At 36.5% G+C, this 72,089-nt stretch overlaps 5 protein-coding genes across 5 annotated transcripts; 3 read left to right on the top strand and 2 right to left on the bottom strand.

The window, feature by feature from the left end:
* Positions 1 to 3,132: 3,132 nt before the first annotated feature.
* Positions 3,133 to 4,089, top strand: LOC107160679 (olfactory receptor 51F1). The gene has a single exon (XM_015507325.1). The coding sequence runs from the start codon at positions 3,133 to 3,135 to the stop codon at positions 4,087 to 4,089; it is 957 nt and encodes a 318-aa protein (XP_015362811.1).
* An 18,584-nt stretch (positions 4,090 to 22,673) lies between these two features.
* On the bottom strand, positions 22,674 to 23,624 carry LOC107160669 (olfactory receptor 51F2-like). The gene has a single exon (XM_015507319.1). It carries the CDS (start codon positions 23,622 to 23,624, stop codon positions 22,674 to 22,676), a length of 951 nt encoding a protein of 316 aa, XP_015362805.1.
* A 5,747-nt stretch (positions 23,625 to 29,371) lies between these two features.
* On the bottom strand, positions 29,372 to 30,316 carry LOC107157023 (olfactory receptor 51F2-like). Its single transcript, XM_015503261.1, has one exon. It carries the CDS (start codon positions 30,314 to 30,316, stop codon positions 29,372 to 29,374), a length of 945 nt encoding a protein of 314 aa, XP_015358747.1.
* Positions 30,317 to 44,086: 13,770 nt separating this feature from the next.
* LOC107160649 (olfactory receptor 51E2) lies at positions 44,087 to 60,661 on the top strand. The gene is made up of 2 exons (XM_015507308.1): positions 44,087 to 44,252; positions 59,438 to 60,661. Exon 2 carries the CDS (start codon positions 59,482 to 59,484, stop codon positions 60,442 to 60,444), a length of 963 nt encoding a protein of 320 aa, XP_015362794.1. The 5' UTR covers positions 44,087 to 44,252; positions 59,438 to 59,481; the 3' UTR covers positions 60,445 to 60,661.
* On the top strand, positions 50,131 to 52,796 carry LOC107160660 (olfactory receptor 51F2). Its single transcript, XM_015507312.2, has one exon. The coding sequence runs from the start codon at positions 50,154 to 50,156 to the stop codon at positions 51,096 to 51,098; it is 945 nt and encodes a 314-aa protein (XP_015362798.1). The 5' UTR covers positions 50,131 to 50,153; the 3' UTR covers positions 51,099 to 52,796.
* Positions 60,662 to 72,089: the final 11,428 nt, after the last annotated feature.

Here is a 72,089-nt window from a genome sequence, read left to right as displayed (position 1 = left end):
TACTCAATAGCCCACATTGACCAAGGGAGACCAAACACCCGCAAGAGTCCAGCACCTTGAACTTAATACTCCACTAAAATATCAAGTAAGAGAATAAATACATACGTATATGAGTACTTTCCATACACCCCAGTGTCTCCACACAGGAACACAATAGGGCTGAATTAATATACCAGGAGATCAAGAGCTGATCAACTTCATGAAACAAAGTTGAAGAGAGATTGTTTTTAGAATGGACATATCATCTACCTTATAAGTCAATATTATTGTGTAGGTCTAAGAGACTGGAATGCAAATTTCCTCAATCTCCATTGTCACCATATGCCTTCCAGTCACAATAGTTTCTTATCCTATCTTCCCAACATACTTAAAATTCAGAGAAAATGACAAGCATTGTCCTATTTCCCAGTGTGGAGAACAATGTGTAACCTTTCCAAAATGGATCAAAGACCTAGTAATTAGAACATAAACTTTTTAGCTGCACAGAAAAAATGTAGGGTCAACTCACTCACATGCAGGCCCAGGTAATGACTTCCTCACTGGGACTCCAAAGACTCAGGAAATATTACCAAGCATTATTAATGGAGTGGTATCAAATAAAACGCTTTTACACAGCAAAGAAAACAATAAAGAGTGTGAATACAGAATCTGAAGAATGGGAGAAAATCTTGGCTAGCTCCTCTTCCAACAGAGAAATGATGTCCAGAATATATAAAGAATGAGATAGATTTTCCATTTATAGTCATCACTCAATATTCATGGGAAACTCGTTATATGACCTCCAGTATACACCGGAATACACAGATGCTTTAATTACATATAAAATGGTGTCATATTTGCACACCCCACTGTGTACTTTAAATCATCTCTAGATTGCCTTTAATACTGAATACAATAAAAATGTCATATAAATAGTTGTTATACTATAGTGTTTAGGGGACAATGATAAGGAACAGGTCTGTTCATGTTCATGCCAATTTTTCCAAATACTTTCCATGTATGTTTGGTTGAATTCACATATACAGAATACATAGATATGGAAAGCTCAGTATGAATGGATAATTTAGTTTGGGATTGCTTTGCATTTCAAATATCTCTGGAGACCTCTGTTCACTTGAAGTAGTAGCTAAAACCCTTCTGAGATTTCATAGCTCTGCCTATATGTACAGAGAGGGAGAAAGGGATTTCAGTGTTTCTTTGTCTGTGGCTCCAGGAAGATCCACATCTTACTGATGATACCACTTGCTATAAAATCCATGAGTCTACAGGTTTAGTATATCTTCTCTCTGCTAGCAAAGACAGACAAGACTCCTCTTTCCACCTGAAGCTGATAAAAAGGTAGAAGGGTTCATTGTATTTACTTTGCATTTTGGTCGCTTTCTAATCACAAATATGCAAACATACATACTGAAAAGTCAGAAAACAGTAAGGTGCACTATAATATAACATTATCTAATAATTTAAAATTAAAAACTTGGAAGATTTTTCTCACATAGAATGAAATACCAGGGAACTAGAAAATTAACAGAAATACAGAAAGCTAACATGAAAATAATAGTAATGTGTAGACTAATTACAAGGCATTTACTCTCATGAGATGAACTGTACTCTCTGCTGCCTAGTATTTTTAAAAGCTTGATTGAAAAGTACTACAATTATAATAACTAATATTTCCATACTTGGAATTTAAGTCTTCCTAGAATTGATTTAACAATGTAAATCTATTATTTTAAAATTTATATCTGAACAGGTTTACACACCATTTATTTTTCTAGACAGACAACTCTTCCTCATTCCCTGTCTACTGAAGACTGCTACCTTATCATGAGTCCAGCATCTATCACTTCATTCTTCCTGAACAGCAGGAAATCTTCCCCTAGTGATTCACAGAGAAAGGTAGACATTGGTGATAAGTCCCTCACGTGACTCTCCACCCCATTATCCATTAGCCAGTGTCTCTGCAGTACTGATGGAAATGAAGATCCTCATTTTTTGAGGTCTAATTACAATCATGCTCTACATTCACTTACAAATATTTCCAGAACTCCATCATCACTTAATCCTTCTCATTCTATATTTTCAATCTCTCATTATCTACTGTATCTTTAACCTTACTTTATAAAATTACACATTCACTAAGGTTTCTTCATCTTTCAAAAATCTTCTCATAGGCTTCATTAGTCATGATTTATTTCTATCCTTGCTTTACTGCTGTTACCAGGAGAAAAACATATCATTTCTGCTATTTACTTTTCTATGCATTCCTTAAGCCAGTATGGCAGGTTTGTCTATTTTATCCTTCAAGTTCAACTGCATTTTCTAGGATCATTAATGTGCCATAAGTTGCATTGGACTTTTTGAATCTTCCCCAAAATTGATTGCTTCAGCAATTTGACAATGTTGTTTATGTAACAGTGCCCTGTTCTCCTGGTTTGTAATGTTCCCCATAAAGCTTCTAGTCTCACCTGACTTTGATGCATATAGTCTTTTTTCAAAAATTTGTACAGAATTATCTTCATTGGTTTTCTCTTAATAGTCTGCCATCTGAGGATATCCATCAATATTGTTGGATGAAAATGCTACATGTACAATGGTAATTTCTAAACCTATATTGCCGGCAAAATCTGGAGATCTGTGCCTAAAGATTGACATCTACAGAGACTCTGGAGACTAATGGATATCTGTAAGTGAATTTCTCTTAATTATTTCATTACATGTTACATTCAAAATAGAATGCACTGATATTACCTTTTTATTTTTGAGGTCCTGGGTGAAATGATAAAACTCAGGGCCATGGGTTTTATCATTTCACCCATGAGTTACATCCACAGCCCCTGATTTTTCTTAACTGTCTATATTCATAGAATCATATGAAGATTAAAAGGCTATAAAAATAATTATTATAAAAACATGTAAAGTTATACAACTTATTCTCCTTATGTTTAATGCTAAAAATATTTATACCTTGGCTAAATGTCCCTATTTATGAATGATAAATTATTATAATTTTATTTAGTTTTTTCAACCATACACTATTACCTTAGATAACTCTCTTAATGCAAATAATTCTAAATATTTCTACATAACAATGTAATTTATTACTTCTACAGGATGTGAGCCTTGTAAAGAGAAATGCTACAAATCCAGGACAACATGGACATCCTCAGTAATTTGACATCCAGATTTCCAACCTTCTCACTGACTGGCATTCCTGGCCTAGAGTCTGCCCAGGCCTGGATCTCCATTCCTTTCTGTTGCCTTTATGCCATTGCCCTGTCTGGGAACAGCATGATCCTGTTAGTCATCAGCACCCAGCACAGTCTTCATGAGCCCATGTACTATTTCCTCTCTATGCTGTCAGCCACAGATCTGGGCTTGACTCTTTCCACAATGTCCACAACATTGGGTATCCTCTGGTTTAATGCAAATGAAGTCAGTCTGGACAGCTGCATTGTCCAGATGTTTTTTCTTCATGGATTTTCTGTCATGGAGTCTGGGGTGCTGGTATCAATGGCTTTTGACCGCTATGTGGCCATCTGTGACCCTCTCAGATACACTACAATTCTCACTAATTCCAGGATCATTCAGATGGGTCTCCTAGTGATTATACGTGCTGTGGTTTTAATAGTACCACTGCTTGTGCTCCTTAAGCCTCTGTCTTTTTGTAGAATGAACACCCTTTCCCACTCCTACTGCTACCATCCAGATGTGATTAAATTAGCATGTTCAGACACTCAAGCCAATAGCATCTGTGGATTAGTTGATCTCATTCTGACCACAGGAATAGATACACCATGCATTGTCCTGTCTTATACATTCATAATTTACTCTGTTCTCAGTATTGCCTCCCCTGAAGAACGGTACAAGGTGTTTAATACCTGTGTCTCCCACATTGGAGCAGTAGCTATTTTCTACATTCCCATGATAAGCCTATCTTTGGTTCATCGATATGGTCGATCAGCTCCCAAAGTGGTCCATTCAATGATGGCCAATGTCTACCTGCTGCTGCCCCCTGTGCTTAACCCTATTATTTATAGTGTAAAAACAAAACAAATCCGAAAGGCTATACTTAATTTTCTTACAAAATAAGCAGAGATTATTAAGTTTGAAAAAAACCTGATAATGATTTTCACTGCAGAAAAGCAAGTTACTAGATTGGATTTTTTCCATATTTTTCACTTATTAAATAATTTTTAATGAATATTTTTATTTTTTCCATTAAATGTATAAGTATGACATGCTACCCCAAGGATTTTATAACCTAGCAAGGGAAATTGGAAAACATTAATAATGAAGTTACATTAAAAATACAGCACCTACCATTTCCTGATTGATTTATTCTAAGTGTTCTACTAAGTGCTTTTAGGACATATTCTACTTATTCTCCAAAACATCACAATGAAATATATGACACTCTTAACTATTTTTCTGACATAGATATTGAGGTTTAGAGACATTTAGGCCACCAAAGACCATGCAACTAATTTGGGGCAGACACAATTTTAACCCATGATACCCCTCCTTCCATTTGTGAAATACCCAAAAAAACTAAAGAATGCAACAAATGTATCACATATGGTAACTTTGAAATAAATTTTTATGCTCTTACAGTTATCTATTCTTTTTAGAAAAGAATTCTTTCTTTCAGAAAAGAATAATGATAATATTCTTTAATATTATTAATGATAATAAATTATATAATTAGTTCTAGGTTATGATCTCCAACCTAATTTAATGCACTGTGTCACTATCGTTGAAATATTTGCAGAATTTGAAACTTGGGACTTTATGGGTTAATCCTTCCCAGACATGTTCTTTATAATTTTATTATGTATTCTGCCAAAAGCATCTAGGAGAAAAGATGTAATATCAAAAGTAAGACCCAGATCTCTATGAATACATGCCAGGTCTTTAAAAGTTTTAGTAATCTTTTTATGGTATACTTGAGCTTGTTTCTTTGGACAATGCATAATACAAAAAGTGAAAATAGTTTATAGAATGTATGCAGAAGTTATTATTAAGTGTTAGACATTCAAAAGAAAGGCTTCAAGAATTAAGGATATTTGCTTATTTGATACAGGAAATGGAAACCTTATAGAACTAGAAAAGATCATGAAGTAGGATGCAAGGAAATTTAGAACAGAAAATTCTACCTTTTTTCTGCACAATGGTATTTTAAGAATTTAACATAATCTGTTTTCTTCCACAGAAAAATCTAAGATACAAAAAAAAATTCACATTATTTTTTATAAAATTTCAGGATTCAAAAAAATCATGAACGATCACATATCTCTCTTTCCAAAGCAAAGAACTAAGCTTAAAAATGATGGTTTTGAGCCTATAAGCAGTTTTACACAGACTCCAAATATTTGGTACTTTGGATTAGATAAAGGGAAATGAAGGGAAGAGAGGGGAAATGGGAATAGGAAAGATAGTAGAATTAATAAGATTATTTTACTATATGCATATATGAATATACACCAATGTAATTCCACAGCATGTACAACCAGAAGAATGGGAAGTTATACTCCATATAAGTATAATATGCCAAAATACATTCTACTGTCATGTATAACTAATAAGAACAAATTAAAAAAGAATGCACTTAGAGGAATGATAGTTAATAATAAAAGAGTAGCATTTTACCCTATTTTTTTTTTTGCCACTTAAGTTGAAAGAGTTCCTAAGGGTGCATAGAGCATGTTTTGGAAGCAACTGTAGGAGAATGTGAAAAGTAGCATATCAATTTCATTACTCATGGCAGAATGGGAAAATACTTTCCTGAGAGGTGAAAGACCTCTACAATGAAAACTATAGAACGCTAAAGAAAGAAATGTAAAAAGACCTTAGAAGATGGAAAGATCTACCTTTTTCTTGGATAGGCAGAATTAATATTGTCAAAATGACCACACTACCAAAAACACTATAGAGATTTATTGCAATTCCAATCAAAATCCCAATGACATTCCTCATAGAAATAGAAAAAGCAATCATGAAATTCATCTGGAAAAATAAGAGACCCAGAATACCTAAAGCAATTCTTAGCAAGAAGAGTGAAGCAGGTGTCATCAGTATACCAGACCTTAAACTATACTACAGAGCAACCGTAATGAAAACATCATGGTATTGGCACCAAAATAGTCTTGTAGACCAATGGTACAAAATAGAGGACACAGAGACTAACCCACAGAATTACAATTATCTTATATTTGACAAAGACGCTAAAAACATACATTAGAGAAAAGATAGCCTCTTCAATAAATGGTGCTGGGAAAATTGGAAATTCATATGCAACAAAATGAGATTAAACCCCTATCTCTCACCATGCACAAAACTCAATTCAAAGTGGATCAAGGACCTAGGAATTAAACCAGAGTCACTGCATCTATTAGAAGAAAAAGTTGGCCCAAATTCCATCATGTCAGATTAGGCCCCAACTTCCTTAATGAGACTCCTATAGCACAAGAATTAATATCAAGAATCAATAAATAGGATGGATTCAAACTAAAAAGATTCTTCTCAGCAAAAGAAACAATCAGTGAGGTGAATAGAGAGTCTACTAATTGGGAAAAAATTCTTACCACATGCACATCAGATATAGCACTAATCTCTAAAATATATAAAGAATTCAAAAATCTTAACAACAAAAAAACAAATAACCCAATCAATAAATGGGCCAAGGACCTGAACAGATACTTCTCAGAAGATATATAATCGATCAACAAATATATGAAAAAATGTTCAGCATCTCTAGCAATTAGAGAAATGCAAATCAAAACTGTTCTAAAATTTCATCTCATTTCAGTCAAATGGCAGCTATTACGAAGAAAAACAACAATAAGTGTTGGAGAGGATGTGAGGAAAAAGGTACACTCATACATTGCTGGTGGGACTGCAAATTGGTGCAGCCAATATGGAAATCAGTATGGAGAATCCTTGGAAAACTGGGAATAGAACCACCATTTGACTCAGTTATCCAACTTCTTGGTCTAAATTCAAAGGACTTTTATTAAAAACAGCATACTATAGGAACACAGCCACATCCATGTTTATAGCAGCACAATTCACAATAGCTAAACTGTGGAATCAACCTAGATGCCCTTCAGTAGATGAATGGATTAAAAAAATGGGTATTTATATACAATGAAATATTACTCAGCAATCTTAAAAGAGAATAAAATCATGGCATTTGCAGGTAAATGGATGAAGCTGGAGGATATAATGCTAAGTGAAGTTAGCCAATCCCAAAAACCCAAATGCCTAATGGTTTCTTTGATTTAAGGATGCTGATCCATAATATGCTGGGGGTGGTGCGGGAATGGGAGGATTAAATGAACTTTAGTTAGAGCAAAGGGGGAAAGGGGAGGGAGGGGAAGTGAGGGGATATAGGGGTAAGAAAGACAGTGGAATACAATGGTCTTCGTTACCCTAAGTACATGTATGAAGACACGAAGGATGTGACTCTAGTTTGTGTACAACCAGAGATATGAAAAAATTGTGCTGTATATGGGCAATATGAATTGGAATGCATTCTGTTGTCAAATATAACAAATTAAAATTTAAAAGAAATAAATTCACAAGTCCTATCTGTTCAGAGGGTATTGAGATACTGAAAACCAATTTTTTTCTTTCTGTTTTATATATCTGCCCATTTTCTCTAGGTGAATTTAGATCATAAAATTTGCATTTGGTGCTTAAAGAACATCTTTTGCTTGAACAATGATATTACATAGGGCTTAGGTGCAGACTTAGCTTAAAAGTTTGGCAATATTTTCTATGTTTTATATGTGGGCAACTCTTGCTCTAGTAATTGTACATACTTTTTAACTTCTTGGAACTTTAGAAAAAAAGAACAAATAATAATGCAAACTTTAAATGACTTTTACTTTGAGAAGCTCCAAGGGCTGTGTCTTTGTAAATTGTAATTCTAGGAGAACCTAGTCAGAGAAAAACCTCCTATTTGAGTGAGACATCTTTCCTGGAAATGAATGAGAGAGAGAGAGAGAGAGAGAGAGAGAGATGATGATGATGAAAAAGGAAATGTGTTCTTGTACATATAGGTTAAATATTATAAGGGATAGAGTAAAACAAAACTTGAATAATTTCATTTAGCTTAATATATCTTGTATGTCCTATACATATCTGGGATGCTACATATTCCTGCGTATAATTTATTTAAGGGAAGAGATGCATGTTTAGGTTAGTAGGGGTGGACTTGAGGTAAATTTACTAAGTATTCATTGTAATAAAGATTAGTAGCTCAAAGAGTACCATTAAATATTACAAAAAAATATTTAAAATCAGTAAATAAATAAGAGAAAAAATAATAACAGGAGACACTTAAGGAGCTGAGTATTTCATCCTGTTGATCACCCTCAACCAAGAGAGTGACAAGAAGAAGGAGAAAACACAGCTTTGGGCAGGTTAAGGCAGAGATTAATGTTTCCAGATGTTCACTGGCCACAGTCTGTAAGACTCAATAAGCAAGGGTTAAGGGAAGAAGCAGCAGTCCCCCAAACTTTAGTTCATTCCAAGATTATAAGTGATATTCATCATCAAGCTCCTTCACCAATTTTCTCTAGATTCCCTAGACTCTGAAATCCTTCCCATAATTCAGATGTCTGCTACTGGAATCATCTACATTTTATCTTCGAAAAAGCTAAGTCCCTGGTTACATTTCCTTCACTGGCCATAGTTTCTACAATTTCCCCTTTATTTCTTTTATTTTAACAGTGTTATTGAGATATTATTAATATGTTCTCCCCCCAAAACTGCACATATTTATTGTGTGTAATAGTTTAGACATATGCATTACACCTATGAAGCCATCAAAGTATAATAATAATAATAATCACATCTATCAGCTGCAAAAGTTTTCTTACGTTCCATTGGCTTTTTGTTTGTCTTAGATTTAGTTTTGTGGTAAGGACATGCTATCTGAAATCACCATCTTAATAAATCCCTTAAGTGCACCATACAGTATTATTAACTATAGACAGTATGTTGTACAACAGATCTCTAGAATTTATTCACCTTCCAAAACTGAAAATTTATTCGTGTTGAACAAAAACCCTCATCTTCCCCAAATTGCCTTTTTACTTGCCAGTCATTAAATACTAAGAGTTGCCCCACTGAATTCTCCAAATTCCCTTTGACTCCCACTATGTAGCAACAGCCCTAGTTCCTCATGATAATGAGTCAGTTACCACCATAAATCAGAATATTTTTCTTTCCAACTGTTTTACTGGTATAAGTGACCAGAAATAAAACTAATTAATATCCATGCGTATGATGAGGTATTAGAATAATAGAGGCCAGATCGCAGTAATTAACCACCAAGAGCTAGAAACTATAATTATTAGAAGAACAAGAAAGGTCCAAAGGGTAGAAAAGAAGGGTTACAAGTAGTTGTAGAGACAGTTAATAGACCACGACATACCTGGGGAAAGATAAGCAAGCAGCCAACAAGGGGTGAAGTAAACTTTATCATAAAAAGAAGATATAGGAGGGGCTGGGGTTGTGGCTCAGTGGTAGAGCACCTGACTAGCATGTGTGAGACACTGAGTTCGAGTCTCAGCACTGCATATAAATAAATAAAATAAAGTCAATTTACAACTAAGAAATATTTTTTTAAAAAGAAGAGGAAGAGGAGGAGGAAGAAGAAGGCGGCAGGGGAGAAGCAGGAGGTTGGGAGAGCTGTCAAACTTTGAGGTCAGCTTGACCTTGCATTAAAGAGAAACGAAAGGAAGCATGGTAGAAAGAAGCATCTGAGGCGGTTGTGTAGTTCTAAACAGAGTTGGTCAAGGCTGTTGGGTACCCTCAGGCCTAAATTTCTTGTCAGAACTGAGTCTTGTGCCTTCCAGGGAGTCTCATGCCTGACACATTTGGTCATTGTCCAGAAGCAGTTCACCAGAAGTGGGGCCTACATAGAACATGAGAATGGACTAGGACTGTGGTACCCAGAATCTGAGATGTGAAGGAAGCATTCCAATAACTACCGTACTATCAAATTAAGAGGAAAAAAAGGTAAAGCAATGCAAGGAGGAGCCAACCAACCAACCCCTGTGAAAAAAAGAAGAGCCAGATCAGCCATGGGTGCCTCAAGAGAAGTTCAACAGTCTGCTGTTTTCCAGTCTTCATGGGTCTTTTTCTAAATACCCAGGAAATAGAATGTGAATGTGAAGGACATATGAAAATTTTAGTATCGTTTTTATAGATTTTCTGTAATTGAGAAATCATTTTGAAATATATTTTAAAATTCTGATGGAAGAACACTGTTTGTTCCTGGTTGGGTCAGGTGTCCTAATCTCTCGTGTTGACATACCAGGTTCCTATGTAGAGGACCAGGGTATGAGCCCCACATCTATGTTTGAGACTGTTATCAGTCATATTTTTGCCAAAGAATTACTACTCTTATACCAACAAAGTGCATTAGGAACATTTGGTTATTGACATATATCTTAAGACAATGGTGATGATTTGGAGGATTTAAAATGACAAAACAGAAGTTTATAGTTTCCCTTTTAGTAAAATTGCTTCAGGCAAAAGTACCAGGGATTGCAAAATCACTCATTAGATGACTAACAGAACCATTACATAAAATTACAAAGTAAACACGTTTTAGTATGTCAGACCTTTCCTGCAGCAGAGACAGTATCTGATATTTCAAGTGAAGATTAAAAACTAATCAAGATTAAAAATTTACTCATTAAGCATATGAGCAATAAAATTTTCCTGCTTCATAAAATTCTCATAAGATTCTTCATAAAATTCTCATGCTTGTTATATTAAGAAATTATTTATTCTGACAATTATCATTTTAGGAATCTTATTTAATATTAAATACTTGGATACTAATCACAAATAATGCCGTGCCCTATTACACTTGAATAATTCGTAGTCTTAGACAATTTAGAATTAAACAAAATATACAAAAACAATTACAAGATAATCTATAATAACTTAAATCTGTTTCTGCACTCATTGCCATGTCTTATTAGACAGAAATCTATTACTCAAAATTAATTTCCACAGAGTTATACATTTATTATTTCATGATTCATTCAGTGACTATCAACACCTGCTACATAAAAATAAATAAAGCATGCTTTGTAAAGATTTATACTCTCATGAAGCATTTCTAACCATGTCTTCCTACTGAAAGAATCTATATGTACCATAGGTTCCCAAATTTAGCAAGTCCAAAACCAAATTAGTTTCTTTTACAAATAATCTGCTACTTCTCTTGATAAGGGAGGTTATAAGGCAGTTGAAGTAGTTTTCTTTCTTTGAAGAAATTTGTTCAAGCACTCCTCAGGCCCCTGGTGACATGCCTTTCTGTTAAAATTTCTATTTGATCAGAACTGAACATTTCAGATCCTTCTTTAGTAATGCCACCTTTTTTCCCACCCAGTCAAGCCTGATTTATCAAGGTCACCTGTGACTTTTCTCTCTGTCCTCACCATTCAAACTGATACGATTTGAGGTAAGTACAGCTTCCTTGAGGCAGCACCTCAGGTAACTTACCACTTCTTGCTTCCCTGTTCAGTCTTCAGAATCTCTCTCACCATAGGCATATTCAATCAGGCAGCCCATACCTACAATCTCGTTCTAATTTGTCCTTGATGCAAATATCAGATTAATCTTTTAATGGAATCATAAATTGATTAAAACCACCTTCCACAGCTTCTCTTCTTTTCTATATTGCAAACAAACTACAACAGCCGAAAGGACACTGAATCCTAAACCTGTGCACTTCTCTTTAAAATTTTCAGAGATTAGATGTAAATGTATCTAAAAGATGATGTTTTTACTGTAACAATCTGGTATCTGAATGGGTTTTTAAAGCATTACACAATCTTGCAGTTAAAAGTTGGGTTGTCAGAGATAAAATAATTAATAGTCTTAACAGTCAAAAAATTTTTTTCAGAGATTGACTATACCATCTCTCTATTTTACTGATAAGGAAACAGATGCACTTATCTATGGTGTTTTTTCTTTGAGCTACAATATTAGGAGAACAAAGATTTATGTTTTTCTGGTTGTATCACACAGAGGACCTGGGACTACACTATGCTGCTTCTTTCGTTAATAAAAATATTTGAAATAGTCACCCTCAGTGAATCTTTATTTCCCTAGTTTTCCACTTTTCTAAAAATGTATTACAATATTATAAGTACAAAGATTTCAATGTAAGTTCTGAACAAACTTGATAGATTAGTCAGAAATCTCTATTCACTCTCTAAATTATATTGACTGATTTCAGCGTCTAGTTGAGCACTCACCCTCATTCTTTAATTAGAAGCACCTCATTGCCCCAGAAAGCAAACTATAGTCTATTGGATATTTTGTTTTTTGTTTTATTTCTCAGCCAGAATAATTTCTAAAGTGGAAATTTTACATGGTACATTAAAAATACAGCTTATGCAAGGAAGATGATATGGAATTCCAATTTGCAGAACTATGTTCAAGGACCTGATCACTACATCAAAACCTGGTGAATAAATTACTTCCATAAGTTTTAAATTGAAATAAAATGTTCAGTGTAAATACAAGACTCTATGACTCCTATATTTAACTAGTTTTACTAGCTGATTAACCTAGTGGCCATCACAAATAGAACTGGGTAGAACTGACTTCTACTTTCTTTGTCCATATGATTTCCTTTCCTAGACTACTGAACAGATCTTCAAGAGTGGGAACAAATCAGTTTGGTAAACATTATTGACCACTTATTGTGTGTTAAACACTGTTACATTTCAGGTAAATAAAAGTTTATTTTAGCCTAAACAACTAAGACTAACTAGGATAATATACCTGAAAATACTTAGAAAACATTAAACCCTATATATAAGTTAATTAATATATCTTTGAATAAAAGTCAGTCTTTGCCTCTCTGGAAGTTTCTTCCACTTAAGTTTCCAATCTGCCAAATCTTTCTTCTGTGGAAAGACCAACACCTCCCCTCCTTGGATTTTCTTGATTCTGTAGCTCTAATTTACTGCTTGCTTCTAAATTGGAGAGATTCATCCATACATTTTAACAGGTATTTAATGCAAACTGTGTACCTGGGACTACGCTATTACCTAGAGATATTTTCAAAGCATCTGTTACTCCAATTATCCCTATAGTAGATTATTTACAAGAAACACATGGCAGAATATGCAAGAAGAAATACTGGATCCTCATCTTAAATGCTATATCCATCAACCAAGTAATGGTTCAATTTCATTTTTAATTACATTATGTCAATAAAAAGTTCCTGTGTCAATGTGTTTTGGCTCTTCTCCTCTTATGTAAGCAGCCACATTTCCTTGACACTAACCCATGAGTCAGAGAGGTGCAGCACAACAGAATGGCACAGAAATCCCACAGGAGTACACTTACCCCACTTGGGGAGGGGATGCTACCGTCAAGTTTCCTTGTAAAATCTCTCATTCATAGAGGAAATGGGTGACTTTCACATGTGCCACTCTAAATACAAAATCTCTCTACCTCACATAAAGACCAAGTTGATCAGCTGCTCTTGGATACGAAGTTGTATATTTTTGTGCCTATAATAAATGTGTCTGATGATTTTAAGTTGCACCATGAATAACTTAGCTTGGACAAAAACAAGAATTTCTTAAAAGTGAAGCTAACAGATAATGCTAGATTTCTGGTATCGCTCTTTCAGCACCTTTACTTGTAACCCTTCTAATTCTTCACGTTTTGAAAAGTAAGGCCTCCCTCCACCCTGGTCCATGACCTCCAAGTCAACTAAGCTCCTGCCTGTACTCCCCACTCTTTTGTTCACTTCTGTGGGCCTAAAGTCCATTCAGAAACCCCAAATCCCACATAGATGTTTTATTTTTATCCATTTAGCTGATCATAGCAATAATTATACTTGTATGTAAGTATTTCCTGACACAAATAATAACTAAACCACAAACTACAATTACAGGCATGTTCTCATTACTGTCTAACTTACATTTCAAGTTGATTTATACTTACTGCAGCACATATATTACATTTACTCTCTTAAACTTGCATCCATCAAAGTTATTTCTTTCTAATTTATTTCTGAACACCAGAGAGGTGGTGTGCACAATAAAATGACCACATCTTTAGGTTCAGTCTGACCTCCTATGTCTATCAATAGGAAACTCAATAAGTTCTTCACTTTGAACCTGTTAATAAGCATTCCTTTGGTTGATGGAGAAATTTGAGAATCTTCCTGTATTAAATAACAGTTATTTGAATAATTTCATTTTAATTCCCTTTGCTATTATTTCTCTATTCACATTTTCACTGTTTTATAGTAAGCACATTACACCAACTGAATGTTGTATTTGCTTCAAATATTTCCCCCAGTTTGTAATAAGTCTTAAATTTGTGTAAATTGTTTTTGCTTGAAATAATTCTTTGTATTTTATCATATGGAACATATCAAATTTTGCCCCTATGGTTTCTGACCTATTCTGACCTCTTCATGTTTTTTTTTTTCAGTTTCATTATTAGCAAATTATTCCCCACTTTGGGATTATATAAATAGTAACTGTGATTTAACCTAAAATATATATGCTTTCTTGATAGTTACTTACTTACTTAACCATAAGGAAATAATTTCAATATAAATTGTGGTGATCTGATTTTTTTTCCAAATGGATGGTTGGTTTATCTTACTCCTATTCAATAACTCACTTTATTACTACCAGTTTAAATGTCTATGTCTATATTTAACAATGTTCAAAGTTCACCTGGGCTTCTTCCTGTACTCTTAATTCTGCTCTAGTGTTCTATTTGTTTCCAAGCAGGTACTGAATTCTTTTAATTATATTTAATATGGTAATGTAGAAACATTTATCTGCATCTGATTCCTTCAGTAATCACAGCAAATCCTTTGGTGCTAACAAATACATGTCAATCCCTTCAGATGAAAAATTTATTTTCTTGATTTTTTTTCTGTATCAGCCTCCATTCTCAATTATAAAATAGCACAATATTTCAGGTTTTATATTAAAGATATGACACAGCATCAGAATAATTCAATGTAGAATTTTCCACTAAAAGGAAAGAACAATATAATTTGTTATTCAAATAAAAATAAATAATATGAGAAACAAAGAACCTAGTATTTTTAAAATTTATTTTGTAGTTGTAGATGGATGGCATGCCTTTATTTTATTTGTTTATTTTTATGTGGTGCTGAGGATCAAACCCAGTGCCTCACACATGCTAGGCAAACACTCTCTACTGAGCTATAGCCTCAGTCCCAAGAACATAGTATTTTTAGGATCAAATATTCAGAAGCTCAGTATCAAGCTTCAAAAAGATAATTTCTTTTGTTTAAATATAAAAGTGATTTGTCACAATTAGCATATGAGCTTTTAGTTATTTTTTTCTAGTAATGGGTATAATAATGCTCTATTCAGAACAAAAGACTTTAATATCTTTAAAGATATCGGAACATTCAAACCAAGCTGCTAACAAACAAATGTATTTTAGGTCAGTTGATTGAAGTTATATATGTCAGCACTCACTATGAAAATGGGCAAAATAAATCAAAGTGTTCCTAGCTCAAACCTATAATCCCAACATACCCTACTAGGCAACAGAAACATTAACTTAGTAGATGACTGTTGAAGGGGAAAAAAATCATATGAATATTTGCCATTTTAGAAAAATATCCTCTTATTTCCCAGAAACATAAATGTGGAAGCAGGGGACAGGGCACACTAAAATCACTGGTAAATGTCTTCACATGTTAGAGCATTGACAGATCTGAGCAATTTCTTAAAGAATCATAGATCTTGGGGCCATGAATGCTTAGAGTTTTCATCATCATTCAGAAAGAGCTTATACAAAGTAAGCTAAACTTTAACAGGAAAAAATATAGATAAAATGTCTGGTGGCCCTTTTGGCATTCAAGAAAAATTCAGTATCAGCTAGGTCATACCTAATTATAAGAAATGGGTATCGTGAATCAACATCAGTATATACACCTCCAGAACCCAAAGCATTCATCAAGAAGGTTCATCTTTCTTGTATTGGAAAATCCAAGATGAACTATGATTATACCTTAATTGTGGAATAGATGTCTAAGCCACTGGACCACTAAAACTTTCACGGATGTGGCTTATCAGTGCATATTTGTAAGGAAAATTTCTTTTCTTGACTTTTTTTCTGAAAAGTGTTTATTAGCTACTTCTTGTCCATTTCACATAATGACCAAGGTTCATCAATAGAGCCGACTAGTATGAGTCTCTGAGGGAAATTCTACTGCTCCAAGTTTCTTCAGACTGTATTATGACAGAGATCCATAGAGACATATAGGCCTGGATCAAGGCCATGTCAATAGCCACATAACAGGCATTGGAAGCTATGTCAATATGCTCTAGAACAGCAACAGCAAAAGAAAGGCTACGGTTTAGTTGAGTTTGCAGTAGTCAACTCTCATTTTCTAAGGTCTCTCTTTTTTCCAGAGACCAAAATGATAAAAGAAGATCTGGTGAGAAATTCCACCTCCACCTTGTAGATCTTTAAAGGCGCCGTTAATTCCTGCCATCTTCTTCCAATGTTGACTCTAAAAAACAAGGAGAAATCAGACTGCTGCTGTACCATGGGAACAGTGAGCATCATATCTGGAAACTCAGGGACTTCACTGGCGCTACTTATGCTCCATATCCTGTAGTAAAGGCAAGTGAAATACTATAGCAAACCGGTAAGAAAGGGAAAGACCAATGAGGATACAGTACTTTGGGAAATAAAAATTTGGTTAAACCACCGGCCAAAGTGATACCTAAGGAAAAGGTGATGTGTAATAGTGAGATTTTTTTGTATCATAAATATAAGCTATGGTTTCATGACCAACTACAAAAATGAAGACTGCATTATCTATGCATATTTAATATAAATACATTGACCAATTATGTTTTCCCTTTTCCCATCATTTTGTAGGAGGAATGCTAGTACTGCTTAACTTCATAATCTATTACATATGTCATCAGTGTGCAAGAATCACTGCCCAAAGCTTGGAAAATTTGTTTATCACTTGGAGATCCTGTACTCCCAATAAACACTATGCTTGAAGGCTTTCTCATCTCTACTTTTTGTAGAGAAAAACAGGGTGGTTTTGTGTGTGTGTGTGAATCACTGATATCTATTGGATTCAATCATAAAGCTATCAAATATATTTGATAAATAGTAAAAAAAAGAGTGTACTGTGGTTACCTTGAATAGGTTTGCTCTCAAGTCCTTTTTTTCTTACTCAAGTCTGCACATATCTCAATGAAAACCAACCCTTGATGGTTGTGTCCTTCAGTTTTCCATATTAATTGTATTCCAACTAGGTTTTGGCCCCTGGAAGATATTAATATAAGACTGAGGGCAAACCAAGGCATAGGAATTTCTCCATGCCCCTCTGTGCTTTGGGTAGCTTCTCTGGCAGTGTTACATTTTTCCCATGTTCCTCCCTTCTATCTCCCTGAGATCCAATAACACCAAAAAGTCTCCATCCAGGAGGTCGGTGGTAGTTTCCTGTAATTGGGTTAGGACATCATCACCTGCTTGGCTCTCAGACTCTTCACCACCTAAATAACAATATCCTTCTTTGAAAACATGACATGACTTCATATTTTCTACATAAATGCCAACTTCTGTTTTTTATTTTTTATTTAACTTCCAGAGAGCTTAACTTACATATGAAACAGAGAGATGTTTATAGTAAATATTTGAAAGCTTTAGATAATATATTTAATGAGATTTTTTGTTCACAGCAAAAGATTGGGAACAAGTTAAGTGTCTGTGAACAGGAAGACTATTTTTTAAAATGTGATATGTTTCTAACATAAGATCTTATTCATATTTTAAAAGCCATACTTCATGTTACAAATATTATGGATATCAATATATACACTCTCAAAATAGTTTTAATAAATAGAGTGAAATGAACATTGGATATATGAAATACCAAGCATTTATTTGACTTTAAAATCTTTAAACAATCTGTATATTAATGTGTGTGTGTGTTCATGTATATGTACTCAACAAAAATTGTAAAGCTTTCAAGGAAATGATGTTCACTACTTTCAGAATAGTGTTGATCTCTAGCAAGCACTTCCTAGGAAAGGAAGGGAAACAGAATGGGGGGGGGTGGTAAACAAAAGGGAAATACTGAGCCTTTGATCTGATTTGCACATAACTTGCAGCCATGCACACATATGTGAACTGGATATTTGTGTGCAGAAGACTTAATAGAGTGTACTTCTGGAATAGCCTCTATAAGAGAGTAAGGGAGACCTCATTGGGTAGAAGGAAATGCTGTCTTCCTCTTACTTAGAGGCCTCAAGAAGTCCCATGGGAGCCCCAGAGCTGGAATGATCTTCAGACCTATCAAAGCAAGGGGCTGGTCCTCTTGTATTGGCCAACCGTTGGAGAAAGGACTTGAGAACAAAAAGAAGGTGTTCTGCTGTGCATGTGGAAACTCCATACAGCTTTGGTTAATACTCAGAAAGGGAATCAGCTGTAAATATTGATTTCTTCTTCAGTTATAAAATAATGTTTTCATAAGAAAACACTTTCCTAAATTATTCATTTAGGCCCTTTCCAATTTTCATGCCCAATGAATAATCCAACTGTGAATAGCATCTTTATTAATTTTTTCATATCTTAATTTTCATTGACATTTCTCTAATTAGAATTTCTGAACAAAATAACAACTTAACAACTGCTAATACCTATTCCATTATCCATTTTACCTTCCAGGAGAGCTATTCAGTTCACACTCACACTAACTTCTCACAAGTATATTCTGCTCATCTACACTTAGCAATATTATGATGTTTTACTTAAATCTTTGTTAATTTATTAGCTATATCATGACAGTTAAGTGTTTTATTCTATGAATTCTTGATCACTACAAATGCTAAAGAGGCTTGGAAACTTTTTATAGGGTTACCAGAACCTGGTACTGAGCCAGGCAGTTAAAGGAAAATACAGATATGTTGTTTATTTTTTTTCCAACTATGGCCATAAAATTTTCTTTTTAAATAGTAAAAGTTTCATATTTTCTATTTATAAATATTTAATGACTGTAAGCAAACATTTTAGCAAATGCTATTAAACAGACCATTTGATGCCTCATGAGCAATATCACCTTGTAAATGATCTGCTTGAAAGTAAAAGACTGTGTTTTATAATGTACCCAATGGTGATGAATATACATTATGCATGGGACACTTTCCTTAAAGCAAGTGCAGTTTCTTTTTTCTTCCTCTCTCATTATAGTTATTCCAGTGGAAAACACCTTTCTTGACCCTAGTTGAAAATATTGGCAAACAATATAAATTTTATGCTTATGCTTAGAAATAGAAAGTCCTACTTTGGGTCAGAAAACACATTTTCAATATAGAAATTGCAAGAATCCAGTTTGATAAACTAATTAACACTTGCATCTTCATTCAAAAACAATAACTCTCCCTGCTACCTGAGCTAGAGCTAAGGTAGGCCTCCGTATATTTAGGAAGAGGCTGCATTTGGCTGGCTCCCTTAAGCACATAGTTTACATCTGTACAACAGGACACACTCATGCAGCCTTGTCATGGGCAGACTGGGAGAGAGAAGCATCGACCAAATGTACAAAAATGACAATTCTCCTTTTTCTACCACCACAAAAAACTCCTCACCCCTTTTCTGGCTCTTTGATTTTTCTCAGAAAAAAAAAATCACTTGGAAGTCCACTATCTTTCCCAGCTCTCTCTGAAGGATAGCAGTATGTCTGTCCCCACCCACCTGCTTCTTCCTCCTCTGGTGAACAATTTTAGATCCTTTTTACTTATTTATTTTTGTTATATTTTTATTTGTGCTTGCAATTGTACACAACACTGGGGTTCATTGTGACATATTCATACATATACATAACAATTTGCTCTATTTCATTCCCAAGTACCACAGTTTTCTCTAGACTAGTCTTCTTCACAAATCTTAAAATAAGCACCCCATTTGATAACATTTCCCTGTGTTACAGTGTACCCTGTCCAATTTATGTCTATGTCAAAATCCTCAGACCTAAAAAAAAAAGAAAGAAAAGAAAAGAAAAAAAGAAAGAAAGAAGTTCTTAGAAAACAAGACTAAGACAACAAAGGCTGACGGTTTGCAAAGAGGCCATTTGCCTCTTTTTTTAAAATACAGAACTAGCTATGTATTAGGGTGTAGAGAAAAATGTTTGCAACTTCAAAATGCCAAGAAGACTGTTCTATATGTGTAATCCTACTTCCCCTTTAGGTATACAGATTGATAGCCAAAGACAGTCTTATATTTCACTTTTTAGTCTGTTCTCTTTATACCTGCAATAATTTCTTCAGTTCTTTCCTGAATTATATATTCACAGTCATTTGACCTATCTTCTATTTTGATAATCTTACAACTCAAATTGTAATTTAGTATCTATAGTTTTCCTGCCTCAGCCATAACCAGATAGAAAAAAATCCAATTTTAACATTGTATTATAGTAATCAATGAAGTCTATGCTATTGGATTCATTTAAATGTAAATTTCTCCCTACAACTTTGTAACCCTTTCTGAAGATTTTTGGTAGGACTTCGGCAACTTCAGTTTTAGCATTAAGATTCTACAAAAGATTTGGGTATTACTCTTGCTTCTAGACCAGACTATTAGTTCCTGGAAGGCTAGAAAGGCAAATTTCTAATCTGCATTCCACAAGGTAAAGCACAAGGTAACCAGTAAATGGATTATTTCCTTTTTTATTGATTTTTAAAATAAATGACAGCAGAATGCATTACAATTCTTATTACACGTATACAGCACAATTTTTCATATCTCTGGTTGTATATAAAGTATGGTAACTTCTTTCAATATGTTTAATGACCTGGATCTCTACTGCTGGCCATTGAAAAGGAGATGGGGTTGTGATAGGAAAACAAGAGATTTGCTAGAAAGGAGAGAAAATGCCTCCAAAAAAGACCTGAAATTTGTCAACTAGTGGTTTTCCAGCAGATTATAATTAATAATACCTGATGAACTGCAGAAGCACTTGGCTTGCTATCATTAATGGTTACTGCTGTTATTATTTAAATCCCAGGTTGGAGCATCTAATAAAACTGCTGTCATATTCACAGTGATCTTAATCATGTTATAAGCCCCATACCCCATCATGCTGGTTGTGAAGCTACTGTATCTCAGCTCCAAAACAACAATTCTACAGACTCTCAGCTTATGAAAGAAGGCTGAAACTGATGAATCACATAGTTTATCAGTTCCCCACATATACTGCTGATTGGAAGATACTAGAAGGAAGACTGGAAGATGCTAAAGAGACAAGTATATCCATTATGTTTGCTTACTGCACCTGTCATTGCCTTACAATAGTTCTTACTAAGTTGGATTAGTTCCAGTTTGTAGTGTTACACTCTCCTATACTTCTAGCACTAGTCCCAACATGCCCCTTCAGAATGGAGCAAACCACCAGTAGATCAGTTCTAAAAATTTGAGTTCCAACTCCATGAAAAGTCCTCCTCTTGCTCCTGGAGTAAGCTCCAGAGGGAAGTGCTTAACCCTCAGAGGTTGGGTCTTAACTCTAGGTGTTCTACCCTCTGAGCTGTTCAGGTACCAGAATGAAAAGATCAAAATTCTCTCATTATAGGTGCAAGTGTTAGTTCTAGGGGAATACAATTACAAGCCTCTATATTTTAATATGCCCAAATTCTACTCAGTGCCCAAAGTCATACTAGTGGAAGAAACTTACTGCAGTTATTAACTCTGTTTGCTTTCTTGCTTCCTTGCTTTTTTAACTTTTAGTCCTCCAATTAAACATTCCCTGGGTTATAATATGGGTTACTGATATGATTTCTATGTTACCATCTAAAGCCTGATTTGCATACGAATGACAAAATTCTTTAAGGAGAAGGTTCAGATATAGCACTAAAAACACAATCAGATTAAAAATATTTCTATATTTGCTTATTGATGATTTCAAGGTTTCAAAGAAAATTAATTTATTTGGAGAAGTTATTTTCTAAAAATAAAAACAGATTTAGGAAGTAATTATCATAAAATTATTGACACACAAAAAAACTTATTGTCCTGAAGAGTTATGAGAAAGTACAAATATTTGACCAATTAGGTTAGGTTGCTGATGAAGCAATAAAGTATTTATTATTATGATAGTAGCTGTTAAATAAGGAGGGCAGGAAGGGCAGGGGAAAGTATGAATATTTGGAACAAGTAAGTAGCCAAGGGTACTGTCAATTTTATATGATAGATTCACACGAAAAGATTTGGTGATTCAGAATTGTTAATACAATTTTTATTCTTATTTGTGAATTGGAGTGATGCCATTTCTCACAGTAAGGCAAAATTTAAATGAGTCAATAGACATTCTACTTCTTGTATTTAAAAAAAATAGTTGTATGCATGAAAATTAAGTTGAGTCATTGGCTAACTACGTCTTTCATCTTGAATTTTAAAATGATTTTATTATCCCTGTGAATATTTTAAGATATTAGTTAAACCAATAAAAACCTCACTTCATATCAAACTCTATTAGCTAACAAACTTCCTACATAATGAAAGTTAGTCTTTGGGAAATTTTCAACACAGCATCACTTTAACTTTCTGACAGGTATTTTACTCTTCCATACAATAACAAACACTAGAGAAAATTTTAGAAGAACCATCTAGGTCTTTGTCACACTTGAATGGAAAACTTTCAGCACAGCCTTGCGTATCTGTTTGGTCTTCACACTGTAGATAATGGGGTTCATCACAGGAGGGATCAGCAGGTAGGCATTGGCAATCAAGGTATATACATAAGGTGGGGCTCCTTTTCCAAATCTGTGCACAAAGGACAGACTGATCAATGGAATGTAGAATACAGCCACAGCCCCAATATGGGAGACACATGTACTAAAGGCTTTCCTTCTCTCTTCAGGGGAAGCAATGCTGAGGACAGTCCTAATGATCAAAACATAGGAAAGCACAATGAAGATTGAGTCCACTCCAGCAGTGGTGATCAGGGCAGTCAACCCAACTGCACTGTTGATCCTGGTGTCTGTGCACGAGAGCTTCATTACATCAGGATAGAAGCAATAGGAATGGAGGAGCACGTGGCTACGGCAATAGGACAACCTTTTAAGAAGTACCACCATAATTGTAAGAGTAAGGGTCCCCCTGGTGATAATTGCTACACCAATCATCACTATTTTAAGATTGGTTAGGACAGAAGCATACCTAAGGGGATTAGAGATGGCCACAAAACGATCAAAAGCCATAGCCAACAGTACTGAAGATTCCATGACAGTGAAAAGTTGAATGAAGAACATCTGTGACAAGCAGGCATTGAAGCTGATCTCCCTGGTATTGAACCAGAATATGCCCAGCATGGTGACCAGAGTGGATATGGACAGCCCAAGGTCTGTGGTGGACAGCATGGAGAGGAAATAATACATGGGTTCGTGGAGACTGGGCTGCGTGATAATGACGAAGAGAATCAGGCTGTTCCCTGAGAGGGCAGTTGCATAGAGAAAGCAGAAGGGAATGGAGATCCAGATGTGAAAGGCTTCCAGCCCAGGAACACCAGTAAGCAGGAAAATGATGGAAGAAGATTTGAAGTTTTGGGAATTTGACATATGGAACTCAAACAACAAAATCTTAAGGTGTGTCCTGCAATGATAAACTGTATTTATTATGCATTCAACCTGAAATTAAATTTTGCCCAGATGAACATTTCTAAAAGCCAATACTTGTGTTATACAAAGAGCTCATGAAATCTGGTTTTGCAAAGCAAACTATTAAACTACATCAAATGAAGGAGCAGAAAAGAGTTATTGCAAAATTACATGAGGATACAGAATTTTTTCAGAAACAAATGAAGCACACATTACTAATATAACTCTACATGTCTTATGAGTGCTAAGGCTGGAATTTTGGAGATTATTTCCAGAACTCATGTCATAGGGCAGTCAGATGTTACTGGTTGAAATATGGGTGAACAGTTCTATGAAATTTAGAATGATAAACAATACATGCAACAATTTCAGTAGCATGTTTTTGAAAATACTTGAACTGTAACTATATAATTTTATATGATCGCAAATATCAACAATTAACACAATTACAATAGAATCACTTGAGCTTAGAGGATCGCCAATATAAATTTTATGGAGAGCTTATGATTTTTATCCTCGATCAGAAGTCAATTTTACTATTACTGCATAGTCTAAATTTTGATTTGATACAAATGCTCTATCAAATCCAAGCTGGTTTATCAGAGAAAAATTACTAAACTGTATGGTCCTTATCTCTTATATAACATATATTTCTTAATGCATATCCCATAGGATCATTGAAAGAATTAAAATTATTATATGTTAAAAAGTCAAGAAGATACATCACTATGATTAAATCTCACCAAATATTAAACATAAATATTAAAAAATTACCCAAACATTTCTCAGTCATCTCTTACCTATATGTCTCTTCCTAACCCTTCTTCACTCATCTACTTGTCCTTCCATTTGACAGCCTTAGAATGATGGAAATATGCTCAAAGTCAGACTGTACAATAGTCTTTGGTTAAAATTTCCTCCTAATTTGGTCTCTTCTTTCTCCAGAGTTATATTTTTTTATTGTTCTGGATTCATCTAAAGAACATTTTCTCCTCTCCTTATAGCCCTTCTATCTAGGTTCTTTATCGATGTTGACTCAGTTATTTTAACATCAATTATTACATAGTATAAGCCATAATTCAGAATAAGGGGAAGGAACCAAATCAGATAATACCCTTAAGGAAAGTAAGAAAAAACTAGGGGAGTTCAGTAAACAAATGTGTAAATAAACATGTAAACAGAGAGATTATGTTTAAAGTACAGAGTTTGCACATATTAGAAACTTGTATGTGGAGGCATCAAAAGGCTTCTTTGAGTAGGTAAAGAATTGCTGTGCAGAGGCTGAAAGGTGGAAACCATCGTGAAAAAAAATCTAAGTATATCCACAGGCAATGGAGTTCCAGATATGTTAGAAATACCACTACAGGGATTCCACCTCTTGGGTCCCCTTCTTCCTCCCGGAGAAGTATTTTCTTCTGTCCTTTAATAAAGCTTTTACTTTCCACTCTAAAAAAAAAAAAAAGAAAGAAATACCACTACAGTGTGACATGCAAACTACTGAAAGGTAGTGTTCAAGACAGTGAAATGAATCTCACGTAACTTTCCTATGTACGTATTTGTATATGCCACAGTGAATCTCAACATCATGTGCATACACAAGAATGGATCCTAATTAGAATAAAATACATTACAAGCCTGTAAAAATATATCAAAATAAATTCTACTGCCCTGTATAACTAAAGAGAACAAGTTAAAAAAAAAAAAGAGGAAATAGGGATTAAGTATGGAATTATCTTGCCACATTCAAAAGAGCAAGGAATTGGTACCAGAACTACAGTCTACATGGATGTGCCAATTTCTTCCTGAACCTAAACATAACTAAATAACAACCTCAACTTGCCACTGAACCCATGTCACTCTTACATGTGTCTCTATCCTCCACCACCACTCAAAACACGAGTTGTCTGAATTCATCATTTAAACCTCTTCAATGGTTCATATATAAACTTGAAGTCTGGCTTCTCTTGTTGATGGAAACATACTCTGCTGCATTAGTCACCTATGGCTACAAAAAAATTACTAAAACTTTAATCGCTTGACACAAGGCCCTTTTTTGAAATCCCATAGCTCTGTAAGTACAATGTCAAAGCATAGCCAAATGAGATCCTCCACTCAGGATCTCACAAGGTTGAGTCAGAGGTTGCCACCAGGTCTGTGCCCTCATCTAAAATTCAGGGTCCTCTTTCAAACTCATGCAAGATTATTGACAGCATTCCGTTCCTTGTGGTGCAGGTCTGGGGTCTGATTTCTTTCTGGATGAGGACTGGAGGTTGCTCTAAGCTCCTAGAGGCTGCTTTCAGTCTTACTTGTGTAGTCTTTACCACAATGATATGGTAATTCTTCAAATCCAACAGGGAATCTCTCTGCTACTCCTTGCCTCTTACAAAGGCTCCTGTTTAGGTCAAATACACTCAGCATACTCTTCTTTTCAATTTAGATGAAGTTCAGTAATAAGAGACTTTATTTGCATCTATAAAACCTTTTGGCACATACTCACACAAATGATATCCCACCACACTCAGAGGCCCCAGTAATATTAAAGTGATGGTTAACATTCATGCAAATGCACCACAATGAGTATTAATTTTTGAGGTGCTGTGAGAATTCTGCCCACTACAGCTGCCAAGGCATTGCAATAACCAAATGTTCATAGGTTCAACTTCTGCAATGTCCCTGGGATAATTATATTTATCCTCCAGTTCCATCACCATTACTTTACATGAAACTCTCATCAGTTTTTTTCAGGATGTCCATTAATATGTGCATAAGTAATTTCACTTCACTATGTTTCAAAGGTTTTTGGACCTTCCTTTCATGAATGTTGGTAACATGTTTAGAAAATACATCCTCATATTCCTCATACAACCCTTCATTGACTTCAGCATAAAGTCAGACTCTATCTTTTTATCCCAGCCAAAAATATTTTCTCAGTCTGATTAATGTCTACATCCATAATGACCTCCCTGCTTGAATACCTCAAGAAACATTGTGATATATTCAACCTGTTTTTTTCCTTATATCACCACAATATCAAATAGAGGAAGTTCTTTCACACTGGTGTGCTTTGCAATTATTCATGTATGTTCCTTTTCTTTATTATTCACTCTTTGATTTACAGAACCACATATAAATTTATTATGAATTTGTCTATTTTAGGAAGCAAACAGTGGCATCACCCTTACTAACTAAATCAAGTCAAAAGAAACTGTCTTCCTCTGAACTGATAGCATTTTATATATCTAGAATAGGGGTTGTTTCATGGTGTGACAATGAGTTATTTGGAAATATGCCTTTCTAACCAAATTACTCATATCATTCTTCATTCAACATCACATCTTGGTACTGCACTTTATCTGGAACATTGTGAACAGGTAATGTATGTTTTCAAAATAATTCTAATCCAAGAGTTGCAAGATGAACAAGGATTCTAGAAACATCTCAGATTTCAACATTTTGCAGTTTCATTTGTTTAAATCAGGCTGCAGGGCCTGAAATTACATATCACCAAGCTTTCCTCCATTTCCATAAACTGAGGTGTACGTGTGTGTGTGTGTGTGTGTGTGTGTGTTCCTATTGGGGTTTTTGATGAAAAACTCTTCCCTGTCATAGGAGGATAAACTTTGGCATGCTCCCCCAATTATTGAAAGTGTTTTGCTTCATATGATAATAATATGTCTGTTCTGTGCAGAGCTAACTTGACTTCTCTCTCTTCTTTGAACTTGACTTCTCTCTCTTCTTTGATTATGGAGTCAGCAGTATGATTATAAGATCAGGCAAACCTGGGTCAACTTCTGTCTCTGAACCCAGCAAGATGGAGCTCTTTAAATGAGCAATTTGCATCAGATTCCAAGTCTCTGAAATTGGTAGCTCACCATTGGCATGGAAAGATTCAATAAGATTATCATTTGGAAATCACCTCATATGCTGACTACTTCTTAGAATATGAACAGTGGTGATGAAGGTGAAAATGATGGTAGCTGTGGATGGTGGGGACAGTGGCAGCTTACCTTAGGTCACAACTTTAAAATGTGGTACAACTAACTGAAAACTCACACTTGGCATGGATATATTAAGCTGCTTTAAGCAGAAAGAAAAATGGCACGTAGAACAACTGAGCCTCCTGGGTTAAATAAGGTGCCTCATAAAATAGAGATTTCAGGAAAGAACTTCCCACAATTTTTCTTAGGCACCCAGGAGAGCTCTTTGAAGTTACTAAAGCCTTCCAGATTCTTAAAAGAAAGAGAATGTAGAAAGAGCTTAATGTTTCCCCTGAATGCAGCAATTTCACTTACACAAGGTAGAGATGTGCTCTTTCTTGCTTTGTCTTCCAGGAAGGGACCTGAGAAGCAGAGAAGTGTGTTGCTCAGGAATGGGTGGCTTATATTAGGGGTCAGGTCTCAGGTTGCCTAACATCTCTTAATCAGCAAACTCCTGGGGGGGCTTTTTGCAGCCTCAGAGTATGGTGCTCCCATGGGTTCCTTCAAGTTTGTGGCTTCTATCCCCTTAACTTCATTATGTCTACTCTACTTTTATAGTTTCCATGAAGGGACCAGTATTCTATTCTTTCATCTGTTTCCTGAAAAAATTGAATTAAATTTGTAAAAACCTGGAAACAATAACAACTGTTATTTCCATGAGCTCACCCCTCATCCCCACAGACTACAAATTCCATGTGATAAAGTTGTCTTTTTACAATACTATTTTGGTGGGTTCTATAAAATTCTTAGAAGTCTCTTTATTTATGCTTCACCCAGAACAAAAAATATTCTTTATTTATTCTTTCATGAAGCATTTTACATATCTAATAATTTCAGATCTTTGCATAGATGATGCAGATAATGGAACTGAGTCTCTTACCTCCAGACCTCACAACTAAATAGAATTCAGTGATTCATTTATATCCTATTAATTATTATTTTAATTGTCTATATTTTGGAGATATAGTGTGATAATTCAGTACAAATATACAATGTGTAATATTCAAACCAGTGTTTAGACTTTATATCTCCTTAAACATTTAAAAATTTTGATTAGTGGTAATAATTATGTTATAATTAATATAATTATATATTAATGAGGCACAGTATGAGAATTCAATATATGTGTACAGTTGTACTGATAAAATCAGAGTGATTTTTTCCTTTAGCCACATATTTAGATGATGAGTCACTTATATAATTAAAATATTAATCCATTTACAGAGTAATTCCAAGGATTCTTATAAGAATTAGGAAAATATTTCTTCATGTTTGTTCTTAATTATTGCACTTATATGAATTCCTCAGTCATTAATTATTTATTTGGGTAACAATAATCATTACTAATAAACTATAGGAATTACTGAAAGCAATCCTGTTCTTATTCATCTATATTATGGGGCATATCTTGAATAGCTACACACTCTAAAAGGACTGAGACAGTCTGGACCTATAAAGCATGAATTCATTTGTCCATATTTACAGACAATTTTAATCATAGTCCTATACTGGTCCAGGTGGAGTATCACATAGTCAGAAGGACCCAAGATGAAGTTCCTGAATTCAAAGAATCCATAATCTAAAACTGTGTAAATAGTAAACCAATTTATCATCAGAAGAGAAAAAACATGAATTTATAGATTTTTTTCAAAGTATAGTGGTAACTCACACTAGCAAATAATAAATCATAGTTAAGGGAAAAAATCAAAAGTGGGATACTCTAAAACTTGCCTAAACTACCTTGGGAATAAATAGTTTAAGCACGGCCTTGCGAATTTGTTTTGTCTTCACACTGTAGATTATGGGATTCATTACAGGAGGGATGAGCAGATAAACATTGGCAATGAGAGTGTGCACCATAGGAGGGGCATTCTTCCCAAATCTATGCACCAGAGACAAGCTGATCATGGGGATATAGAAGATGGCAACAGCACTGATGTGGGAGATGCAGGTTCCAAAAGCCTTTTTCCGCTCCTCTACGGATGCAATGCTGAGCACAGAGCGGATGATCAGAACGTAGGAGAGAAGGATTAACACAGAGTCCAGACCAGCGGTAGAGATGACAATGGCCAGGCCAAATGCACTATTTATCTTTGTGTCTGTGCATGAAAGCTTCATCACATCAGGGTGGAAGCAATAGGAATGGTGGAGCACATGACTGTGGCAGAAAGACAGACGCTTAAGGAGCAGGAGCAAAGGCACTAGGGCTGTTGTGCCCCTGATAATGATTGCAACACCCACTTTGATGATCCTCGAATTGGTCAAGATCATGGAATAGCGCAGAGGGTTACAGATGGCAATGAAGCGGTCAAAGGCCATTGCTAGGAGTACCGAGGACTCCATGAACGTGAAGCCATGAATAAAGAACATTTGGCTAATGCAGGTGTCAAAGCTGATTTCTCGAGCATTGAACCAGAAAATACCCAGCATGGTGACCAGTGTGGATAGACACAAACCTAGGTCTGTGAAGGACAGCATGGAGAGGAAATAGTACATGGGCTCATGGAGGCTCGACTCAGTAATGATGACAAATAGGATCATGCCATTCCCAGAGACGGCAATGGCATACAGACAACAGAATGGGATGGAGATCCAGATGTGAGAGGCTTCAAGACCAGGGATGCCAGTAAGGAAGAAGACAGCAGGATGGAAAATGCTCTGGTTGAAGGGTGGCATGGTGACCAAAGGAAGCAGATACCCTTGGGAAAAAGGACCATACCCTATAATAAAAGGGAAGAAAATGTTCTCACTGTCAGGTACATACCATACAATTACAGGATCATTAGTTAACCATGTCCTTTTAACTTTTATCTCCTGGTCCCTTTCCTCTCCTGATCTCCCTTTGATCATGAGATTTCCACCCAGCCACCTTTCTTTTACATTCTTTCCTAACTTCCACATATGACAGAAAACATATAATTTTGGACTCTTGACCTTTTGAGTTGGGCTTTTGTTGTTTTTTTGTTTTGTTTTGTTTTTATGTTTGTTTGGTTTGGTTTTGTTTTTCTTTTTAACCAGGGATTGGACCCAGGGACACTTAACTGTTGAGCCACATCACCAGCCCTTTTTAATTTTTTTTTTTTTTGAGAAAGGATCTTGCTAAGTTGATTAGGGCCTCACTAAGTGGATGAGGCTGGCTTTGAACTTGTGATCCTCCTGCCTCAGTCTCCTGAGCCACTGGGATTATAGGCATGTGCCACTGCGCCCAACTGAGTTTGGTTTATTTTACTTAACATATTAGTCTCTAGTTCCACCCATTTTGTTGTAAATCGCATAATTTTACTTTTACTATGACTGAATAAAACTCTATTGTGTATATATATACCACATTTTCTTTACCCATTCATCCATTGTTAGGCACCTAGGTTGATTCCATAGTTTGGTTATTTTGGATTGTGCTGCAATAAACATGGCTATAGATACTCTTCAAATTATTCCATGAAATAGAAAGGGACAGAACACTTCTAAATTCATTCTATAAAGCCAATAAATTCCCTTATGCCAAAACCAGATAAAGGTGCATCAAAAAAAAAGAAAAGGAAAGAAACTCTGGACCAACACTGCTGATGAACTTATATGCAAAAATCCTTAATAAAACTTTAGCAAATCATATTCAACAACATATTAAGAAGTTGGTTTTACCCCAGGATTGCCAAAATAGTTATTACATGAAATCTAATAAATATAATTCACCATATAAATATAAATAAGGACAAAATTCACATTGACATTGTCATCCCAATAAAGGTAGAGAAAGCTTCTGAAAAAATTCAGCACTTATTTATGGTAAAAACACTGAAGAATCTAGGGATAGAAAATACTTACCTCAGCATCATAAATGCTGTATATCACAAATCCAAAGCCAACATCATAGTGAATGGGGGAAAACTGAAAATATTTTCTCTATAATCAGGCATAAGACAATCATGTCCACTCTCAACATTCCTATTCAATATAGTAGTAGAAATTCTAGCCAGAGCAATTAGGCAAGACAAGGAAATAAAAGGATACAAATAGGAAAGAAAGAAGTCAAATTATCACAGCAGATGATATGTCTATACTTAGAAGATGCAAAAGCTCCACCAGAAGATGGCTAGATCTAATAAATTCAGCAAAGTAGCAGTTTAGAAAATCAACATACAACAAAACAACAGCTATACACCAATAATGAATTGGTTAAGAAATCAAGAAAACTTTCTCATTCACAATAGCCTGAAAAAAATAAAGCTAAGGATGTGAAAGACATTACAATAAAAACTACAAAATACTGGGGGGAAAAATTGAAGAAGCCACAAGAAAATGGAAGGACCTCCCAAGTTCATGGATATGCAGAATTAATACTGCTAAAGTATTGAGCCAAAGCAAGACTGAAACCCAGCAAGGCAAACATTAAATCTTAAAGTATCCAAAGCACATTTTAGCAGGATGTATATACCTGAGTGCTTGGGGTGCCCTGCCTCTATGGCCTCTATAGCAGCCTATATGGCTACTCTCTTAGGACAGCTCTGCATGCAGCATGCAGGCATTCTTCAAACCTGACATTTCTTCCTTCCTGGGTTCTCCATTGCAGCTTCAGCTTCACTGATGCAGCCCCACACATCCTCTCAGGGACCACTTTCAGGGACTCCAACCCTGCCACACACTTCCTCGTCTCCAAAGTCTTCTCTGAAATGTCATCAGAAACCTCTATGACCTGTAACTTGGAATCTGCCTGCCTGAAAATCATCTACTCATGAATGATGCCAACATCTGCCACCCGTGCAAGCTGTACCTGGGCCCATGTGAACCATGGCAGCAATGGCCTATGAGTTTGTTGTCCACAGATTTCTCAAGGCAGCCCTAAGGACTCAGGGAACTCCACAGCTCTATTCTCCAAAGAATTTTCCCTGGAAAGTCTTTGAATCAAATTTTCATTTTTATACTTTTGAACTTCTGATGTATGGAGTCTTGTTAATTCTGGAAACACCCTCAAGGCATCTTCCCTATTATGCTTGTGAAAAGCATGTGGCTCCTTCTTAAAGGCACTAATTTCTTCAGCAATTGCACCCTCATTTAATTCTCCTTTAAATATGTTCCTTTTCTGGTCAAACTGTAAAGTTTCTAAATTCATTTGCTCTGTTCCTTTCTGCTTCCAATGCTCACTATAAATTTGGCTAAAAGCAGACAGTGAGATCCATGCCACTTCCTGAATACTATGCTGTCTTAAAATTCCATCTGGCAGATAAATAAGTAGGTCATATTTAGTTTTATCTTTATTTTTCTTTACTTCTCTTCGGGTGTTGTGTTTGTTGCTGTTGTTGCTGCTGTTTTCAGACAGGAGTTTTGCTATGTTGCCCAGGCAGGTCTTGAACTCCTAGGTACAAGTGATCCTCCCATCTCAGCCTCCAAAATATATTAGGTCACTTTAAACTCAGCCTCCCATTAAGTTTCAGAAGAATAAAATGCATTCAAAATATTTGCCACTCCTAATACTGGTGACTGTAAGTTCAATTCCCAATGAATCCTCATTTCCATCTGAAATCTCAGCAATCATTTTCTGTCTGCAGTTCTATCAATATTCTGGACTTCTGAGTCCCCATCAAAATCTCTGCTTAAGTTTTGATTACAACATTCTACATTTTTTTCTAGCCTGATCTTCAAATTTTTCTAAATTCATCAAGCAAACCAATACCAAAGGCTCTGTCAAATCATCAGCTGCATCAGCAATGAATATACTCCTGATGCCAGTTTTCTGTGTTAGTCAACTTTCTGTCACTGTGATAGAATACTTGAGGTAATCAACTTATAAAGAGGAAAGGTTTATTTGGCCTCACAATTGTGGAGGTTTCAGTACATGATTGGGTACCTCCATTACTTTAGGACTGTGGCAGCATATCATGGTAGAATCATATGGTAGGGCAAAAGTTTCACCTTATGGGCGCTAAGAATTAGAGAGAAAGAGGAAAAGACCAAGGATCCACAATTCCCTTTGAGAACAATCCCCCAGTGACCTAAAACTTCCTACTAGGCTCCACTCCTTAAAGGTTCCACAATTCCCAACAGCATCAATCTGGAGACTGTCTTTAATACACGGGCCTTGAACATTAAAGATCTAAACTTTAGCAAGTATTGTGTGTGTAGGAATGTGTTAAAACAAATCCCACTAATTTGTATAATTATAATGCACCAACAAAATTTTTAGTTTTTTTTTTTTTTTAATTGGGAGCTAAAACAAAATAAAACAAACTCTTTGGGTTTGGACTTAGCCCTTAGACCTCAACTAAAAAATAAGGCTCACTTTTTCTTCTGTAACTTTCTACCCAAGAACTGAAAAATGTACCGACATTTGTATCCCAGGAGAAATGACTTCTGCCCTGATAATGAGGCATAAGTGTTGTCAGACTAATGTCCGCTTGAAATCACAGCAGTGGGAAAATGCTGTGGAGTAATAAATCTTAAGGAAAAGAGGTCTTAGTGCAGAACTCTGTACAACAGTAGCATTTAAAGAAAAGCAGAAGTACCTTCTAATGAGACTGCAGAGACAAGGCCACTAAGGTGAAAAATGACTCCCAGGAAACACAGGAGCTCTCCAGTTTTCTCAGATCTATGGTCTCAGAGTCAGGAAAAATGCTGGTCACAGTAGCATTTAAATGAACCTTTTGTATGAATGAATTGCTTCTAACAAATAGTGAGAAACCTAGACACTGAATATTCGGGTATATACTGTGATTTCTTATATACAGTGCACTCAAAACAGATGCGAAATTCAGGTCAACATATTGGCATATTTTTAGAAGGAAGACATTTTCTTGTTAATCTGGTATTCATCCTTGACACTAGGAATCTGCTTAAATTTGGACATGGTGATAAAAACAAGTTTTTCTAGATGATGTGGAAAGTAAGAAAGGAACTTAAAATCATATACTCTTAACCTTAAAGATGAAAAAGAAGGTTCGTGATTAATGTTATTTTTATTACAGTAAATAAATTAAGAAATTTCATTTAAAATTAATATTCAAAATATATGAACAATTATACAGCTCAACAGCAAAAGACAAATAAGAAAATTGAAATGGAAAAATTACATTAATAGACATTTCTCCAAAGAAATCATACAAATGGCCAACAGGTATATGAAAAGATGTTCAACATCACTAATCATGAAAATGTATATCAAAATCATAAGGAGATATCACTTCATACCTATGAGGGTGTCTATTATTTTTTTTAAAAGACAAATGTTCAAAAGGACATGAAGGAATCAGAATCCTTGTACACTATTGATGTGAATATAAAATCATACAGCCATTACTAGAAGCAATATTTAGCTTTATCAAAAAAATTTAAAATATAAGTGCCATATATGTGTTTGAGAAATACCACTTCTGAATATATGGTCAAAGGCAATGAAATCAGTATGTTGAAGAGATACCAGTACTCCTGTGTTGATTGAAGCATTTTTCACAATAGTCAATATATGGAAACAACCTAAATAGCCATCAGCAAGTGAATGGAGAAAGAAAATGTAGTATATACATACATCGGCTTTAAAAAACAATAAAATTCAGATGCATACTGTAACATGGATGAACCTGGAGAACATTATATTAAATGAAATAAGCCAGTCACAGAAGGACAAATACTGCATGATTCTACTTATGAGTAGCATAGTGAAATTTATAGAAACAGAGTATGGAATGGTGTTTGCCAAAGTATAAAGGAAGGGAGATGGGGAGTTGTTATTAAATGGGTGTAAAGTCAGTTATGCAAAAGAAGTAAGTTATAAATGTCTGCTGCTACATTTCTCATGGTATCTTTTTTATTAATTCCTTATATTCACAGAGAAATAGTAGGGCTCTTGTAACATAGAAAATTCTTTTAGCAAACTTAAAGGAAGAATATTTAAATTTTAAAATTTAGATTTTTAAAAAGTTCTATGATTCTTAAATCCATCCTTCACTTGTCTTCTATAACAAGCAAATACCTAATAACTATTCCTAGATATATTAAATGTCTCTTTCTCCCCAATTGATGTTCTTTTAAGCCAAGGACTATGAATTGCATTTATCTGCAACTGAAACACCAGGAATAGCTAAATAGCCTTCATACATACCACTATCCCAATAACATCATTGGATATTATTAGCTCTATGCTATGTATGAGAAACAGACTAAGACAAGAAAACCAAGGCTCAGAGAAATCATATTACTTTCTCATTCACCCAGCAAGATGATGGCAGATCCAGGAATTGACCTCTGTTCTGGCTCTAAATTCCATGGCTTTGATACTATTTATTTTAAAGGAATTAATTTAAAGGAATTGAATGTTTAAAAACTGCAAAATTAGGGGCTGGGGTTGTGGTTCAGTGGTACAGCACTTGCCTAGCACATGTGAGGCACTGGGTTCAATCCTCAGCACTACATAAAAATAATAAAATAAAGGTATTGTGTCCATCTAACTAAAAAAATAAAATTTAAAAACCACAAAATGAATGAACTTATGATTATAGTCTATATTTGCAATGACTATTTAGAACATTAAAACATTTTAATTGACATATTAATCCATTGAATGTATACTCATGGATTCCTCTGAACCATTCTAAGTTGCTTTTATAAACTATCTAGTCTTCAGTGCTCTAAAAAACCAACAGCATGCACAGAGATATTCTTGGGTCTAGATTGTGAGGTCATTTATCCTGCCCTCTGCTTTTGTAAAATTTTTATTTATGATTTGGTACTACGGATTGAACCCAGGGGTGCTTTACCACTGAGCTACATCTCCAACCTTTTGATTTTTTTATTTTGAGACAGGGTCTCATGAAGTTGCCTACGCTATCCTCAAATTTTTGATCTTCCTTCCTCAGCTTCCCCAGTAGCTGGGTTTAGAGGCATGTGCCACCATGCCCAGACTGGCCCCTGCTCTTTGAAGGGTCATCACAGGCACCAGATAATGTTTGAGAGAGAGAGAGAAAGAGAGAGAGAGATTATGTCAACCTCCCAAACTCACCGGTAGAACGGTCCTTCTAGACTAAAGCTGGGGGATCAGTCCCTGATTGGCCCTACCCCCTGACACTGTCACTGAAGTGGCTCTCTTTCGCCAGAAACCCATAGGGAAAAAATCCAGGAATGGAAGTACTATCAGATTTAAGAAACATAGCTTTATAAGGAACTCAGAAGCTATTTGGTGAGAGTCATTTGCCCAGTAGAAAAACAAATTCTCAGGAGAGAACTCTGTACAGCTGTGTCCTGCTAACCCTTTGTGTTCCAAATGATAGATTGTAAAAAAGCAATTTCTTTTCAGTCTAGCTTCACTCTAACTTCTCCATGGGAAATCCTGAAGATGAGCTACAATTTCAGGTCTCTTTCGAGAACAGTGTCACTCACAAACAGTTGTGGGACAAAGCTTTGCATAGGGCCAGAGAAAAGGAATGTTTAAAGAAATATTAATGGATCATCCATGATTTTGTTCAGCTGTCATTTGCCAGATTTACAGCAATCATAAGACACTCATATAGAAAGGGAGTCGCTGAGTAACTATATTCTCTGAAACCAGTGCAATGGTTATCTGGTTCAGAGCCTAAGGCCTCCCTTGGTGTTCTGAATATCTTGGAGTGGCTGCCCTCCTGTGCATAGACAAAGAAAACAATTTAAGAGGAAATAATTAAGGCAAGACTACTACTATATTTTGTGAGTCCCTCTGTGTCTCTTGCCAATTTACAGAGTTATGAGTTTGTTCTGATAGCTGGACCCAAACTTCTATAACTACAGGTAACACTGCAGTGGAGAATTAACCCTGTTTGTTTTGCAGTGCTGGGGATTGAACCCAGGTCCTGTGCCTGCAAGGCAAGCACTCTACCAACTGAGCTATATCCTTCCCCAGTCTGAGTTAACCATGTTTTGTGGACAGTTTTTATTAACCTTCGAGTTTTTGTGGACACTCAAAATTGAGTCTCAGGCTGTGTCCATTAATTTAGCCTTGGACGCTTAGTAGTGAGCTTGACTGGCTGATAAGTTCAAGAATAACTAATTAAATGTGCTTCTTGGCACAAGAAACTGTCATGATGGCATTACTTGACAAAGACCTGCTATATGAAAAAAGGGAATGAAGAAACTATTTCCGTTAGAGTTATCACAGAGCAGATACCTTCATTGACCTATTTTTATTTATTTATTTATTTTCTTCTTACAAGATTCCAGATTCCTGGGAAAGTCTACAAAGTTTTTTTTTCCCCCAGAGGATTTCACCAAGAACCTAAGAAAACATTCTTTTTAAGGTAACTTCTGGACTAATAAAAACAACCTTCCCCAGAAAGCATTTCAACAGTTGGGGAAACATTTTCAGTTTGGGATGAACTTGCCACAAAGTACGTGAGACTCTATGGGGAAATACACAATTTCAACATACCCTTTTAAGACACAGAAGCAAAAGGAGATGACCAAACTATTACAGGGATATAAAACTGAAAATCCTGCTATGCTAAGGACTACATTCTAAGGAGTATTGGTCCATGAACACAGCTGCAGGAGATGGGAAACAGCAGAACCCCAAGATTGTTTTCAGTGTAAACCCCAGGGAATTAAGTCATTTATTACAAGGCAATAATGAACAGTGGATACACAGGCAGAGGCCATAAAAAATGAATGTTCTCAGTGTTAACACCCTTGGTATCTTATAAAAATGTATATTATGATTCAGAAGATTGATTTTTTAAATATTTCTAATAAGCTTTCAAGTGATGCCAATGTTGTTGATCCTTTAATAGAAAAGATTTCTTTTAATATTTCTCTTTTAAGTGTTAACATAGTATTGCAATTTCCCATGTATTTATTTATATCCCCTACTAGACTTCAAATTCTGTAATATCTGGGGTGATGTCTATTGTGTTCACCATTATACCTTCAATATCTTATTCAATATCAGATATGAAATGTGTATATAATATTTTTGTAATGCTAAATAATCAAAAACTCTGATAACAGCATGTATAAGACATTGATGGGAAAAGAGATGAATGGAATAGACAAGACTAACAGGAAGAGCTACCAGAAGTTCATAGGAAGAGGTTAAGTATGAGCTATATTTCTGACTGACATTGAATGGTCAGTGTCAGCCAAATCATTAGGGCAGGAAACTGCTCATAATTCAACATGGATGAAGCCAAGAAAAGAAGCGAAAGTGGCTTTAGAGAGGTGATGGGGCTTTCCTCAGACCATGAAGGGCCAGTAGGTGATGTGGGGTCTTAATATATTTTACATACAATTTTTGATACAGAAATCAGTTTTTGTTGCTGTTGCCATTGTTTTCTTGCTTTTAAGTTTATTTCTACAATTTGCATACATTAACCCCAGATTTCCTGATTTGTCTCAGGTTTCTTTCTCCTGTATCACTTTCTTTCTGAACCTGCACCATTTGCTGCCTTGAAAGACTCAGACCTAAAACCTGCCTTCCAGTTTTCTCATCTGGCATAACTATTCACAGAAGCAGCTACATACATGAATTCAAAGGTCAAACAACTTCCCAGGACAAAATAAATATACCTTATGTATTCCATATCATTGATAATTTTTAACCCATATTTTTTACTAGTGTAAAAATAATACTGCAATAAATGTTCCTGTGCATAAAATGTGGACTCACTCTGTTATTTTCCTTTCAATAAATTTTTAGAAATGGAAACTTATGAACATTTTAAGACAATAATATGCTGGAAACTCTACTTCCATAAAGTTTATGCAAATATTGTAAAATAATACTTAGTCCACCATAGCACAGCAACACAACACTAAGTTTTTAAAACTATTTGCTGATTGGATAGGCAAAAATATTTTGCTGTATACTGCAGCAAAATGCTGACACTAAATAAGATTTATTGCAAGTCCTTACAACACAGTTTTCTTGTGTCAAATTCTGCCCTTTCTGGTTGGATTACCAAGTTTGGGAAACATTACTCTGAAGTCCAATAATGTCATAGACTATGATGTGTTTTCCAGATTCAATATATAGATATTGACATATTAATAACAAATGTCTTTATGTAATTTTTTGAGAAACATTGTGCTTAGACTCCTAGTGTAATAAAATTGCCAGTGATAGTTTTGCTAAGCTGACAGGAAAGTAGGATAACAAAATATATATATATATTATATTGATATATATTGTGTATATTATATATAAATATATTTATATATTTATTGTATCTTATATATCATATATATGTATGTATATACACATACACACACACACATATACACACATATATTGCTGGACTGATGGGGACTGAACTCAAGGCTTTGTGCATGCAAGGCAAGCATTCTATAATCTAAGATTCATCCCCAATTTTAAAGGCCATTTTTTAAATTATTTGTTCTAATTAGTTATACATGACAGTAGAATGCAGTTAGACTCGTTGTACACAAATGGAGCAAAACTTTTCATGTCTTTGCTTGTACATGACACAAAATCACACCACTAATAAATCATACGTGTACATGGGGCAACAATGTCCAACTCATTTCACCATACTTCTTCCTCATACCACTTCCCCTCCCATCACTCCCCTCTGCCCAAAGGTCCTCCATTTTTTCCTTGCACACCCCCCCCATTATGGATCAGCATCCACGTATCAGAGAAAACGTTTGGCCTTTGGATTTGGGTATTGGTTTATTTTGCTTAGCATGATATTCTCCAATTCCATCCATTTATCTGCAAATAAAAGGCCATAATTTGAAGAATATGGACCAATGTAGGTAGGTATGAGTACTTTGACCAATATACACACCAGTTTTGTGTACATGTGCAAAGATCAAAACAGAATATACATACAACTACTATTCTTACAATTGCTCTGAGAGAAGAATAATATCCTTTAATCTGGGGAAAGAATAAATGAGACCATTCTCAAATAGTTTCTGAGATGGGTGGTAGAATTTGCCCAACCTGCCAGAGGAGAGTTTTTCAAAGATCTCAAGAAATATACTGTCTGGAGACACAATAGTGGAGAAAAAAAATCCATTATGTAAAAAGTTTAAGCATACATAAGTGATGACTGTTAACATCCAATCTGCCACATAAGCATACATGCATGCTATTGAGTTTAAGTGACTTAAATTTGGAAGTATTGCTGAATGGACATCATATGAAGACTTTAAACAATGAATTTTGAATATTGAAAGGCTGTCCAATATCTGAGGCTTTGAATACTGGTTATGCCACTCACTGAGAGACCTAAGTAAGTTACTTAAACTCTCTAATTCTTGGATACTGCATAAATCAAACTAACAGTGGATTTTTCCTATCAAATTGATCTTAGAGTTGTATAGGTCAGAAATTGATATGGATCTCACTGAGCTAAAATCAAGGTACCAGCAATTTTCATTTATTTATAGAGGATCTAGGGAAAATTGACAAATGACAAATCCTTTGTCATTTGTCTTTTTGGAGATTATCCACATTTCTTGACTTGTGGCCTCCTTTTGCCATTTCCAAATCTAGCAGCAGTGAATCAAGTCCTTCTCACACTGACATCTCTCTGGTTCTCCAATTTTAAGGATTCATGTGTCTAGAATGAAGAAACACACAGCCCAACTAATCTCTCCAACTAATCTTGAAGTCTTTAATTTTAATCACATCTATGAAGTCCCTTTTTCCATATAAGTTAACATATTCCAGGTTCAGGATGTGGACATCTTGGATATGTCAATATAATACCATTGAATCTGGAAAACACATCATAGTCTGTGACTTCATTGGACTTCAAAGTAATGTTTCCCAAACTTAGTAATCCAAACAGGAAGGACAGAATTCAACACAAGAAAACTGTGCTGTAGGGACTTGCAATAAATCTTATTGAGTCTCAGCATTTTGCTCCAATAAACAATAAATATTTTTGCCTATCTAATAATTTTGCCTACCACAAACTCTCAGCATAGTAACTTGGACATAAAATACACAATAAAATATGATTGATATTGTTTCTTTTTTGTTACTTTGTAAAGAATAAAATACCTCAGGGCAAGACATTTTTTTGTACTATATATTCAGTGCAACAGACTTAGTGTGAGGCAAATGAGATCAGAATGGAAACAAAATAAGGAAACTACTGAAATTACATGAATAAGAGAAAATTTTTTACTTGATAAAGGTGGAAATTTTGTACATCATGAAGAATGATCAAATTCTTATTGTATTTTCCAGGAGGCTGACAAGACTTGCCGATAGATTGGACACAGGATGTAACAGACAGAAATCAAGTGTGACTCAAAGATTCCCAGGCCCAAGAGGGGTGTAGAAATGCTGGAAATGTCTGAGGATTTAAAAAGGCCAGAAATAAAAATGATAGCTAAATAATACATAGCAATCTATGGGTACAATTTACTAAAGACTAATGAGGGTGTTATGGTTTGGATCTAAAAAAGCTTATATTGAAGTCTTGGGCCCCAGTGCAGCAAAGTTCAAAGGGAGATTTTTAGGTAATGATTGGATCATGAGGGCTGTGACCTCATCAATTAATATAGTAATCCATTGATAATTGGATAGACCTCTGGAAAGTGGGACCTAGTTGAAGCTAGTCACTGGGGGCATGCCCTGGCAGGATTTATCTTCTCCCTGGCCCCTTCTTCCCGCTCCTTGTCCCTATCTCTCTCCATCTCCTTCTCTGTCCTTCCTGGCTATCATGAGCTGAGCAGATTTCCTTGGCCACACTTCTACCTGAAGTTTGGCCCCACCTCAGGCCCAGAGCAGTGGAGCTGGCAATTATGAGCTGAGACCTCTGAAGCCATGAGCCAAGCTGTTCTTCTTTGGGGCAAAGTGATGCAAAGCTGACTAACACAGAGATCAAAAGTTACCTCATATCAGATGACATCTCTGGCCAAATAACAGCAAATCCTTGGTACAATACAACATTCTCAAAAACTGAACACAATAATTTGGGAGAACCCTGCATTATTATGATTAATTTTCTTCTACCTAAGGGATTGGAACTTCAAAATAGAAAATAGATCAAATCAAGAAAAATTAAATAAAACAATATTTTCTGTGCCCCTAAGTTGTGGGCTGAGATTTTGACCCATGGTATTCATCAAGCACTTGCTTTATGCCTCTAAGAGAGCCCTGTCATTGGTTAACATATACTCATTAGTTGATCATATTTAACACTAAAACCCTGGACAGTAAGAGGTATGTTGTATTCTTTTTTTTTTTTAAATCTCTAGTATTTACCAAGATGTTTGGAATATAAGTGTTTTTTAATATATGTTTTAATATATTTTTTTAATATAAGTTAGTTTTTCATCACTCTGACCAAAAACCTGACAATAACAATTTTAGCAGGGGAAAAGTTTATTTGGTGTGAGTAATTTCAGAGGTCTCAGACCACAGACTGCTGACTTCATTGCTCTGAACCCAAGATGAGGCAGAACATCATGGCAGAAGGGTATGGAGGAGGAAAGCAGCTCATCACATGGCATTTAGGAAGCAGAGAGATCTCCCCTCACCAGGGACAAAATATAAACCCCTAGTGACCCACATCCTCCAATTACCTCCACCTTCCCACAGTTACCACTCAATTAATCCATGTTAGTGGATTAATCCACTGACTCAGTTAAGACTCTCACAACCTAATCACTTCACCTCTGAAAATTCCTGCTTTGTCTAATATATGAGCTTTTGGGGGACACCTCATATTCAAACTATAATAATAAAACACTCTTATAAAATACCTATGGATATATGCATGCATGAATAAATGAATTATTGTTCCTAGTTGTAAAAGATTGCTGCCACTATAAAAAAAATCACAGGTAATAAAAGAATACCACACTAACGAACCAGTACTACTGTGAATATGACAGATGGTAAGGAGTTATGGGGGACAGTATTACTCACACTCGTGATAGGAGATGCCTTTAAGCAATTTGGTATAAATTTCATATTTTAAAGTCATCCCCTTTTAAAGGACTGCTAATAATGATGGGGTTTCTTTTGGGGGTTGTTAAATTTTTTTCCAAAATTATATTGTGAAGTTGATTGCTGCATAAGTCTGTGACTTTGCTAAAATCTTTTAAATTATACACTATAAATGGACGAATTTTACAGCATATTAATTAGATCTCAATAAAGCTGTTAAGGAAAACTTTTTTAAAATAAAATGGCACAACAGAAGAGTTACATCATTAGCCAGGCCTATAATCCCAGCAGTTCGGGAAGGTAAGTCCAGAGGATCACAAGCCCAAAGCCAGACTCAGCAAAAAGCCAGGCAGTAAGCAACTCAGTGAGACCCTGTCACTAAATAAAATATAAAATGGGGCTGGGACTGTGGCTCAGTGGCCAAATGCCCCTGAGTTCAATTCCCAGTACAAAAAGAGTTATACCGGCCTATAAATCATGAAGCTACAATAAATAATTGCATAATGGAACAAATATAAAAAAACTGTATCAAGCAAGTCCTCTGGGAACCCATAACCCAGAGACATGGTGAATTAGCACCACCAATGGGAACTGGCCTCTCAGCTCTATGCCTTTCTCCAACCAAGCTGAAATAAGTCTCATAAGTTCAGTCATCGTCTGGAATCTGAAACTTCCTCCAGCATCTGAGTCAGACTGAGAGGACAGCAGAACTGCTGGATGTGCTCTGTGAGTAACTGTTCAGTGAGCATGCCTGACTCTAGGTGAGATGCCCCTTCTTATCCACAGGGAAGAATTTTATCACAATGGGCAGAATTAGATCAGATGATAGGTTGGTGGGATTAAGAAGATGATACAATTTGTAGAGTTATTTATTCCCAGGAAATCTGCAGAAAATGGACAATTTGTTCTGCCTGGCAGGGTTTGGATACTGTTGTTAGATAATTTAATTAGTGCACTATTACATTTATCATGATTAGTGAGCCTCATTCCTAAGCCCAATGCCTTTTACTAAACCTTTAAAATTAGCAGTTTGGAATACCTTCTGCATGCCAGAAACCTGTTAGGCATAGTATCTATCCTATCTTATAGATGAAGAAACTAAATCAAAGGATGTTTACATTTTTTGTAGGCATTAGTGAAATAAACTTTCCTGAAAATATTGGAATTAAAAAGCACTGAGTTAAAAATCCCAGCTCTGACATTCACCAGTTGTGTGTGATCCTGAATATGTTTTTATCAGTGCTCTTAAAGTCAGTTTATTTATCAGAAAAGTGAGTTTAAAGTGAATCTACTAATAGTTACCATATGTGTTCTAGTACAAATTAAAAGAATCTTATAAAGCACAATAATGTTTGTTGACCAAGTGTCAAAAAAAATGTAGATTTGTATTGCTATACAAGGTCTCAAAACCTGTCAGTATTTGAGCAACGAGCTATACACTATAACTGTCATACACTATAACCATGCCATCAGTGATGTTTTAGAGAATACTGATGAGGCCATATGGTCTAACTTAGCAGCTAAAGACAGCCACAAGCTACAGCGCTTAACAGTGCAATGAGAAAAGAGTGTCTTTGAGATCCGAATAGGAAAATTAGTTGAGAGAATATAGCTTATTTCACACAAAAGAGAATTTCAGTGTATGTGGATTGGAGAAAATGAGTCAGATTTGAGAGTGATGGAATTTAAAAAAAAAAAAAAAGGTAGCTTGGGAGAAGTATAGTGCTTCCCTCAATGAATATTCATCAATCCCTTTTTATTCTCTACTATGAGCAGTTTAGGGTTTGTTTGTTTGTTTGTTTGTTTGTTTAACCAAAGTAAGAAAACTGAAATGAAATACAACTTTATTTTCTCAAAGTAAGAAAATTGCAATGAAATACAACAAATATACCAGCAACAGTTTGCTACAGTTTCCTAGACTTGGTGTTTACATATAGACCTCCTGAGGCTCCAGTTTTTGACATTTCGGAAGTAGAATCAGTATAAATTAATGAATATTTGTATGTAGGGCATGAGAGACAGAAAGAAATAGGAAGAGAATGTGTATATGTTGTGGGTGGAGACTAATTCTAATTAGATGATTACTAGAGCTTCATGCCATTTGCTGAAAAATGTAACAGAAGAAAGAGCTGGGTTTAGAATGGGGCAGAGAATGATTTCTGTTTGGCTTGCATTGAAGGTGAAGTACATGAGGGTTTATGGATGGATGGGGATGTCCCTCAGAGGTAAAGTACTTCATTCACCTTTTATTTACTAAAAGCAGGAGTTCTGATTTTTTTTCCTCCAAACTGCTGCCAGAATTTCTCTAATTGGAAGATTTGATTGCCTACTTTCACTTTTCATTACTGCCTTCAGTTTAAGCCCAGACATGTTGCCACAACAGTCTGCTAACTTTTGAAGCATAGATCTCAGGATATGCTATAATTAGATTGCAGACTTGTGAATTATCTGGATGCAAGGTCTGTTTAAAGCCATGGAAATAACTAGGATATTCTAAGGACATTGTATGGAGAGAAAGAAGAGGAACTTCTTGGAGAAAAGCACCCTTTGAGGATGCCACAATTTGTGAGACAGAACAAAAACATTGCTTGATAAATAGGAAAAATGCCAGAACAACTGGCATTGAAGCCACTGAAGGAGAAAATTTCAAGGAAGAGGTAATCCCCATTGCCAAAATTTGAGACGATGGAAAGAAAAACAAATCTGAAAATAAACTATTATACTTGGTATTTATAAAATCATCAGTTACATCAGTTGGGGGAGTCTCTGAGAGTTATTAGAGAAAAACATTCTGTTACTGAAGGTGAAGGAATAATGAACAAAAGCAGACTGTTCTTCAAATAACTTTTTAGCATTATAAAAATGCAAAGAAGAAAGAAGATTTATGTTTTATATTCTTTGCTATCTAAGCACAGAGGTCAATAATGAGGCTATTCAATATATACTGATCAAATTGAATGTGTGGAAAATATCTATACTACAGTGTAGGAAGCTTTCATTTTTGAGTTGGGACAAAACTTGAGTATTGGAGACTGCAAAAAAGGAATCAATGGTAGCAAACAAAATACTAAAGAAGGAAAGGAATTTTGTTGGAGTTAAATTAGAAGAGATGGAGAATGATTTGCTTATTTATTCATAAAATATTTGGAAATGCCTGGTTTTTGATGTTGTGCAACTAAAATCAAAGTCCTTCTTCCTTCCCTCAGAATTCAAGTTGTATGACCTGACCCTGATGATTCCTCTAGCTTCATCACCCACAGCACCCTGCCTCACGCTTAAGTTTCCATCGTGTTAATTTTCTTGCAGTTATATGATAAACTGATAACTATTATTTTTCCTTTATATCTCATGTTACCTATGCTCCTGTTATCTACGTCAAAAACACCCTTCTCCTGTTGCTCATCCTTGTAAATTCACATACACCCATCAAAACTTTACACAGTTACAATTCATCTACTCTGTTCAGATTTCTTGGAACTTATTCTTCTTGACACACAGAATTAGACACACATACTCCGAATCTGTCACTCCACACAATTTCCAGGCCTTATCTCTCAGATATCTGATATCTTTGTGCAATCTATAGCTAATGACTTTCTTTCTTTGTCTCTTATTCCTTTGAAAAGCACTGTCCCTAATACAGTGTCTGACATGCAGCAGGTGTTCAAAATCAATTTTCATTTTTATAATAATCACCAGATTCTTAATAAACATAATAAGATATTATAAGAAGATATAATAATAATAATAATAATATAATTCACCCTTCTAAGCCTGGGTTTTTCAGCCCTTGACAAACGCCGTGGCTTCCATGGGCACAAAACCTCTGTTATTTCACTTGCTTCCTCTTTTTAGTGGCTGACACAAGATTCAGTGGATGCCCAATGTGTGTTTGCTATTGAACTGAACTAACATTTATGATAGGAGGCTAAGTAGAGCTATTGGCCGTGAGAAGGAACATGCAATCAATCACCTGTCTCTGAACCCAGCATGGATGAGGACAGAATGCAGGAAGATATGGTTGAAGAGCCATGAAAAGGAGAGGACTTGAAGACAGACCAGATCAAACTGTGCTCTGTGGTTTGGTGTCAGGTTTGGTTTATGATCTCTCAGCAAGAAAAGGAAGGAAAAAGAATGAAATGAACAACAAATAATGAATTATTGAAACAATATAAAGAGAGCCATTAAAAGGTTAGGGTGAAAAATAAATTGTTCAGGTAGCAGTTTAATTTTTTAAAGTGTTTTTAATAGGATTTTAGAACTCAATGATGAAAATTGGAACTCAATCATTGCATATGAAATAAAAGTGATGATATCCAGAGTTAATTGGTATGTACAGAAAGTCCTCTGTACTTCCATAACCATTTTAATATTTATCTTATACACTAGATATTGAAGTTATTAAGAAGCAGTACTTATCTTTCTCACTTACTTGATTATAAACTCTTTAAGGGATTTTTATTTATTTTGTTCCTTAACTTTTAACAGCACTATGCAAAAATAGGTACTCAGTAAATGTCCTGAGAGTGAAAGGGAAGATCAAGGTAAGAAATTTCATGAGAGCATTCCTGCTCAACATTTTTACATATTGCATTCTAAAGGACTTGTAACTCTTCATCTCAATTGAGACAGCACACAGAAATGGTTGATTCTTTTTAGTGATACATAACATTAGGATTCATTCTGACATAATCACAAAAGCACGGAATGTAATTTGCTCTAATTTAGTCCCCAGTACTTCCCTTTTCTTCCCTATCTCCTCCCTCAGTTCCCATCCCTCTATTCTATCCATCTTTCTACTATTTACACATAGTTTTGTTTTGTTTTTTAATTAGTGTCTTGTGGATGTGCATGATGATGAGATTTGCTGTGGTATATTCATATGTGTGCACAGAAAACTTAGGTCAGATTCATTCCACTGTCTTTCTTTATCCCATCCCTCCTCCCTCTCCTTCAATTCCCTTCATCTACTCCAGTGATTCTGTTTTATTTTATTAGCAACACCTTTTCTAGAAAGGCTTCTCCAAATTCTACAAACCTATTGAATGTTCACTTTATGTTTGTCTCTTTTAGTTTATAAAATTATTTTACTTCTAACTGACCGATAATACTGTGTATATTTATGGGACACAATGTGGTATTTCCATACATGTATACCTTTTGCAATGGTCAAATCAGGCTAATTAGCATATCCTTAACTTCAAATATTTATTATTTCTTTGTGATGACAACAGTTAAAATCCTATCTCTAGTAGCTTTGAAGTAAACAATGCATTGTTATTAAATTCTCTTCCTGTTGTGAAGTTCCATTATACGTTTAAGACATTACATCCATCACTCCCCTGAAGACACTCATTACTGTCAATATCAGAACATAAACTTATAGTTTACTTATTTGGTCAGCTTATATAACACACTTCTTTTTTCCCTCTAATTTTCTGATAATTTTAGCTAATTTTTTTCATTTTTTTAATAAAGTTTTTTCAGGTGATCTTTAAGTTAACACTTTTTCTGGGTGAGTTCTTGGGGTCTGGAAATTTGGGATCCTTTCATTCCCCTTTTTATCTTACACTTGCTGTCAGCTGCTCAGTACCTTTTTTCCCTCTGAAGAACCTATCCTAAAATTGCTCTTTCATTGATTGAACCTTCTCCAGACAAAGCCATAATCTCTCTATTTTTCCCATTTGTCCCTATTTTAAATTCACATACATATCTCTCTTCGTAGTCACCAACTCTCTATTCAATAAAGAAAGAATTGTGATGTTATCAACAAAGTTGTATCTGTCCCTTCAAAACAAAACAGTGACATTCTATTAGGTATCTCCTGTGTCTTAACAAAATGGTGAACATCTGTTCTGGAGAACAAGTCTTCAGGCATAAACAAGACAGATATATACTTGAACGTGGCAGCCCATTATGCCAGGTGAAGAGCAGCCTTCTCTGTCTCTAAGTCTAGTGGTAGGTCTGTGTTCTTCCTCTCTGTCTCTTCCAAATGTGATGGCAGGTGCTGTGGCGTAAGGGCCCCTTTAATGATTGGATGCTGCAGGCAAGTGCATGACTGCCCTAGTTTCTAGTTTGTTTATTTGTCATTTCACATATGTTACTTTCTGTAATAATTATCTCTTTATCTATAATTTCTGGCTTCCAATATTGTCTGTAAGTGTCTCTGCTTTCCATACTTACAGCTAATTACCATTAACTCCACATTCCCAGTCTATTTTTCTCTGGTGCCAACTATATAGAAAAAAATTAAATGGCTACCTCTTTCTTACAAAAAATCCCAGGAAGAATGAAATATGATTTGGCAATCTAGGATAAAGTGTCTATTTTTAGTCCAGTCATCTACAGCTATAACAGTGGAAGAGAGGTCACATGAGATAAATATAGCTAACAGCAAAGAGCCCCAGAGAAGGAAAATTGTGGGCTGAGGCAAATATTTTTAGGATATCTACCCCAGTGGTTGAAATCTTACATGTCATTTTTATCAATTTAAGTGATCCATTCATATTTTTATATATTATATAGATATTCATCTTTGGTCAGTTTTCTGTTTGAATATTTATAATTAGAAATAATCCTAATGTAGCTTTTTTGTTTCAGACTTGTTCTGTGTACTTTTAATCCAGTATGTCAAGTTTCCAGAACTTCACATCCTCTTCCATCATTTTCCTGCTTACTGGTATTCCTGGGCTGGAAGCCTTCCACACCTGGATCTCCATTCCCTTCTGCATTCTCTATGCAACTGCCCTCTCAGGGAACAGCCTGATTCTCTTCATCATTGTCACGCAGCCCAGTCTCCACGAACCCATGTATTATTTCCTGTCCATGCTGTCCACCACAGACCTTGGGCTGTCCATATCCACTCTGGTCACCATGCTGGGCATATTCTGGTTCAATACCAGGGAGATCAGCTTCAATGCCTGCTTGTCACAGATGTTCTTTATCAAACTCTTCACTGTCATGGAATCTTCAGTACTGTTGGCTATGGCTTTTGATCGTTTTGTGGCCATCTCTAATCCCCTTAGGTACGCCACTATTTTAACCTACTATAGAATAGCTCAGATTGGAGTGGCAATTGTCATCAGGGGAACCCTAATGTTGACACCAATGGTAGCACTTCTTAAAAGATTGTCCTTCTGCAACAGCCACGTGCTCCACCACTCCTACTGCTTCCACCCTGATGTGATGAAGCTCTCATGCACAGACACCAGGATCAACAGTGCATTTGGATTGACTGCCATGATTTCTACTGTTGGTGTGGACTCAGTCCTCATCCTCCTTTCCTATGTTTTGATCATTAGGACTGTCCTCAGCATTGCTTCCCCTGAAGAGAGGAGGAAAGCCTTCAGCACATGCATCTCCCACATTGGGGCTGTGGCTATATTCTATATTCCATTGATCAGTCTGTCCTTTGTGCACAGATTTGGAAAAGGAGCCCCGCCATATGTACATACCATGATCGCTAACACCTACCTGCTGATCCCTCCTGTAATGAACCCCATTATCTACAGTGTGAAGACCAAACAGATACGTAGAGCTGTGATTAAAATTCTCCATTCTAAAGAAACATAGAATCGTAGTAGTCTAGAGATAGATGGATCCTTCTACCTCCAGCCATGTTATCAATTAAGAAATCAAAACAAAATCTGTTGCTCATTGAAACTGAATATACAATTATTTAAAGTTAAAGCTGGAATGTTTTCTAGAACATCAGCTATTCTAACCTTCCTAGTTTATAGATGAGGAGGAATAGATATACAAATGGGAAGCATGAACATTATTAGCCTTAAGTCTAGAATTTCTCCCCCTTACCACTTTTTCTTCAAACCAATGTTGCCTTTGATCCCTTTCGACAGCCATTTTACTCTTGCCTCAGCCACCTCATAGAAGTTAGAATGCACACGAAGAAGTCCCTCCTTTGTGAAAAGTAGATAATGTTTTCCGACTATACTAATAATTTAAACTAATATTTATTATTTCCCTTGACAGGTTATGAGTCTTAAGTATTTTTACATGAATTAAAATATTTTTTTCCAAATCCACATTATTCCATTACTAATGAGAAATTTGAGTCATAAAATATTAAGTAGCTGGCTTAAACATCTAGTAAGTGGCAGAGCATACCCATGCAATCTGACTCCAGGGTCCCCACACTCTTAAATTAAGTGCTATACTGCTACCGATAGTGTAATATAATATATATGTATATATAATTAGTATATGTACAAGTACATCAGTCCATATGATTTGTGCTGGAGGACATAAAGAAGTAAAAATACAAATAAGTTTTTAAGAAATATACACCTCTGTCCTCCAGAAATTTTCAACCAAATTAGGAAGAAAACACTCAAATCAAAATCTTCAGACCTTACAAGTATGTCCTACCTGATGATCTTTCCTGACTGAAACATATACTGAAATTTCTCTCAGCCCTCCATCAATTCATTTGAAATGACCATAAATTGCAAATTAACTAAAATTTGCATCATTTACTTAGAAATGTTCAAATCTGTGTCATGTCATGTGACAGCTTACTCTAGAATGTTAGTCATCTGTACCCTGTGTATTTACACTAATTCTCAAGTTTTTAAAGCAGATACTTCAATGACATGGGCATCATGAACATTCTAAGCCTTAAGTCTAGAATTTCTCCCCCTTGATATCACTCAGGTAAGTTGGGCTCTAGAGCTGATATCAGGTCCAGATAGAAAACAGAAGTATTCATTCATATTTACAGGGAATTTATAAAGTGACTACAGTACTGGCTACTTAATAATAAGGGTGATGTAAGAATTCTCAACATGTGTACAATAATATTTTCATCTTGGTTGTCATTAGTCTTCATTTTCATATGTTAGAATACCTTGGTATTTTTTCCTCAGACCTTTTTCTTTTCCCTTTGTCCTACTCCCATTTCACCTAACATCATGACTTTAAATATCACCCATATCCTGACAAAACCCAAGTTAGTATTTATACTCCACACTCACCCAATTGCCTATGCATCAATATCTATACTAAAATGTCTCAAAATTCTTAGACTCAACATGTACAAAATCCTACTATTCCCATCAAGGAAAACACAGGCTCATCCAGTCGTCCCTAACCAAGAATTACCCGAATGCCTCTCTTTCACTTTTATTCTAAAACCAACCTATCAGCAAGTCAAGAATTCACCCCCTTACATCACCTCTACTGCTACCATCACAATGCCAGCCATCATCTTGGACCTGAAGTCATTTGTGTATAGCTTCATAGAGGGTCTTCTTTCATCCATCCTTGCTTGATAGCCCATTTCCCCTCACAGCAGCATGGGGTTTAATAGCATTCATACCAGAGTGCTTGTTTTAATACACAGGCAGATCTTGTTACTTTCTCTGTTCAGCATGTTCTAGTGGCCTCTTGTTTTATCTGTGGAAAATTCACAGTAATAGTTCATGAGCAATCTGTCTGATCTGACTTCCCCCACCATCCCAACCAACTCCATCCCCTGTTACTTGACTAATCCTACTATACCCACACTAATCTGAATTTTTTTTTTAGTTCATCAAGCAGGTTTCATCATCATATTTCACACTTACTATTCTCCCTGCCTGGAGTGTTCTTCCCTCATAAACCCACATGGCTGACCTCCTCACTTCATGCAGGTCCCTTCCCTGTTCGAGTGCCTTATTGCAGGATTCTTGATGGTATGAAAATAATAACACCACCACCTTTCCCTCAATTCATGCCTTGTATCCACTCTCATTCTTACCTGCTATTTTTAATTTTTAGCACTTTTACAGACCAACATGTTAATATTAATATATGTTTTTTTTTCTGGTTTCCTCATCAGAAATAAGGTTTGTTAAGGATAAGGAATTATTTCATACATGTTATCATCCAAGGATTTGCCACATAGTAAAAATAATAATATGTTTCAATGACCGACTCTATTGACCTCTCAAGTTTCACTGCTTCTCCTCTGCATAATGCTCCAGGCACAATGAACACCCTGCATTTCCTTAATCCTGAGTGACTGCTGTCACCTTCAAGCCTTTGCACAAACTGTTACCTCTACCGATAGCACTCTGTCTCCTTCCCTCTGATTTACAGGAGAGGTGATCCTATTTCAAAGCCTTTACTGACCCCTTCTGTCTTCATGGTGTCCTCCCAGGTACCCCTGTAACACTTTGTGCTTCTTGACAATCCTCTTCAGACTCTCCAGTATCCTTTCTTCCCACAGCAGGCTCAGAGCTCACTTTTCAAGACAAGGAACTATGTCATAGTCATTGTTGTTCCTACATTTCTATCCACAGTGACGGTCCCACAGTAGCTTTTAATCTTGGTTGGATTAATGAATAAACAAACTACATCTTAAAAGGAGCATAAGGCTTTGGAGGGCACACAAGAAGATAACAAATCTCTCCAATATCAGAAAATTATTCTTAGTGTCTACAGATAAATTTTCATGGAGCTCCATATTTTGAAGGTGACAGTAGGAGATGCCCCCTTCAATATGAAAGTTTCACCATGATTCATGTAGCTTCATGTAAGCTTGCCCTCATGCCATACAGCCTTAGTTCTTCCTCTCTCCAACACACCTTATCTAGTAATTAATGAGTGCTGATAAAAACATAAAAGTGAGAAGGCCATTTTAAAGAGGTAATTTATATTTTGAATCAATAGCCAGTTTCTGTTTATTTCTATCCTTTTCTATTCCCTCACCTGTACCCTATAGATCATCCTCATTACACACACCCCAAAAAGCTATAGAAGGTCCAGGATGGAAAGCAGAAGAGCTCAAATGACATAGGATGAGACACTAGATTTTTGTTTAATTGTTTCCACACAATACATAAAGTGGGGTGTGGAGAAAGTGGGGAAGGAAAAGGAATGATGTGGGCTGGAGAAGCATTGAGGTACTCAGAGTCCTAAAAAAAAAAGGAGAAAAAGAAGGAATTTCATTCCCAAGAACCAAACGTCTGACTGTTCACACCACTTCCACAGATTTCCCCCAACCCCAACACCTCCCCTCCTATGCACTAACCTGTACACAGCCCTACTGTCTAGCAATCCAATCCTGGAAAATGGTGAGCTTTCATCACTAAGAAGTGAGCAAGTTGGATGCTTGCAGAATGGGTGAGCTGCAGAGAAAACGCCATGCTTCAACCAGGATGGACAAGCTCACAGTGTGCAGGGACCCAGAAGCCAGAGCAGTAGCAGTCATAGGCCACTGTTACAGCTACTTGAACACAGTTGTGGGGGTAAAAATGAGAATAAAAGCAAACATTCGATAGGTTATTAGAAAATTTAGACAAGATTAGTTTAAGAATTAGATGTGAGGAATGAAGAAAATTATGTAATTTAAGTTTTCATTTTTCTTAACTAAATTTGTAAATACATCCCATCTTAGATTGCATCAATATCTGTGAACACATTTAAAGCAAGGACTTAATCTTATTTACCTCTGCAGCACCTAAGCACAGCAATGGTACCCACATAAGATATTACTAAGGAAAAGTTTATTACACAATGAATAAACTCCAAGGCCAGATACAGGTGAATAATAAGAAACTCTTGGTGTCTGATTGATAAGAAAGTATTTCTGTTCCTCTTTTCAGAGACTGCAGTGAAATGATAAGTGTAGACTAATGTGCTTAGCTCTCTAAGTGTGGAGAGGCTGGGGGATAAAGTACTATATAAAATACAAAGATAACACTGTTGCATGTGATGCAGAGCATATGTCATTGGAGGATAAAGATCAGGGGGTCAGAGGGCCTGGGGATGCTTGCTGGAGCTAGGTCGTAAAGGCTCAAAGCATGAAGAAGTTACAAAAAGGAAATGAGGAAAGAAAGATCAGAATGGGCAATGACATACCAAGGCAAATGAGTCTAGAGGGCAATTAGAGAAAACCATTCTGATAAAATTTAAAGTCTAACTCACTTCAGATCCTTTTTTATAAATCTTTCTGTAAATTTTTCACATAGACCCTCAGCACACTCAAAGGCTAAGTGAAAGTCCTTAAATGGCCTGTAAGTCCTTATAAGGCCCAATATGGCCCAATTCCCAGAACCCTCGATTCATCCCTTCTACTTTCTACCTATTCTCTCTGCTCAGGAGCACTGGCTTTCTACCAGAAACACTCCCTCCTCAAGGATTTTACTTGTAATATCTGTTCCTTCTTCTTGGAATGGTCTTTCCTGTATATCCGTAGATATATTCCTCACTTCTTGGGCCTCTCCTCAAATCGCTCCATTACGTGAGGCCTTCCTTGGCAACTTCATCTGAAGTTCAACTCCTTCCCCCTGATAGTTATCTGTTCCCTTCTCCCTGATATTTGTTCTTCTTATGAAAACCTAACATCTTATTTAGTTTATGTATTAATTTCTTTATTGTCTGCCTCCCTCATCAGAATGTACACTCCATAAGGTGGGGATTTTTTTGTCTATTTTGCTTATGATATTATAGGCACTTGACAAATATTTGTTGAATGTGAATGAATGAAAAGTCTGCATATAGATTTCTCCAACCATTGTAAACACTGTAACCTACAGCAAAGAGTTCTTATTGCATCTGTCATTTATCTGTGACACAGGTGCAATAAGGAAAGATTTCACTACCTCAAAGGCTGTTTTTCAACTGAAAGAGAAACTGAGGAAACATATGGAGATGTGCATGACCCTATTTTGAATTGTAGGGCTTCTTTTTTGTGTACCCATCTTGGTTTTTAAAGAAGATGTGAATTTCAAGAGCCCAAGGACCATAACTGTTCACCCATTTGCCTGTCGTGTCCTGCAGAGTGGCTAATGAAGAAACACACTACCCCTGGGGCTAACTGTGAGAGCTTGGGTTGGCTGAAAGAGTCAGGCCACATTGTCAAGAGACCTGTGTGTGTCAGTGTGATGGCAATGGCGGAGGAAAGGAGCCCTTTGAGATTGCCCCCCTAGAAAGAAACAGTGGGAAGCCATGAGAGTGGCACACAGTGAACATGGAGATTTTATTCCTCTGCTGCCAAGTCCCTGGGGCCTCAGCTCCTACTCCCACAGCCTGTTCCCATGGGCCTTCCAGGGAGCGTTATTAAAAAAAGCCTGTTACAGAAATAGAAGGCCAGCTCCAGCTGCTTTCTCTGAATTGGACTCACCATTCTCAGGTGAGTATATCCTCACCTGGAGCCTGACAAACTGAGGCTCCTGCCAGTCTCACAGACCTTGAAGCTCCCACAAACAGGTTCATGATAGGACAACACTTGTAACCCACCCACACCTTCATGGACTTAAAAAGTCCCTTAGCTGCCAGTCCAGAAAGGCAGGTGAGAATGAACCTAGCTGTCACATTCAGATGCAAAGAGAAGCTGAAGCTGGGTATAGCAAGGAGACACTTCAGGCAGGAAGCCAGAAAACATGAGGTCTTCTTGGATAGGGACATTGGGAGACAAGATGATTGGCCAGAGTTTCTGGAATTCAGTAAGGAAGTACATGTACCAGCAAAGCAGAAAAGGTGTTCTGTGAAGAGAGGGGTTAAGGAAGTACAGGATCCTGTGGCCAGCAGAGGCCCTGCGTCTGTCAGCACAGGGAAATATCATGCTCTCCTTGATACCCCTCCATGATGGACTACTCTTCACCCTGGGCCCCATTGCTCTTGGGGACAGTGGCCTAGTGACCTGGCCTTTCTCCAGGAAAGGTTCCTTAGCTCTGTCCCACATTGTTCAGCATGATTTGTTTGAATTACTACCTCCCTCCACAAGTTCTTTATGATGGAGACATAGATGGATGGATCCAAGATAACAGCTCTTCTGTCTCCCTGAAGAATATAATTGTTTGCCTCTGAAAAGTGCTCTTTGTGTTTCAATAGCACTGGTAGAATACTTGGTATTTGATATTTGTCTAGAAAGAGAAGCTATTGTGCCTCTGTACAAATTCTAAACATGGAGAAGAGAAAATAGACGTGAACCCTGGATCTGTTTGCCCTTGCTCATCCAAGATGGGGAGAATCCAATTCAAAGCTGTTAGTACTCACTTTATCATATCATATTTTAAGACTGCTGGTCTCTAAACCCCTCTCCATTAAGGCGTATTGAAGGGTATCTCCCAGCTGCAATAAAAACCCAGGTTAGACATAAAAAATCCTGCGAGGGATCACATGAAAACCTGAATACTGTCAGTGGAAACACCTGAAGAATTGATTTCCAAGAGTCAGAGCATCCTTCTAAAATGGCTTTTTAGAGACAATTACCTCTTAAGGCCTGGTACTAAAGGAATGTAGCAGAGAAAAAGATTAATAAGGTCAGAGCCCAGGTGTTTGAGTGGAGTAGGAGGTTGGGACAAAGCAACATAGAGCTTCCAAAAATGAAATGTCATCCTTGACATGAGCAATTTGTTGAGACAGGTTCTAGGAAAGACAGAGATCTCAAAATATCATTGTAAAATCAGGACTTCCAAAATCAGGACTCAAACCAAGCTCTCTTTGGGGGAAGTGGGAATGGCTTAGAGGCACCTTTCAGGTTGGGTGGTATCTAACAGCCAGGAGCAGAGTGAAGAGTCTGCACAGGGAATATTCTAGGATCTGCTGGAGGTGACCTTGGGGTGAAGAAGTTATCACAGGAAGTAACTACCTTTGATTTTACAATTCCAGATGAGTTTTGTTTTTTTCTTAAGAGATTGACTTTGGGCCTTTTTCTCTTACCTGTGGTTTGTTTTCTTTTTCTTATTTTTCCATTGCAATTGCATTTGTTTTCCCACTTGCTGATCTTAGAACTAAGGACCAACTATTTACCTAGAAAGCCTGTGGTGTTTCCTATCCCCACTGCCTTGCTTTTACTCCCTTCTCTAACTTTCTCTCATGTTTCAAGACTGAACAAAAGAATCATTTTTTCCAGGAAGGTTCCTCTGATCATGCCTCTCCCCCTCCAATGCATTAAATGTGTACCTTATGCTAGCATTTATCATAATACTCAAATTCATTGATTGTTTGTCTGTCTTCCACCCTAAGCAAGCCATGTAGAAGGCAAGGAAAATGTTTTTCATCTCTAAATCAACATAACCATGTGTTGAAGCCTTGGTTCTCAATGAAGCACTGTTTAAAGGTGAGGCTTTTAGGAAATGATTGGATTATAAGGACGTTGGTCACTGAGGGTGAATGCCCTGGAAGAGTAGTAGGTCTTATCCTTTGCTCCTCTCTCTCTCTCTCTCTCTCTCTCTCTCTCTCTCTCTCTCTCTCTTTATCTCTCTCTCTCCCCCCCTCTCTCTCTCTCTCTTTCTCTCTCTCTCTCTCTCTTTGCTTTCCAATCACCATGAGATGAGAAACTCTACTCCACTACACCCTCTCTGCCATGATTTCCTGCCTCGCTGTAAGCCCACAGCAAAAAAGTCAGTTGACCATGAACTGAAACTTCTGATGCCATAAGCCAAAATAAATGTCTCCTCCTTTAAATTGTTTTTCTCAGGTTATTTTGTCCCAGTGACAAAAAGCTGAATAATATACCATACAAGAAATGCTTATGCAATACAAAATAAATATAAGGAATGGAGAGAGGGAAAAAAAGAATGGAGGGAGAGGCAGAGAGAGGGAGGGAAAGAAGATAGGTTTACCTAAAAGGAGTGTACCTAATTTAAAAAAAAAAAAAAAAAAAAGCCACCTCCTTCTCAGACAATGAAGGTATGGGCCAGAGGAAAAACCTGAGAAAAATTTGGGAATTCTTCATTTGGGGATAATCATGTGTCTCCCTGGGTCCCCTTTCAAAAATTTAAATCTGCCTGGAGGGCAGTGAATAATCAAAGAATTTGAGCTGTCACAGTCCTTCCTTTGGAAAAGAGGGACTTGGAGCTTATAAAAGAGCTTAAGTGGTGGTGGGGAACAGGAGGGAAGGAAAGCTAGAAGTACTCACTCCCAGGTTTCCAGGGGACTCTCTGATTGTGCTTATGTCTTAACAGGCTGCCAGTGGGACCTCTGCAGTTCCCCCTCCTCAGTGCCAGCTATGAGTTCCTGCAACTTCACACATGCCACCTTTGTACTTATTGGTATCCCAGGACTAGAGGAAGCCCATTTCTGGTTCGGCTTCCCCCTGCTTTCAATGTACGCCGTGGCCTTGTTTGGAAACTGCATTGTAGTCTTTATTGTAAGAACAGAGCGCAGACTGCATGCTCCCATGTACCTCTTTCTCTGCATGCTGGCAGCCATTGACCTGGCCTTGTCCACATCCACCATGCCCAAGATCCTTGCCCTCTTCTGGTTTGACTCCCGGGAGATTTCTTTTGATGCCTGCCTTGTCCAGATGTTCTTCATTCATGCTCTCTCAGCCATTGAATCCACCATCCTACTGGCCATGGCCTTTGACCGTTATGTGGCCATCTGTCACCCACTGCGCCATGCTGCAGTGCTCAATAATACAGTAACAGCCCAGATTGGCATGGTGGCTGTGATCCGCGGATCCCTCTTCTTTTTCCCACTGCCACTACTCATCAAGCGGCTGGCCTTCTGCCACTCCAATGTGCTCTCACACTCCTACTGTGTGCACCAGGATATGATGAAGTTGGCCTATGCAGACACATTGCCCAATATGGTCTACGGTCTTACTGCCATTCTCCTGGTCATGGGCGTGGATGTCATGTTCATCTCCTTGTCCTACTTTCTGATTATACGAACAGTTCTGCAACTGCCGTCCAAGTCAGAAAGGGCCAAAGCCTTTGGGACCTGTGTATCACACATTGGTGTGGTCCTGGCCTTCTATGTGCCACTCATCGGCCTCTCGGTGGTGCACCGCTTTGGAAACAGCCTTGATCCAATCGTGCATGTTCTCATGGGGGATGTCTACCTGCTGCTGCCTCCTGTAATCAATCCCATCATCTACGGTGCCAAGACCAAGCAGATCAGAACACGGGTGCTGGCTATGCTCAAGATCAGTTGTGACAAGGACATTCAAGCTGTGGAACATAGGTGACCCTTGCCATCCTAATTCCCCTTATCCTTACTGGTTTAATATAATTATTTCATAACACTAATTTAATTCTAGTTGCCTGTAAACATATCAGTGCTTTTCTCCAGCTGGAATAGTAAACTACAGTCTAGTCGCTTCATGGAATAATAAGTAGGATAATCCATATTAATGGAATATTATCTGGTTAAAAGACTATAAAAATGAAACATTGTAATATTAACTAAAATAATAAGGATATTTGATTGAAACTAGGTTGAAAAACAGCCTATGCCTTGGAGGAAATGTATACAAATGATTGATGATTTAGTTTTATTCCTGCTTTTTAAACTTTTTGTCATGTAGTTATTGTTTAGTTGACATGTACAGTTTTTTTTTTTTAATGTGGGAAATTAAACTGACAATTTATGGAAGCCAGGGCTTGCCACAGTCCCCACTGTTGGTTTATAATGTACTACCTGGGAATTTATCCAAGCCCTTAATAATAGTGTTTATGCACTTATCTTGTGTTCTTACAATGTTCCAGTCACTATGATAAGTGCTTTATAGCTTTTTTGTGATCCTCACAGCTTTATGGGGTTGGTACCATTTTTGTCTACTCATTACAGGTGATAGAAATGAAGCTTATAATAGCAAAGTGACTTAACTAATCACGTAGCTTTTGTGTGCTGTGCCAAGGTTTGAAATTAAATTTGATAATTGAATCCAGTTACTTAACTGCCATTTATATTGCTTCCTGTTTAACATCTGCCATTTATTTCCTCTGCCTGTGCAAACCCTGTTTTCTCTCTGCTATGTACTAAGATGGTTATCTTTGTTTTTTGTGCTTGAGAGATAACCCTGTCCTGGTTGAGGGTGACAGAACCAGGTTAGTTCACGCTTCATGTTTAGTAGCCATGATCTGATAGCTTACTTTTTTCCAGGCTAAAGGAGAATGGTTTTGTCTATTTGTCTCATTCATATCTTATATCTCTTGGATCATGTCTTCCCTTTTTTAGTGTGTCCTGTATCTGTCCAATATTTTAAATGATACTGAGTTTTAATATAGGTGTCAGAAAAAAAATTAAATTTTGTTATGCTTGATACTTTATTTTTATAGAATCCTATAAATTGATATTTGGAAATATGTGAGAGTCTCCAGTCTTTTCCATCAGTACAAGGGTCCCTGACATGTATTGTTTGCAGAACTATAAAGATGTTAAATGCATTTTATTTCAAGGTAGAATATTCTCATTGTATGGATTAAAAACTCTAATGAGTAGTTGAAACTGGAATGAATACAATTGCTAGGCCTATGTGAGCTTGGAAAGTTACAGAGTTTCAGTTTGAGATGTTAAAAAGCTCTGGAAATGGATAGTGGTGATGGTTGCAAAGCAGTGTTAATATACTTGATGCTATTGAATTGTATGCTCAATTACTTAAATGGTGAATTTTATATTATCTATATTTTACCACAATAAAAAATCTTCAAAACTTAATGGAAAATATTTCATTATTAATTTTATGTCAAGAACATATTGAAATAATTTTATTTTGGCTTTATTGGATTGAGGAAAATATTATTTCTGAAAGGATGGTATTTATTCCAAAGTAACAAAGTTTTAATACCAGGACTACTAATGTTGTAATTGGCCTATGATTTCAGTAGGAATATTTCCAGGCTTCAAATCCCATCATGAAGGACACTAAATATATTTATATCTGCATATAGCCTAAAAACAAATCAATAAAAGGGGGACAGAAAGTGTTCCTGTTACTGTGTATACTTGGGCAAATCACCCACGTTCTCAGCTCATCTTTTTCTGCCTATAACTTTATAATAAGCTTCATTTCTGAGGTAAAAATACAGAAATAGAAAAAATTCCAAGTTCATTTTATATATCCATCCACTAATATTAGGTAATAAGTTAGCAAGTTTTTTCTAACTCAAATATTTAAGCAGTGATTACGTGTATGGGACAATCATATGACCTTGTGATGGTGAATGTTGTGTAACAGCTTGCCAAGGTCATAGAGTCAGACATTTTGGTCAGATGCATTTTTAGTTATTTCCATGAGAATGTTTTTGGATGTCATTAACATGTAAATTGATGGACTTTGAGGTAAGCAGATCACCCTCCATAATGTGGGTGTACCACATCCAATCAGTTGAGGGTCCTCGGAGACAGAAGATGGATCTCCTCTAGGCAATAGGGAATTCTGCAGCAGACACAGCCGTAACCTTTAAACTGTAGTGCTGACACTTCCTTGAATCTGTCTGCTCACCCTGCAGGTTTGGGATTTACTAGCCACCATGAACATGTAAGCCAGTTCCTCAACATAAGCCTCTCTTTCTCTCTCCATTTCTCTGTTTCTGTTTCTGTCTGTTTATCCATCCATCCTATGAGTTCTACTTCTCTGAAAAACCCTGAATAAAAGAGATATATGAATTGAAAAAAGGAAAAAGATCATCCTTGTGGCCAGCCAAGCCATGAAAGGAGAACTGAAAATTGAAAGAGAAGCCATCTGTACTATGTCATGTCAAACATAAAACAGATTAACTGTGCAAATTCAATATTCAATAGACATCACAAGCTATCTATTCAAGCTCAAAATTTTGTAATATTAGTATGTCCAAATCATGTGTCTCAAGACCAAGGACAGACTGATCACCAACTCTACATGGACTCACATCTTCTAAACCTATTACCAAGGTTGCAGCCCTGAACAGTGGGTACTTGGCTCTCTCAGGACTTCTGTAAAGAAAAAAGATGTGTTAAGGAAATGTCTATCTAAAAGGAAAGTGACAGCATTTGTCCATCACTTCTTACTCTTATAGCCAACTAGTAAGTTAAGGCACAAAGGAATTATAATTTTTTCAAAGTCACTCAGTAGTAAAATGCAGAGTCCAGACTTGAAGCCAGGTCTTTTTGATATTGGAGTCTTCTCTTTCACACTGTATTATAGCGCTGGCTGAGACTGTAGCCTCATCAGGCAGGCATGGATTGACATACGAAAAGCTGTAGAGATTTAATGTATACAACTTCATGCATTTGGATATGAGCCCACACTCCTGAAACTATTGCCACAATCAACACAGTAAATTTATCACCTCCAAGTTTCCTCCTGCTCCCTTCATCATCCTCGTCGTTTTCCTTCTGTGGTAAGAGCATTTAACATAAGATCTACTCTCTTGACAGATTTTTAAATATACAATACAGTATTGTGACTCTCAGACCTTGAATCCAGTTGCTTTTGAAGAACTACCTACTCTCCTACCCCATATTGTGTGCCCTTGGAACAGGACCAGAGAGATCTGGAGAGGGACAGAAGCTTAGCCTACCCTGGACTCTGCATGAGGAGCTGTGAGATGGGGTTTGTGAGCTCTGAGCTATCTTTCTGTTCTGCCACTCCGTGGGTGATTTTATGTAATTTATACAATCTCTTCGGATTAATATGGTGCCTGAATCAGATAATCTCTAATTCCCAGCCCCATTTATATATATATATATATATGATATATATATAAGAATGTATATGATATATTCTGAATACCATTAAGAATCCCCAGATAATTCCAAGGCCCTGCAAGACTGACACTCCTAGGCCTCCTTGGAACTGCCCCTGGCCCACAGGAGAAAGAGCCAGCCCTCTTCCCTGTGGTTACACCTGCTATTTGCCCAAATATGGCATTTCTCAACTTGATCTCCTACCCGCTGTTCCTGCCAATTATGGTTGTTTCTAAACTTCAACGTTGCTCCCAGAGACTGGGATTTTCCACCTGGGAGATATTCATAGACTCTCTAAAAGGAAGCTTGGGGCAATAGAAAGAGCAGATGTTCTGTGACTCACCCTGTCAATTCACTCTCTGTGAGACTTGTTTCCCTCGTTTCTAAGAAAGAAAGAGGTATCTACCTCTCAGTGCTTTTGTGAGAATTATGTGCAATAACCCATGGATAATACTTACTTAGCACAGTATTTAGCACATAGTATGAACTCAAAAAATACTTATTATTATTACCTTGGAGCAGGCAAAAATCTCAGCCTCTCAGGGATGTCAAAGGGCTATGAATGAGCATTGGAACTGGGACAAGAAAGAAACACAGATTTTCTTAAAATATTCAAAGAACTCACTTGATGACATAAGCAGGGAGCTTAGAATTTAAGAACTGAATTCTGTCTTGTCTTGTCCTGTCTTATCTTATCATCTCATCTTATCTATCATCTATCTCTCACCAGCACCAGGACTAAGGTTGGGGGTTGGGAAAAAAGAGAAGAGCACAGCGAGTGAGAGAGATGAGTTTCAAATAGAATTGAAAGGACTGATTTGTGCACTGGAGGAAGAAGCTAATAAGAAGACCAATTCCTAAAGTTTTCCCAGGAAAATGTGTTTGCATTGCAGAAGGTGGCAATCTTATGGAAGAAGTAATGGCCACTGCTTACTCCTCTTTCACACAGACCAGGGTCCTGGGAGAGTGCATGTCTGCTCCCATTTTCTGGAAGGGTTTCCTGGTAAGAGGATTTCTGGGTGCCTGGGAGGCTGAGTCAGCTCACAGAGATGGCCCGAGGCAGCCTGTGCTGTGAGAGGCCTCTGAAATTGGGAGTCTCAGGCAAGTGGTCACTATAATGAGAATATCTTTCCCAGTAAAACAGCGTCTCTAGGGACTGAGGACCATAAAAACACTGCCGTGTTCCCAGCCATGTTTATGTTGGCCTGGTCAGTGGAGGGCACCCATTTAGGTAGCCAATTCCCTTTGAGAGCCACAGTCAAGGTTGCCCAATTAATAGAACAGCTCCCATCCCCCAGTAATTTTATCTAGCCCCTGTCTCTAATTAACACATCATTTATCCCAGACTGGGTTGGTCAGAAATAAAAGAAAAACTTAAATTTGTTTCTGAGGATAAAAATTTCCCTAGCTTTTTTTTTTTTTAAGATTTACACTTAATATATATTTACAACCAGATTCTACCAGCATCACAAATTGGAGATTCTTTTCAACAGTAATCACCAATTCTCCTCCCTGATGTCAAAGTTCATTTTGTTGTGCTGAGGATCAAACACAGGACCTTACCCATGCTAGGGCAATGTTCTACCATGGGGCTACCTCCCCAGCCCTTATCCACTTCTTAATATCATTCAATAATAAACATTCAGGAATCATTTATAATGTTCAACATCCTGAAACACGAAGGAAAAGCAAAAATAAATGATAGTGGATATCAGATATAAAACAAAATTTATTAATATTGAATCTTCAGTGCCCCCACAGACAGATTTATGAGTTATAGTGGCCACAGAGGAGGGAGAAGTAGTGTTACCATAAGAACTAGGGAGAGATTCATGAGCAGGTGATATTTAAAATGAGGCCAGTCTGGGGTTGAGGCAAGTAAATGGAGAAGCATAGGGACAATATAGAGGGAAGAAACAGTGAGATGAACTCTGACATTATAAGAGTTTTGATTGCCAAAGCACAGTCTGTGTCTTCCCCTGGTTCCCCTTAAACCAAAGCCTGTGTGCTACTCTTCTGGAGCTCAAATCCAGTGACCAGATGTGAGGGATAGTAGAACTGAAGCAGGGAAAAGAGAAATCCAAAAAATAATGCATGATAGAGTTGTCCATCCAAAAGGCAACTGTTGATGCATATTGCAAGATTGCCTAAAATTTGTCTCAGAAATTTCTTCCTATTGAAAGGAAAGGAGAAGTCGTTTTCCCTCTTATACCCTGGTAGTAAAGAATTGCCCCACAGGGCACCAACTCCTGCCACTACCATGTTGCCTGTAAGCGAATATTCAGTGGATTCCCATGGTCCCCATGATACAGCATCAAAGGAGAAACCCCAGGTGGAAGGGAGGAGGTGCATATTCAAGGCTGAGGTGAAACTCTGGCAGGTTGTACCTTGTTGAGTTGACCAGAGACTGCTAAGAACTAGTGGACATAACAGTGACTGCAATAAAAAATATATATTCGTGAATTTTAAGTGGTTTACAACTGTATCAGGAGCTAAACCAAAAAAAAAAAAGAAAGAAAAGAAAAGAAATACTTCTCTCCAGTGTTATTGGGATATAATTGACAAATATTATATGTATTTATAATATAAAACTATTAGTTCTAATATACAGGTACTTAATGAAACGATTATCACAGTCTGATAGATATATCAAGTTATATTTTTGTTGTGAGAACATTGTAAGTTCTACTCTCTTAGCAAATTTCAAGCATACAATGCACTGTAACTATAGTCACCATGCTGTACAGGAGAACTGTAGAATTTATTTATCCCACAAAATATTGAAACTTTGTATACTTTGAACACTTTTTCCCACCCCACTCTCCAGTCTCTAGCAACCACCATTCTACTCTCTCCACACTACCAACCAAGGGCTTATTTCCTGATGTTCACACAAATAGATACTATGGCAACAGTGTTTACAAAAGGAAAGAGCTTTATTTTATGTAGGTGAACCAATATGGAGATGGGAAGCACACACAAATCTGTCTCTCCATTAGCCAGTGGTGAAGGAATTTAGATGGCCCTAGGGCTAGGGGAAATATAGGGCTAATTAATTGTAAACAGGAATCTCAGTGGAAAAGTCTGCACAGTACATGGGTCCTCATGGAACTTGTGGATAATTCTAGTCCATCTTAAAACTGTCAGCACTCCTCACTTTTAATCTGGCTCCATGAGGCCCTGTTCTTATTCCTCAGGTTCTGCAAGTCTCTTAATGTCTTTTAGGTCAGGTCCTAGGCTTCTGCATCTGCATCTTGAAAAACATCTTGAATAATTTTTAGGAACAAGTAAGTTGCCATTTTATGAATCAGTTTCATCTATTTCTATGAGTTTGACCTTTTGAGATTCTGCATACAAATGAGATCATTCAGTATTCATCTTTCTGTGCCTGGTTTTTATCAACATATTATTGTTTTGATTCATTCATGATGTCATTTATGTCATTTATTCCTTTTAAAGGCTGAACAATATTCCTCTGTGTGTATATATGTTTTACATTTTTATTATCAATTAATCTGTTGATTGACCATTTGACAAAATATGATGCCATATTTTAGCTATTGTGAATAATACTAAAAGAATCAGAATGCAGGCAGCTCACTGAGGTACTGGTTTCATTTCCTATATATGGTAATTCTATTTTTAATTTTGGAGGAAACTCCAGGCTATTTTCCATAATGACTGTACCAATTTACGTTCCCACCACAACTATATAAGGTAAGTGTCTCCTTTTCTCCACTTCCTCACCAACTTTAGTTATCGTTTTTATTTCTTAGAATAAGTACTCTAACAGATGTGAGGTGATGTCTCACTGTGGTCTTTATTTGCATTTCCCGGATGACTAGTCATGTTGACCACCTTTTCATATACCCATTGGCCATTTGTGTGTGTCTTCTTTTGTGAAATATCTACTCAAGACCCTTGCTCACTTTTTAACTGGGTTATTTGTTTTCTTGCTATTGAGTTGTTTATGCTTTATATATATTATGGATATTAACTTTTTATTGGATGTGTTTTCTCCCATTCCATAGGTCATCTCTTCACTCAACAGATTGTTTCTGTACAAAAGCCTTTTACTTTGGTGGAATTCCACTTGATTGTTTTTACTTTTGTCATCTATGCTTTTGATATCATATCCAGAAACAAAAAATATCACATGGTTCAATGTTGGGAAATTTTTCCCTGTTTTTTTTTTTTCCCTATAGTTTTACCGTTTGGGGCCTTAAATTCAAGTTTTTAATTCATTTTGAGTTGGTTCCTGTATAACAGATGAGGTATGGATTGAATTTCATTTTGTGGATATTCAGATTCCCTACATGATTTATTGAAGAGACTATTCTTTCCCCAGTTTGCATTCTCAGTAATGTTGTCCAAAGATCAACTGATCATAACATGTGAATTTATTTTTTGGCTCTCTATTTTATTCCATTGCTTTGTATGTCAGCTTTAATGTCAGTATCAGGCTGTTTTGGTTACTATAGCTTTGTGTGATGTTTCTAGCTTTTTTCTTCCTGATCAACATTTTACTTTGGCTATTCAGGATCTTTTATGGTGCCATAAGAATTTTAAGATTGTTTTTTTCTACTGCGATGAAAAATATCATTGGAATTTTGACAGGGATTTTATTGAGTCTATAAATTATTTTGGGTAGAACAGACATTTTAAAAATATTGATTCTTCTAAGAAATATGACATCTTTCCATTTATTTTGTCTTTTCATTTTATTCATCAAGATATTTTATAATTTTCAATGTAAAGGCCTTTTACCTCTTTGGTTACATTTGTTCTTAACTTCTTTATTTGGGAGAATTTATAGTTTGGGTGGTCTTTTGTTCTATTATGTTTTGTTGTTTTTGGTTTGGGTAATGTTTCTTAAATCCAGGGTTTTATGTGTTCTATGCCCACACTCTATAACTAAGCAACAATTCCAGGCCCCTACATACTTATTTTTTTAAAGTTGTCGATGGGGTTTCTTAATTTCTTTTTCAGGTGCTACACTGTTAGTGTATAAAATGCAACTGATTTTTATATGTTGGTTTTGTATCTGGTAATTTTACTAAGTTCACTTATTTGGCAAATTTTTTGGAGGAATGTTTAGGGTTGTCTGTATATTAATCTACAAACATAGACAATTTTTCTTTTTCCTTTCAGATTCGGATGACTTTTGTTATCTTGTCTAATTTCTCTGGCTAATACTCTCATATTATGTTGAACATAAGAGGAGAGAGTTAGCATCCTGGTCTTATTTCTGAGCTTAGAGGAAATGCTCTCAGCTTTTCACTATAGAGGATGACATTAACTGTGGGCTTGCCATATATGGTCTTTCTTATGCTGGTGTAGCTTCCTTTTGGACCATCAATATTCTTATATTGAGGTTGTACTTTTGTTTTGCAAGATGTTACCACTGATGAAGTTGAGTAAAGTGCACATAGGATCTCTTTAAATTAGAAGTACATGAGCATCCACAACTATCTATACATAATAAGCTTTATTTTTATTTTTAAAAAATCATAAAGAGCTTTCAGTGCCATAATATGATATTCAAAATTTTTTTTCAGTAAGTGATAGACAATTAAAAAAGAAGTAAACTGGTGGAAAGGTAGTCTGCATGAAGCAACATGTTCATGTGTCTCTGATAGGGTATGCATATAGGAATGGAAATAAATAAGATATCAGGTGGGTTGGGCAGGAAGTTTAGGAAAGGCCCACTCTGTGTGAAATGGGAGCTATACCAAATTAGTTACTGAGAGAAGAGTGGGCAAGTTGGGTAAAGAGTTTGAGAAAAATGGTGATGGTCTAAAAATTGAAAGAAAAGAATTATGAAGTAGCTATAAGATCTCAGCTCAAGCCTTTGATATAAATTTTCAATATTATGTGATTTTTCTGTAAGTTTACTTATCTCTTCATAAAGAGAAAGGTAACCAGGACAGGCCTCATTCATCCTGGGAGAGTGTTGCCAAAGTCAAAGATGAGAGTATGTCAAATGTGCCCATAGAAAGTAGTTCCAGGTGAATAGCCATGGTCTTGTTCGATGTAGCAAAGAACTAAGGTCAGAGCAATTATGGAAGTTCTCTAGAAAGTGAGGCAGGAGGGGGGAAAAAAAACCCTCATATGTGGTAAGAAACAGAGTGAAGTGTTTGAATCCAGAATTACTTGTCTGTAATTGTTTTTCCTTTGTCCAAATTCTCTCATTTTTTAACTGCTTGATTCAGTGGGTCAGACCCAGGGAGGAATGTGGGCACAATCTGTGCTAGCTTCCTTCCAAGGATTCAAGTTTTCAGTCCTGGTTTCTGTCCCAGAATGAGAGCTCCAGATTTATCACAGGGCCTTTGAGCCTTCCAGAACCTGTACCCTCTCCACTTCCTCTAACGCTCTTCCTGACTCCCTTAGGCTAGGTCAGGTCACCACTGGGCTCCGCACCACATCTCGCCATATCCCTGCCCTCTGCAAAAAAAAAACTGCAAGTTCCTGTAGGGTTAATTCTGTGGTCTGGCTCAGAGGAGGCTTTAGGAATATTGTCTTTGGAGGATCTCAAATTCAGAGGGGCCACTGAAGATAATAGTCTCCAAAGACGACTTAATTTGATGGAATATTAACCAGCCTATGATTCTGGACTCTATTTCGTTTGTATGGTTTTATTTCTCCAAACACTTGACCCATGATTACAAAGCCAGCCTCAGTTTTCCCACTCCGCAGGGACCTGAGTAGAATTACTACTCTGTGGCTCATGCCTAGCCTTCCCTGAAGACAGGTGCTCTGCTAAGGTGCCCTGTGCAATGAGATAAAACTCAATCTCTCTGCTATGCTCACCCTGGGCTCCTGCAGGATGTGAGTGTCAGGGCAGCCTGGAACAGCAGCCAAGGGTGAGTACCTGGGGCCTCAACTTCCCAGATGGATGGCTACTACATCTCAGCCTCAGATGGCAGTATCAATGGGAAAGTGCTGGATATAAAACAAAAGGAGAAGAAATACAAAATCAAGGACAATGAGAGAGAGTAGTCCTATCCCAAGAAGAAGGGCTGAAGGAGAATGCCTTCCAAAGGTCCTGTAGTTTATAGTTTAGATATAAATTGGAATCCCAGACCATATCTTTGGGGAGAGATGCCCCTCATAGAGTAAATGAGTGGATATGTGCAGTTCTCTTCCATTCTCTTCAGAGTGCCATTCTCAGCACTGATTCAGCATCTCATCTACCTTTATTTGGAATTACATTTATCCAGAGATATTCCTGGTCATGTTCTTCCAGCTGGGATGCCCAAGGTGCCCCTCAGGTGGGAACTCTGTGAACCAAGTGGGGAGACCTTGGCAGTCTTGCCTTTCCTAAGGTCACTTGTTTTTAATATTGTGTATCTTTCCTTTTATTCTGGCATCTCTGGGTCCACAGCCTTGTTAGTGAAGTTTTTTCCAGGAAATATTCTGTCTTCAGCAAGAATGGAAGATCCAGTTATTTCTTTTGAAGTGGATCTGTGGTGTGACCTCTCTATAAGAAAGTAGACTATTTCTGCCAGTTTCTTACCACTCTTCCTATTTTCATCCATAAGCCATAATGTTGTTTGCATCCCTTATATCCATCCTGTTCTTTAAGAGTTAATGACTTTACATTTCACTTTCACTTAAATGAAATTTTCGAAAGAGTAGTGATAAATTTTTGTACAAATCTCCTCATTTGATAATTTCCACTAATGTTACTTGTTATAGAGTTTTAATGTTACTATATAGAGAGGATGCTATTGATTTTACTAATATTTTACACAAAAAAATTAATTAAAATTATAGAAAGGATAAAATGGATCTTTGTAAACCTGTATGCAAATGCTATAATCATTAGCTCCTCACCACTCTTGTAGTTGTAAGTGTTCCAATTATTTTGAAATTAGTCTAAGTCACTGTGTCATTCTATAGGTTTAAAATGTTTTCAGATATTATAACATTCAACCAATATTTATTCACATTTCCTTGATTATCCTGTGAAAGTATTTTTCTTTGTTCATTTTTCACTTTTTTACATTTGGTTTGCTCAAAACAAGATCCTAACAAAGTCCACACATCTCACTTGGTTGATATGAGTCAGGTCTCTTTAAATCTATAGGTTTTTCTCTCTTCATTTTTAATTTTATTGTCATTTATTTGTGGAAGAAACTGGCATTTTGTCCTCTCAAATTT

This window comes from Marmota marmota, unplaced genomic scaffold (assembly GCF_001458135.2).
Source record: "Marmota marmota marmota unplaced genomic scaffold, marMar, whole genome shotgun sequence".
Taxonomy (NCBI): domain Eukaryota; kingdom Metazoa; phylum Chordata; class Mammalia; order Rodentia; family Sciuridae; genus Marmota; species Marmota marmota.
This window is presented reverse-complemented; position numbering and strand designations above follow the sequence as displayed.

Coding starts and splice junctions, on each gene's coding strand:
- LOC107160669 (XM_015507319.1), bottom strand. CDS start 23,624: ATGTCAAATTCCCAAAACTTCAAATCTTCTTCCATCATTTTCCTGCTT.
- LOC107160679 (XM_015507325.1), top strand. CDS start 3,133: ATGCTACAAATCCAGGACAACATGGACATCCTCAGTAATTTGACATCC.
- LOC107160660 (XM_015507312.2), top strand. CDS start 50,154: ATGTCAAGTTTCCAGAACTTCACATCCTCTTCCATCATTTTCCTGCTT.
- LOC107157023 (XM_015503261.1), bottom strand. CDS start 30,316: ATGCCACCCTTCAACCAGAGCATTTTCCATCCTGCTGTCTTCTTCCTT.
- LOC107160649 (XM_015507308.1), top strand. CDS start 59,482: ATGAGTTCCTGCAACTTCACACATGCCACCTTTGTACTTATTGGTATC.